Here is a 72089-nt window from a genome sequence, read left to right as displayed (position 1 = left end):
TTACCTTTTTTATATTTTTTGAAATAGTACAGTGGTGGTAAGGGGGAGGTAGCGAGAGACTTGCAAAAAAAACCCAGATCCGCCCTGAGTTAACCACAGCCACACTCAGGCTCTTGTCCACCACATATCTGTTGGAAGCATGCTGTGTATGATTATGATCATCAAATTTAAACTCTGTTTACTATTTTACATCCAAAACAGATCATTTCTACTTAACTTATGTAGTAGAGAACATTAGTAATAACTAGTCGGTGTGACAGACAGAGCTTAGGAGAGGGATGACAGCTGCTGAAAGACCCTGGTGTAGCCCAAGTTATCAGTGTAACTGATCATACTAAGGCTCCCACTTTTTCATAATTCCCAGTACCCACACTCTTTGTACTCACCCGCACAGACTCTGGCCTTGGTCATAGGACTGACTTTGATCAGTGAACACTAGCGAGTTGATAAAAACAAAGGCTTGAAAAAGTACATTTCCAGGGCGCCTGGGTGGCTCAGTCAGTTGGGCATCTGCCTTCGGCTCAGGTCATGATCCCAGCGTCCTGGGATCAAGCCCCGCATCGGGCTCCCTGCTCGGCAGGAAGCCTGCTTCTCCCTCTCCCCCCTGCTCATGTTCTCTCTCTCTCAAATAACTAAATAAAATCTTTTTTAAAAAATACATTTCCATTGTCTCACGAACCTCCTGACCTCCCATCACCATGAAAGTATGTCCAGGCCACCCCACTGAAAGAATAGGAGAGGCATTTGGAAGAGAGCTAAGGCACTAAACTGAGGCCATCCCAGACCAGCCAGCTGCTAGCCAAGTCACCAGCTCACTGTAAATGCTTGAGCAAGGCTAGTTGGTATCACCCAAGCCCAGCCAGAGAGCAGATCTGCTAAGTCAACCCATAGACTCAAGAAATAACAAGCAGTTGCTGTTTTAAGCCACTATGTTTTGGAGTGGCTTGTATTACAGTAATAACTATCAGAATTTGCTCTGCTGTGTCTCATTTCCTCGGTCCATTGGAACAGATGAGACAGAATTTCAGTCCAGTTTTGAAATTCTATACTAATTCTTCATATTAATTTTACATGTCCAAAGAATTACAGAGTTTACATTTCCATATTATTATCATGAGTAGCAATGTATCATCATGACCCACAAGCATTTATTGAACATACACATGTTTGACTTTAAATGGGACTAAGTAAGATTCGTCAAAGTAAAGAAATTCCCCACCATCTAGAGCAGAAGTTGGCAAACTTTTCCTGTAAAAGGCCAGATAGCAAATAGTTTAGGTTTTGTGGGCCATCGGGTCTCAGTTACACCTACACAGCTCTGTCACTGTAGCACAAATGTGACCACAGACAATGTGTAAATAATTGGGCATGGCTGTGTTCCAATAAAAAATCATTTACAAAAATAGATGGCAGACTGAATTTGGCCCCTGGTAGTAGTTTGCCAATCACTTATCAAGAAACCACCGAAACCAGACAACTCTACTATTGTTATACATACAGAGCAGCAAATCAGCATAAGCATCTCATTTTTTTTTATTGTGGTAAAAAAACACACAACATGAGATACACCCTCTTAATAAATGTTTAAGTATATAGTATAGTATTATTAACATATGCACATTTTTCTACAGCAGATTTCTAGAACTTTTTCATCTTGCATGACTGAAACTCTATACTTATTGGACAGTAACTCCTCATTTCCCTCTTCCCCAGCCCCTGGAAACCACTGTTCTGCTTCCTGCTTCTAGGAGTTTCACTACTTTCGATACCTCTTATCGGTGGAATCATACAATATTTTTCCTTCTATGACTAGCTTCATTTAGCGTAATGTCCTTAAGGTTCATCCATGGGGTAGCCTGTGACAGAATTTTCTTCTTTTTAAAGGATGGATATTCTATTGTACGTATAAACAAAGTTTTCTTTATCCATTCATCTGTCAATGGACATTTAGGCTGCTTCTACCTCTTGCATATTGCACGTGAGACTGTAATGAACATAGAAGCTCAAGTATTTCTTTAAGAACCTGTTTTCAATTCCTTCGGATAAATACCCAGAAGTAGGATTGTTGCAGCATCATAAGGCAGTTCTTTTTTTTTTTTTTTTAGGGAATCTCCATACTGCTTTCCATTGTGGCTACACCATGTTACATTTGCATATATTTTTTTAAGATTTTATTTATATATTTGACAGAGAGAGACACAGTGAGAGAGGGAACACCAGCAGGGGGAGTGGAAGAGGGAGAAGCAGGCTTCCTGCAGAACAGGGAGCCTGATGCAGGGCTTGATCCCAGGACCCTGGGATCATGACCTGAGCCGAAGGCAGATGCTTAATGACTGAGCCACCCAGGCGCCCCTCACTCTCACTTTTGTTTTTTTGTTTTATAATGGCCATCCTAACAAGATGATATCTTCTTGTGGTTTTGATTTGCATTTCCCTGATGATTAGTGATGTCATCCATCTTCTCAAACTTCTGTTGGCCATTTGAATATCTTCTTCTTCTTCTTTTTTTTTTTTCTCAAAAACATGAAGCTCAAACTCACAACTGGGAGAGCAAGACCTGAGCTGAGATCAAGAGTCAGACACTTAACCCATTGAGCCACCCAGGTGCCCCCGGCCATTTGTATATCTTCTTTGGAAAAAAACGTCTACTTAAGTCTTAGCCCATTTTTTAAATTGAATTATTTATATTTTTGGTATTGAGTCATATGAGTTTCTTATATATTTTAGATATGAATCTCTAATCAGATAGATGGTTTGCAAATATTTTCTCCCGATTCACGGGTTGTATTTTCATTTTGTTGATTGTTTCCTTTACTGTGCAGAAGACTTTTAGTTTGATGTAATCTCACCTGTTTATTGTGCTTTTGTTGCCTGAGCTTCTGGTATCAGATCTAAAAAATTAATGCTGGGCTACCTGGGTGGCTCAGTTGGTTAAGCGTCTGCCTTCAGTTCAGGTCATGATCTTGGAGTCCTAGGATCAAGCCCCATGTTGGGCTCCCTGCTCAGTGGGGAGCCTGCTTCTCCCTCTGCCCCTCCCCCCCGCTTGTGCTCACTCTCCCCTTCTCTCTCTCTCAAATAAATAAATCCTTAAAATAAATAAATAAATAAATAAATAAATAAATAAATAAATAAATAATCAATGCAAAGCCAGGCCAATGTCAAGATTTTTCTTCTAGGCGTTTTATATTGTCGGTCCTACATTTAAATTTTTAATTCATTTTTGGTTGATTTTTGTGTATGGTATAAAGGTCCAATTTCATTCTTTTGCATGTGGATATCCAGTTTTCCCAACACCATTTATTCTTTCCCCATTGTATATTCTTGGCTCCTTTGTCATAAATTAATTGACCATATATGCGTTGGTTTATTTCTAGGCTTTCAATTGTGTTCTCTTGGTTTATGTGTATGTTTTTATACCAATACCATACTGTTTTGATTACTGTGGTTTTGTAATATAATTGAAATCAGGAAATGTGATTCTTCCATCTCTTTTCTTCTTTCTTAAGATTACTTTGGCTATTCAGGGTCTTTTGTGGTTCCATATGAATTTTAGGATTTTTTTTTTTCTATTTCTGTGAAAAATGTCATTGGAATTCAGATAGGGATTTAATTTAAAGTATATATCCTTGGTAACTCAACACCCCCAAAAAAACAAAAAAATCCAGTCAAGAAATGGATGGAAGACATGAACAGACATTTCTCTAAAGAAGACATACAAATGGCCAACAGACACATGAAAAGATACTCAACACTCATCATCAGCAAAATACAAATCAAAACCACAGTGAGATACCACATCACACCTGTCAGAATGGCTAAAATTAACAACACAGGAAACAACAGATGTTGGCGCAGATGAGGAGAAAGGGGAACCCTCTTGTACTGTTGTTGGGAATGCAGACTGCTGCAGCCACTCTGGAAAACAGTACAGAGGTTCCTCAAAAAGTTGAAAACAGAGCCACCCTATGAGCCAGCAATTGCACTATTAGGTATTTATCCAAAGGACACAAAAATGCTGATTTGCTGGGGCACATACTCCCCAATGTTTATAGGAGAAATATCCACAATATTCAAAGTATGTCTATCGACAGATGAATGGATAAAGAAGATGTGGGGGGTGTGTGTGTGTGTCATGGACTATTACCCAGCCATCAAAAAGAATGAAATCTTGCCATTTTCAATGACATGGATGGAACTAGAGGGTATTCAGCTAAGCTAAATAAGTCAGTCAGAGAAAGACAAATACCATATGATTTCATTTATATGGGGAATTTAAGAAGCAAAACAGATGAACATAGGGAAAGGGAAGGAAAAGTAAAATAAGATAACAACAGAGAGGGAGGTAAACCATAAGAGACTCTTAACTATAGGGAACAAACTGAGGTTGTTGGAGGGGAGGTAGGTGGGGGGATGGGGTAACTGGGTGATGGGCATTAAGGAGGGCACTTGATGTAAGGAGCACTGGGTGTTATATGCAACTGATAAATCACTAAATTCTACCCTGAAACTAATAATACACTATATGTTAACTAAATTGAATTTAAATTAAAAAAAAAAAAAACCTGAAAAGAAAAGAAAAAAGAAAAAAAAAAGTATATATCCCTGGGGTGCCTGGGTGGCTCAGTTGGTTAATCGCCTGACTCTCGATTTCAGCTCAGGTCATGATCTCCCAGTTGTGAGTATCATGAGATTAAACCCTGCGTCCAGCTCCACATTGGCTATAGAGCCTGCTTAAGATCTCTCACTCCTCTCCCTTACCCCTCCCATCCCTCCCTTGCTAAAAAAAAAAAAAAAAAAAGTAATAAAAAAAAATAAAGTATATATCCCTTTGGGAAGTTTGAACAATATTAATTCTTCTAGCCCATGAACTCAGAATATCTTTCTATTTATTTGTACACTCTCAATTTCCTTCATCAATATTTTATAGTTTTCAGTGTACAGATCTGTTCATGGGATTGATATTCTTACGTTGAACTATCCTTGCATCTTAGTGATAAATCCCCTTGGTGATGATTTCTGATCCTTTTCATGTGCTATTGGATTCTGTTTGTTGGTATTTTCTTGAAGATTTTTGCATCTGTGTTTATCAGAGAAATGACCTGAAGTTGGGGGTTTTTCTCGCACTTTTTCCATGCTGACCCAGGAGGAACCATGCTGAGTATAATACAACCAGCACAAATCTTTGCCTTTAGTCTCAGCAGCCTCCTACCTGGGGTCCTTTCCTGTCAGTGCTTAGATTTAGGCAAGACAGAAATTGGTTCCTTGGGCAGCCCCCCAGAAAAGTCTTCATGTTATATTTAGGTTTTAGTTTTCTCCTTCCTTCCCTATGGAGAAGTCAGGAACTGGGAGTTTTGTCACAATTGTGTCACTCTGAGCTAAGGGAGGGATGGTGGTGAGTGGGGGACACAAACTGTCCTGTTAGCTTCACCCTGGATGCATGCTCATGTGGGGTGCAGGAACCTCTTGTTTCCTGGATTTCTCATGAAGGGAGTTGATCGATGTATTGTTAAATGGGTGTTTTCATGTGAGGATGGAGAGTCCAAGGCTTCCTGTTCTATTATTTCAATATCACCACTCTGTTTTATGTGTTTTTAATGGAAGTCACATTGCTTGTTTGAGGTTTTCACTGAGCAGAAGTGTGTTGTAAGTAAAATGAAAGAGTAGGAACAGGGATAGTCATAGGGATAAGAAAAAGAGAATAATAGATACAGATAGGACAGTAAAAATCATGGATGATCCTTCCCCACGTGATGTCATGCAGTTCCAAACCATCTAATTTTATTCATAATAATGTTTTAAAAAGCTTTAATTTAAATACAGGATCAACAAATATTCATGTAAATAGCATAATGATTTTCAATACTGACTTTTAAAAAACTCTCATTAGTGACAAACTATCAATTTGCAATCATATTTCACATTCATCTTGTCCATATGCTACAATGAGCATAGCTTCCATTTGTGTTCAATAAAGGTTTGATAAATGAGAGAAGAATTCCATTAATTTTTGGTAGCCATAATAAGAAAGAAGACTCTTTCTGCTCTCATTTTTTTGATGAACTCCAAAAGAGACCAGTCATTCCACTGGCAAGTTGGAAGTAAAACTAAGTATCCACTGAGTGAGACTTTGCTTAATTTTGGATGAAAAGCAGCACCATATTTGATATTTAAAACTGTCTCTAATAGATATGTTTATAACACAAGACCTCACCAAAAAAAAGCTTTTCTATATATGTTATCAATAAGCAATTAGAAATTTTAATAGGAAAAAAAATCACAGTCTCAGTTGCCACACAAAGTATCATGATACAAGAGATATAATCATAAAATATCTGAACAGTCCTTAAGGACAAAGATGCTGGAGCCAGCATGCCTGGGGGTGAATCCACTGCTTACTAGCTGTGTGACCCTCCACAACTTTTTAAATGCTTCTCCCTTTCCTCATGTGTTAGAAGTGCACACGATAATACTAACTACTGTAGAGCTGCTGAATGCACTAAATGAACAAATATGTGTAAAGCTGGTGGAAAAGTACCTGGCAAAAAGTAAGTGCTATCTTTGGGTTAGTTTATCATTTATTATTGCTATTATTTCATAAAGAATTACAAAATGGTAATGAGGGACATACTATACAATAGATGGAAATAGAAATAAATACCATGTTCCAGGACAGGTAAAGTTAAATTCAAATTAGTTTGGATAATAAGTTAGAAATAGAATAAGGCATCTGGGCAGCTCAGTCAGTTAAGCCTCCGACTCTTGATTTCAGCTCAGGTCCTGATCTCAGGGTTGTGAGATCGAGCCCTGTCGGGCTCCACACTCAGTGTGGAGCCTGCTTGGGATTCTCTTTCTCTCTGTTGCCCCTTCCCCCCACTTGCACTCTCTCTCAGAAAGAAAGAAAGAAAGAAAGAAAGAAAGAAAGAAAGAAAGAAAGAAAGAAAGAGAATAGAAAGAAGAACAACAGAAGAAAATGAATAATGTGTACCTGAATGAAATAATTCAAATGAATCTAAGATTTAAAAAATTAAACTAATCTATAAATTTAATGCAGTTCCAATCAAAATTCCAATTTGGTTTTACAGAACTTGATAAGTTGATTAGTAAGTTAACTTGGAAGAGAATTTTGGAAAAACTTTTGGAAAAATCCCCAGGTATAATGATAATGCCCTGACAGGTATTAAAATATACTATAAAACTATTTCAATTTAAAACGTGGTATTGGTACAAGACTAGATAAGCATTAATAGAACAGAATAGAGAGCAAAGAATTACACTCATCATATATGGGAGTTTAGCATGTGATATGATGGCATTTTAAATAATTAAGGAAAAGATAGACTACTTAATAACTGGTATTAGACATGGCTCTTTACATGGGGGAAGTAAGACAGATTGCTCTCTCACACCAAAAAACCTCATACTTTATCTTACAGAAACATAATTTTCAGATGGATTCAAGAGTTACACATTTAAAATTTACCAAAAATAGAAAAGTATTAATATATATTATTCAACATAAAGGAAAAACCCAGTTCTTCCCACTGTTTCTCTCCTCTGTGTCTCCTTTACTACTCTCAGAGGACACTTCATCTCTGACACTGACGGTCACCAAATGTGTTGGGGTTTTTCCCCACATCAAGCAATTCTGTACACCATCAGCTTGGTGTCCTATAATTTAACTCCATTCTGACACTACCTGAAGACAGTGTCAGATTTCCCAGGTAAGGCCTTGGTCCCACAAGACTGACTCCTCCCGCTCCCAGTCCCTACTACAGAGCCCCATGTTTCTGACCAATCGGCTATAGATTGGAGGCTCCAATGCCCCCCCCACCCCTGCTCCTTGTATTCAATTAATTTGCTAGAATGGCTCACAGAACTCAGGGAAACACATTTAGCAGTTTACTAAAGAATTTGATCAAGAATACAGATGAACAGACATACGAAGAGATACATAGAGAAGGTCTGGGAGGGTCCCCAATACAGGAGCTTCTGTCTCCGTGGAGTTGGGGTCCATCATCCTTCCAGTGTGGATTAGCCAACTTAGCAGCTCTCTGAACCGCATCTTATTGGGATTTTATGGAGGCTTCCCCACTGCATTATCAATTATTAACTCAATTACCAGTCCCTCCTGCTATCTGGAGGATGGGAGGGTGAGGCTGAAAATCTCTAGCTTCTAAACATGACTTGGTCTTTCTGGTGACCAGCCCCCATCCAGGAACCCACCCCCACTGTCACCTCATTAGAACAAAAGATGCTCCTAGAATTCTTATCACTTAGGAATTCACAGAGTTTTAGGAGCCCTGTGTCAGGGATGGGGTCAAAGTAAATATTAGAACAATAGATGCTCCTAGTTCTCTTATCACTTAGGAATTTACAAGGGTTTTAAGAGCTCTGTGCCAGGAACCAGAGGCAGAGGCCAATATTTGTATTTTCTGTTATCTCACAACAGAACACAAAATGCAGAAACCATTAAAAATAATATTATCTTTTTAAAAACATTAAAATGTAAAGCTTTTATAATAAAAAACACATTAAATTAAAAAACAGGTAAAAGAATAGGATAAATTGTTTCACATATGATTCAAATGATTAATATCTATAATATTAAATCATAAAAATCAATTTAAAGAAAAAAAACAAATATAAACATGATCCATGAAAAGATGCCCAACCTCACTATTAATCAGAGAAATGCAAAACTGAAAAAAAGTGATTATATTTTTGCCTATCAGATTACATGAAATTCAAAAGTTGTAACATTCTACTTAGCTGGTAATGCCCAATTGCACCCCTGAGAGAAATGCAATTTTAAACAAAATTGTAACTTTTAAGACGTTGTAAGAAATGGTTTGGTTACAGTGCAGGATATAGGGGAGGTTGTGAAGACACTTGTTGTACTCATTTTTGGTGCAAATGCAAATTTCTAAAGCATTTTGGAGAGCATTTCAGGGGTTTCTAAAAAATAATATTGATACCATTTGATCTAGCAATTCCATTTCTAAGAATCTATGTTATAGGCACATAAATGCAGACAGACACACACACACACACACACACACACAGATGCTCATTACATTATGCTCATTGCAAAAAAAGAAAGAAAAAAAAAAGGAAAGGAAAAGAGCTAAAGTTCCATCTATAAGAAAAGAGGCAAATAAATTACTTCCAGGGTCTAGAATACTATGCAGCATTTGAAATGAATATGATAGATCTTTATGGAGTGATCTAGGAAGATATAAGATATATTATTACATGAAAAGAGGACATTGGAGTAAAAAATAATAATAACACTAATGCAATATTTATGATATGCTGGGAATAATGCAAAGTACTTCCTCTATACAATTAGTATGAGAAATAGTCAGAACTGTGGAACACACACAAACATTTCTCACAAAAATTCTTTGAGGTAAGTGCTGTTATTTACATACTGGACATGTGAGGAAGCTGAGGCACAGCTGGTCAAGTGACTTGTGGAAGGTTAAAGATTTTGAATTCAGGCCGTCTTACTCCTGAGTCTTAGGTATACATGAGATGATGCCTCCCTAAAAACGAAATAAAGGAAGTAAAACTGCACAATGTTTCCAACTCCACAGGGATAGGTGGGCAGGTATAGGTAGACAGATAGACAGATACACTGTGAGCACACGGTAGAAGACCTTGAAGGATACATATTAAATTATTGACTGAATTTGGTTTTTGAGTAAATGTGGAGAGGGAGAGAATATCTTTTTACTGAATATATTTCTGTATTGTTTGAAGTTTTAGAACAAGCATGCATTCATTGAATACTTGTGTAATTTAAAATATTATTTAATTTAAAAATAATCATCTAACCACTATACACACCCACGTATTCTGTTTACTTTCTATGAGATGGTGGTGGTTATTTGTGAAAAATGATATATTGATGACAACAATGGCTAGATTTTAAGAACTGTTGAGATCATATGCTTCAAATTATTTACTGATCAGTAAATTAAACCGTATGCAAATTTCAATCCGTCAAGGCACTGCTGGATAACTATACAATACAAAATATATTGGAGCATAATCACATATGCATCTTGATCCATTGTCATGTTCACTGCTCTGATATCTTTGTTATTAAATAGTTCATCTTCCTTTCCAGCATTTGTGGTTTCCTTTTCCTTTTCTGTAAATCGTGACTTTTTTTCTGTAAATGGGTGATCTTTAAATGGGCAACTAGCTTCTGTGACACAAAAGCAGTTTATAACAGTGACAAATCTTGGCAGGCCAAGCTCCCTGGTTTTTAAATAATTCTTTTATTCAAATGGACTTCTAATCCAAGCCTCCAAGAGCAATCTCAGGAGTCTTGAGGCCTGGGACCTGGAGCAGACCCACTTCTAACTAGAGTGCCACCTTATTATGCCCAAAGCAATTCAGAAAAGCAACCTGAGAAAACAGTTGTTTACCAAGCACATGTTTGCTGTTTCGGAGACCCTTTGAAAAGCATCTCATGGCAAAGGGGGGCCCCTGCTGGAATAGAAGGGGATGTTCTGATCTGAGTTTTCCTGGATAATTACAATGGTCTGATTTAATGCAGGAAAGATTTTTCCATACAAACATTAGACTACAACCAAGATTCTTTATGATACAACGTGATATGAAATGATTTTATGCAGACAAAAATTTAAGGCTAGCAAAATTCTAAAGCTTGATTGCTCTTGGGATAATATTTCAAGCCTCCAATCATTCCATTTTAAAATACCTCAAGTTTACAATGATGAATCTAAAAAGCACTAACAAACCCTACTCATTCAACTCTAGTTCTTGAAATGGCATCTGCCTTTGAGCTATAAAAATAACAGATGATTTTTTGATAGCTTATCAGTTAACAGACTGCTTAGTTAGGGTAGCACATTTTTATGCTAATGTCAGCAGAGAGGGAGAGGGAAAGAGGAAAGTAAAATACAGAGCACTAGGGTGGGGTAGAGAGAGATTTAAGGACACATTTTGACCAAAAAATTAGAGATTTTCTTTTCCAGGATTCTTCCTCCATAAGGTAAGGCAAGAACACTGACTTAGAATTGTTCAAACCTAAAATAGACCCTAGGGCTAGGTGAGGGAAGTAATAAAATGTCATTTAATGTTTAAATGCTATAAAATATGCTTATACTGGGCACAAAATAAATAAGGAACCTTCATGGATAAAGAATTCCATTGAAGTGCCAGTGAGCTAAAAGATGTATTTTTTGAAATGTCAATATGACATTATAGTCTTAGAGTTAGGATTGCAATATTAATTCCAGGAATTCAAGCCTAGTCAATTGAGAAATATTGTTGAGGTCTTAATGTGTTTTTCTCATATTAACTGAAGGAAAATAGGAATGGAATTAATATTAGATTTTTCTAAACAGTTTAAAATAAATCATAGAACTGTAGAATCTTAGAAGACACCTAGAATTATGTTGCTACAACTTGATATCAAGAGCCTGCATCCCATCTTCAATAGCATAATCATAATGTAACATGTATTACCAATAAAATATTTAACTAGGCTTATTGTGGTGATCACTTCACAATGCAGATGACCCTTGAACAACACGGATTCGAACTGGGCATGTTCACTTACACAAAGATTTTTTTCGGTAAGTACAGTACGCTGCTATCAATGTATTTTCTCTTCCTTATGTTTGCTTTAATTTTAAAGTAATTTTTCTTTATTGTAAGAATACAGTATAAAATACCTATAACATACAAAATATATATTAATTGACCGTTTAAGTTATTGGTAAGGCTTCTGGTCAATAGTAGGCTACTAGTATTTCAGTTTATGAGTAGTCAAAATTTATACACAGATTTTTATCAGCACCCCTAACCCCTGCACTGTTCAAGCTTCAACTGTGTATTTGCTGTATACCTGAAACTAATACGTTATAGTCCAATTATACCCCAATTTAAAAATAATATATTTCAAATTTTTTTTAAAGATTTTTTTTTTTATTTGAGAGAGAGAGTGAGAGAGAGAGAGAGCACAAGGGGGGGAGCGGGAGAGGGAGAAGCAGACTCCCCGCCGAGCAGGGAGCCCGATGCGGAACTCGATCCCGGGACTCCAGGATCATGGCCTGAGCCGAAGGCAGTCGCTTAACCAACTGAGCCACCCAGGCGCCCAATATGTTTCAAATTTAAAACTTATTAAGAATTTTTTATGTTCCAGACACTCTACTCAATACTAATCAACTGGGGGATCAAAGTATTTTAATGAGAATGGTGAATTTAAATTAAATATTGAAGGAAGGGTAAAGTTCACCAGATAAAGAGGTGAATGGCATTTAGGAAAGGTAATAGCAAACATAAAAGCTTAGGAAAAAAAATGTTGTGCATTCAAAGGACTTCAAGTAGTCTAGCAGGAGAAGACAGACTGTCCCAGGGGGCTGGGAAAGTTAACCTGGGCTGGCCGACAGAAAACTTTGTGTGCCATGCCAATGGACGAGGCAAGACTGAACCAAATGAACATAGATTTTATTTATGTTCAGAAGAGATCATGTTGACAGTTTTGAAGGATAGGTTAAAAATGATGGTGATGTTTAGGTGATATTTCACACAGCAAGAAATGTAGGTATAGGGCTACTTCCCTCTGATAATAGTCCAAATAAAATGTAATAAAGAGCTAAACATAGCCAGCAGACAGAACAGAAGGCAACTAATCTGAGACATATTTAGTAGCTAATCTCTTCAAGTTTTAGGGAGAAAAGAGTCCAGGATTCCTCCTGAACTTTCTGGAGCAAGTGATCGGACAGTTGTATATTCTTAGGCATGAGGATGAAAAGAGAGTTTTCAGGAGAAAATGCCAGGTTTGAAGGGCTCCATTTTGTCCAGGTAATGGCTAGTAAGATGTTGGAAATGTGTCTTCAGTGGTCTGGGCCAGAGAGATTTTGGAGAGTTACCTTTTTCAGTCAGAAGTCCATGCAGGAATTAAATCTTAAAGAAAATGATTTGAGTGACCACTTTCTCAATTCTCCCAAGGATGGTACATAGCTAGCACTATTCCAAATGCATAGGAGAAAACTTAAGTTATGACACAGAATTGACAACTAGGACATTAAAGTTTCCTTCTCACTATGCACCCTGTTGAGATGGGATGAGTTTACCCAGGGAAAAGAGAAAAGAGTCAAGAGCTGTGCCCACCTATATTTCAGGGTCAAGGAAAGAAAACCCCCCCCAAAAGAACCTAAGAACAGCCAAAGAAAGAATGACTGGATGAGATATTTAAAATGTTGATTTCACAAATGAATTTGTAGAAACCAGAGAAAGTTTCAAGAAAAATCAAGGTCAATTATGCCAAAAATCTCAGATTTAGAGAATAAGATAGGGTTATAACAATAACATTTATTGAGTATGCACTGAAAACCAGATGTAACATATTTAAGAACTGAAAGTTTGCTTATTAGATTCAGAAAGTAGAAAGTCATTAATGGCATCACAAAGAATAGTCCATCGATTGAATCATTAATTTAAAACATAGATGTGAAAAATTTGAAATGAAAAAGAAAATATAGAAAGACAGATTTTGGTTCAACTATAGGAAAAAATTTTTATTCAACAGCAAATTTTTTTGGTGAGTCATATCAATTCTGAGATCTCTCACCACTGAACAACAGTGCACCCCTAGGTAATCTGATGTTTTCATTTTTGGGTGAGTTCTTACATTAAAAGTGATGTTACTTACAGAGAGACAAATTCTGTTTTCATGTAACCTCCACTCACCTTGTCACACACCTACCCCTGAGCATCATGGGAATATGTGCTGAGACTTCATAAAGCCTTCTTTTAAATAATCTATGACCACCTCGTGTTTGCTTTGAGCCACTGCCTCATCAAGTTGAACATCCCCAGACCCATTGACCAGTCATTTGGCCTGTAACATGGTCCCCCTCACTCATTGCTCCCCTTACACATCCATGCCCCTGCTCCATCTTCATTTAACAAGTGTCCTTTTGGGGTTTGCACATGGTAGAAGCAAAATCAAGGTGTAGAAGAAAAGGACATAATATCACGTACCACAAGTGAGCGATATTCTTTACTTCTTTACTTTTTTTCAGCTTATGAGAAAAAGAAAATGATGGGATAACTATAAGTCAGGAAAACAAAACCTTAATTCTTAAGAACTATCACTAAATCAGCCTTTCTGGATAACAACTGCAATGCTTATCACATGTCAGGTCTTATGCTAACCCCTTATCTGTATTACCTCATCTAATTATTGAAATAATTCCACGATGTGCATATTTTCCAACAAGTGGGGAGACTGAGGGAGCAAGAAAATAAATACCTTGCCCCAGTCTACACAACAGTAAGTGATAGGCCAGGAATTTGAATCCGGGTCCATCTGACTCCATCCAATGTCTCCCGCCTAATACATATGAGGAAAATGAGGTCCTGAAGGTGACTTGTTCAGAGTCACCAGCTACTAGCAGGAGAATCCTGCTGGCATCCAGGGTCTCTGGCTAATGGTCCAGTACTCTGTTATACCTACTGAGAGGGGTTCCCGTGAGGACACAAGGCAACTATGAAATAAGAGATCACGGTTCTTTGAGTTTGCTCAACTCGTATTTAGGAGTGGATAAGTTTAACAGTATTTATGAGAACAAGAAAAAATTAAAATACACCTGAATATCTGATGGAGTATTTGCAGATCTCCGAGGCAGATACCCCTCTGAACAAAAGGCTCTGCTGAGGACTGGAGGTCCTACGTCATGCTGGGCTCATCTTCCCTGTAAGGGAACTGTTTGCACGTACAAAGTTGGATGAAAATGGAAACTGTGTCCCCATCCTCACATAATCTGTTGGTTTTCATTTCTCTGGACACCTTCTACCACGGTCTGAATTATGTAAGTGTATGGGTTAGTACAGTAGATTGTCACAGATTCCTGTGTAAATGGATGGAAGTTATGGGCTCTCTCCCCAAAAAGCACATTCAGAACCCACCTTGAAGAGGGCCCCTGTACCCCAGGCGATGCTCAACAGGCAGAGAAAATGGGAAAGGAGCCGAATCTAAGCTAAAAGTGGAGAAGGAAAAAGATCCTAAGAACTAACGGTTTTAAATCTGACAGGAATACTAATTGATTTTAATACAGATTTTTAAACAGATACCAAAAGCATTAATGTCAAGGATGTTTACTGTCCCTACCTCATTGGAAAAATAAAAGCTATGTTTTTACCTCAATAGTTTGCTTTTCATTAAACATGTGATAAATAACCAATGAGATGACAATAGAAATACAACTTTGCTTCATGACTTGGACTAAATCAAACCTCCTCCATGAAATTACAAAATTTAAATTTTGCCTAACTGCAGGAGTTAATCAGAAACATAATAAAATAAAATTAAAAAAAAAAGAAACTCCTCTAATGCATAAGGTTTTAAAGATGGGCCATTTGTACTTATGCATCAATTTTTTAAAAATTTTATAACAAGATTTGTGGCTCTCTTGTAAACCAGTTGAGGAATTCAAGTACACCGAGCCTCATGCATTTTCTAGTCAGAGCACGTCACATGCAATCACATACATTCAACATATTCCAGAATGACTCTAAATGTGCTTGCTTCCTGTGAAAACACATATATTTTAAATGGATTATTTTACTGACACAGTAGGAATAACCGAGTCATCATATCTAGCATTATGTCCAGCCAGATTTCTGAATTTCATTTTGAAATATGTCTATGCATTGGAGGTAAATAAACATAAAGAAAATAATTCAGCATGAAAAGGTAGATGAATATTATGCCCACACACCTAAAGCTTTTGAAAATAATCATACCACTTACATATTGATAACTGTAAGATAATACATTTTTACTTTGTATGGATGTATAGTTTAAGCTCTGTATTTGCAAATCAGGGGACAAAAAGAGGACTTTAGCATAATATTATCTACCATAATAAATCTGTGACTCCTTTCGTTTGAAGAGGTCATCAAGCATACACAAATTTTTGGATGTGTGGTAAACAAATATTTCCTGCATAGCTGTTAGGTACCTTTAAATGTTGGGGGCTTTCTTCCATGATCTTATCAGTAGCAGCCACTGTATGAAAAAAAGTAACCAGATATACAGTGAAGTGAATGTGGTTCTTAAGTGGAGTGTGTTACTCCTTCCCACTCTACTGAATGAACTGTTAAAAGACCAAGAAGGCTGTCATAGAGATATCACAGGAAATAAAGAACTCCAAGCCAAGGGTGTGTCCAATGGGGTTGGCATGGAATGACAGACCGCCCTCCCCACATGGAAAATCTCGTCACCCATCTGAGATATCACATAACGGTGGCAGCGCTCCAGAGACAGAATGAGCTCCACCTGTTTGCAATGTGTTTAGCTATTAATATTTATGTAGTAATTCAAGGGAGTAAAAAATGACAAAATGAACCAAGTTGTATCACTGTTGGTGCTTTCAACCAAGATTGCTTAAAAAAAAAAGTAACAGCATGAATCTGTCCTTCGCTGTGGGAAGAAATCGTGTGACATCCTTAGAATGCCAAGGATTGTTGAAGAGAAGGCAGTAACCATGTCCTTGGCATGTCCAGAACATTTACTCACCATTGACTTAATAGACAATTTTACTATTTGTAGTTGTGCTTCTGACTCATGTAAAAGCCATATAAATCAGAAAAATATGTTTTCAGAGCTCTGCTAATATTAGTGAGCCTTATCATTAAACTTAGAGAAGGCAAGAATGGCACACATTTCTCATGGCTCATCTGAAACAAAAGAAATTGGGAAGATGGTCGTCCTTATCAATGTCCTTAAGGATATTTGTCGAAGGTCATGGCCATTCTCCACAACAGCGGCCTCAAAAGGTGAGCAATATTCCATGAAGATATTTTTTTGATGTTTATAGCCCTGTGATCTACTGGTTTAGCTAAACTTATTTGCTGTTTTGGACTCTATTGCATCTTAAGGAAATGAACTTCTTAAATGTAGTGGTAAAATGATGCATTCTCCTATTTATCCTGAAATGGCCTCTTTCAGGAATTGATCTTGTGGTGCGTGGCATAACGGCAAACCCGAAATTGAATCTAAGGACATCTAACCTCCAATTCTGGTTCTGGGCAATAAGGTTGTTATGAGGAAATAATAACGAGCATTGGGGTCAGACTAATTTGAATTCTAATCACAGATCCACTCCAAATTAGCTATATGACTTCATAAATTTATTGAACTTTCAAGCCATGATTTATTATTTGTTAAAAGGTGATGATAATATTATCTCACAGAGTCAAGTGCCCACAACACTTCTGAGTTTCCCTGCCACCATGTTCTGGGCTAGGACTGATATGTTGCAGGACCAGAGAACACCTAGAACTCATTTATTCCTATTGTAGAACTTCCTCCATGAGATCTAGTAATTTTGAGCTAGAACCTAGGACAGTGCCTGGCATACAGAACATATTTATCTTGGTTGGTTTTTGTTTGTTCTGAGTAAAATAAACATTCCCAGCATTGAGAGTGTGGTTCAAAGACCCTACTTGGGAAGTTTTAACCCGTCCTCGTCAAACTGTGAGGAGATGCTTTAAGACAGGGCCCTCCAGAGACCACAGAGAAAACTCCTCTGGATTTAATCTCCGTGGGAGGCACAAAATGGCATTGGCTCTGCTCTCACATTTCTTACACCCACTTTACTACAAGTAAGCACTAAATTACTCCAAGCATCTTCGTGATAACTTATTCCCAAGGACCCTTCTGACCCCTACATGGTGTGTTACAGCACAGAACCCAGGGTGCTAGAGTCATATTTAGAGGAAGTTTGAATGGTTGCTTCCACATTAGGGTTTAAGACTTAAATCTTAGAATAGTCCCATGGAAGGCTATTTTACCCTTTCCTTCGACAGTGAAGATGTTAAGGACTGTAAGTACTGTAGTAGGCTGCAAACTGACCCTCCAAAGATACCAGATCCTAATCCCTGGAACGTTTAAACGTTAACGTTATATGGCAAAGTCTTTGCTGGTGTGATTAAATTAAGAGTCCTGAGATGGGAAGGTTATCCTGGATAATGAGGGCAGGCCCTAAAGGCTCTTATGAGTGTCCATATAAGAGAAAGACAGACACACAGGGGAGATGGCAAAGTGAAGACAGAGATGGAGAGTGGAGTGATGCAGTCGCAAACCAAGGAATGCCAGCAGACTCCAGAAGCTCAAAGAAGCCAGGAGTAAATTCTCGACGAGAGCCTCAGGAGGGAGGCCAGCCCTGCCAACACCCTCATTTCAGGCCAATCTTGGAGGTCTGGCCTCCAGAACTGTGACAGAATAAATTTCTGTTGTTTTAAGCCTACCAAGTCTGTGGTCATTTGGTAGAGCAGTCACAAGTACTAATACATCCTCTGGATTCTGTTTCCTAACATTTTATTGAGCAGCTACTATCTGCCAGTCTCTGTGCTGGAACAGAGAAAGTGTTAATGGGTATGCGAAGGTGAACATGGCTTTAACCAGTTCTGCAGGAATGTGTGAGGCTCGTGAACACTCTTTAGCTACTGAAAGTAAAGATTTACCATCTAAGTTTCTGCTGCCAACATGCCAAGCATTACATGGTCTTTCCTGATCCTTTCAGCCAATCCTGGTGATCAGTTCTCCATTCTTTCTTCTCTGATTGTCATGTTATAGAACCCTTCAGTGGCCTCTCTTCTCAAGACCCACTACTGCTTGGACCCTACTTTTCTCTCCATCTTCACTGCTTATCATTCTCTCTCTTCCATTATACCCATTTGAGCCTTCCAGAACTTTCGTTTCCTCCAATCTATCTATCTCATCACTGAGCCTGCACACTTATCAGTCCCTCTTCTAGGAACAATCTTTTCTTTTCTCTCATTCCTGACTTCTAGGCTAGATTAGATCTCCATCCTCTGTGCTCCCATAAACACCCTATGTATCCTCTATGATTATCTTTGTTATTATTTATTATGATTGCTGGTCTAATATATTTTCCCCGGTGGACTACAGGCTCTGTGAAGACAGAGAGTGTGCCCATCTTATTACTGGACCCTTAACACCCTGTTATTATGTGTCCCTGGCTTTGCAAAACAAGAGTTCAATAAATAATTGTTGCTCAATGGATTATCGAACGAGTGACTAGATGAGCAAACTTCCTCAGAGATTGAAGCCCCAGCCTGCATGTTTATTTTCTTTTCAAAATATGGTTCAATTATTTCAAGTCAATATGATTTTATTTTCACCCTGGGCCCATAGGCCTGAGCCTAAAAAATATTTAATTGCTGCAATAAAGGCCCTGTTACCCAGATTTAAATTCCCTCACTCCATCCGCTCTATTTATTAAACTGAGTGTGAGATCTATGGCAAGTATCTAGATAACCTTTGCGGATATGGCCCCGCCTACCAGCAAAGGGAGTCACTTGTGGTTCCACATGAAATGAGATCTGTAAAAAGATCTGTAAAAAACACCTAAGACGTATCTCCACTTCTTTCAGAGAACATTCCTGAGGTGGTGTTGCCATCGTTCTATCTCCACAGGCTCTTTGGGGAGCTACACAGAGCCTCTGAGGTTACTTACATGACACTCTTGTGCCCTGCATCGCATACGTCAGCCCATTATGGAGTTGATGCCAATCTGATAGTGATCAAAATTTGCTCTCATCAAATGCCAACTCTTTGGACCTTCTGGAATTAGTTAGTGACCATAGCTCATTTCTAGTGGAAAAAGCTGTATGCAACAGCCAGCTGTCTTATCAGGAAGGGAAATGATTTGCTTTTTCAAATTGGCTTTAAAAAGTGTATATGTTGCCAGACGGCCTCTGGGCATGTGTATGAAACATCGAAAACAGACACAATACACACGAAAAAGAAATGAATTCCCAAAGCGGGCTCCCTATGAAGTAGCCAAGTAGGCTCTATTGATGGAACGAAATAAGCCTTAGAAACATCACTCTTTTCTTCTATAAATGACTTTTCTCTGTGAAAGTGGAAATATATGGGGGTGGGTGGGTACACACTGGAATCATTCTGTGAATTAAGTTTAAAAAAAATCAGTGCCACACCTAAACTTCTTTACTATTACTATCTAAACTGCTGTACTATTTTTAGGCCTGTTTTCTGTTTCAGAAAAATATCATACCTCAGAAATACTATCATTTTTTTTAAGGATCCACAAAGATCCTGCAAGCTCTCTTAAAATTTAGAGATGCTTATTAACTTAACATTTAATTGTGGTAACTCTTTTTTAAAAAGTCTTTAACTTGCTGGTTTCTTTATACAAATAGGTGCTTATTTACCTTCTTACTCATAGGGGAATCTAGAACTCATACCTAATGTTCTGATTAATGATCATAAACAATGTTTTTAAGATTTCTTTTTTTTTTTACCTGTGTATAATCAAGCCATCTAGTTACCAGTAACTGCAAATGTCACAGATTTCAATGGTCTCTTTGGGACTTTTAATCTGTTTGCTTTTATAAAGAAGGTGATTTTATTTTTACATTAAGGAAGCATTAACATCATTAAATGGGCTCCCACTTTATGATAACTGCAAATGTCACATTGATCCAGAAAGATAAGAAAATGTGCTCATCTTTGGAACAAATATCCAAGGCATGAGCAGGCAACCCACACTATTTGCATTAAAAAACAAATTGTATAAATGCAGAAGATTGATGTACCATCTGTTCATGTCCTTCACTTTTCTGGCTCTTCTGTGTTGAGATATTTTTATGGAATAGTTACGTTTATTATTTTGAAAATGAGCCACAGGTTAAAGAAGTTTATGATGGGTAATATAACTCAAAGCTACTGGTTTACTGTATTCCAGGTATTAAAGCTTGCTTTATGTTACATTCCATGCTATTAAATGGATCACTCTATTGCTTATGTAGTCTGATGTTCAGACCAAGATAAAATGTATACAAAATTATAAAGGATATTTAGGACGAAATCCAAAATATCTCACTAAGATGCCTCTTGGCAAGGAGAAGAAAAAAAAAAAAACCTTTAAAAATTAATGACTTCTAAAACCACTGGCAATAGGCATCAACTTATTCTGTCACTCCTAAGGAAAACAAAGGAGTAAAACAGAGTGAATAAATATCTCTTTAGAGGAAGTACATTGGAGTTCCAATCTTCCACTCAGGCACTATTTTCTTCTTTCAACTTGTCATCTAAAAATCTCCTAGCAAATCTAACAAGAAATTTCATTTCCCTTTGCCCTTCCCTACTTACTAACACCAACAATATTTACTTCTTTTCTGAAGTTGAAAATGAACTTGCAGAGTTATCCTGTATAAACTTTAAAGTTCCATTGTGAGAATGTTACATTTTTTGTTAACTGGACAACCAGCACCAAAAAAAAAAAAAAAAAAAAGCAATTGTGTAGAATGAAGTTTGCTATAGTAATCGCCCTCTGGTGGCAACTGCCTTAGACACGGGAGGCCAAATTTTTTCTACAGTAGCTTTCCAAATCACACAAGCCTCCTTTTTTGCTGTGAAAATTCTATATTCTGTGATGTACATGGTTCAGTAGCCATTTTATTATGCACAAACATCATATTTGTGCGTATGAATATGAAGGATTTATTAAGGTCGATGCCCCCTCAGAATCTAACTTTATGCTTTTGTCATCCTTGGTTTCTGATTAGAAAAAGAATGAAAAAAAAAAGATTTCCTTATTTCTGGCCAATTTTGAAGCAATAAAATAGAAAACCTCAAAGAATTTTGCAACCTGTACTTTCCTCTGGTATTCCAAAGGATACTACCTGATTTCCTATAACCCCCAACCAAAAGGAGGTTGCTAGAGTTGAAAAAAGATATATGATGGAAGTCATATAGGTTCCTAGTTTATTCTTGTCTCAATGAACCTGTGAAAGATCCAAATTGCAATAACTTAACACACCATCAATAATAAACCTTGCTTATGAAATTTAATTTTTAGCAGGTGTCATTTTATTACCCTTTTCAAAAAAAATCACTTTTGTGGGGTTTTTTTGTTTGTTTGTTTGTTTGTAAATGAAACAATGGACTATGGGGAAAAAAAAAAAAAACCCAGAATATTATCTGCTGAGAAACTAGTCATATCACTTAGCATGGCTGGACTTGGGAGGACCATGTATCCTATGGAGGTCCTCTTTGATTCATCCAGAGTCTAAAGAATCAAAGAAAGCTCCTAAGTGAGGGAAGAGGGATCAAAGGCAACAACTAAAAAGAGTCAAGAAAATCCACAGAATGGAAGAAGAGAAAAGAGCATGAACATAGAAAAAGGCACGGCAGAAGACTTTAAAATACCTAAAACAGCAAAAGCATAAGCTTTCTTGATAATTAACTTGGAAAATAATTATGAGAGGTTCACAGAGTCAAATATACATTAAAGAAGAAAGAAACAACACACCTGATTTCTTTAAATGTTAAAATTAAATCATTCTCTTAATTTTCATTTTCTTCAACTGCAGCTTTTTCTTAGAATTGTTCTCATTTACCCTAGACAATAAATTGGTCCGCCCAATGACTTCCAGACTACAAGGATAAAGCTGGAGATCAGGTTGGAAACGTGATATGGAAAACATTAGTAAAATAGAGTCTTCGCTCATTACAGAACATAAGTGACCTTCATATTGTATACGGAAGAATAAAATGCTGTAATATAATCTGCCATAGCATTTTATAAACATCTGAGAAAATTCCTATAAGTCCATATTTATTCATGAAAAAAAGAGAATCCATTCTTAGAAGAAGCAATGTTTAAAACAATTTTGTAATTGCTAATATTGGAAACATGCAGAAAATATATAGACTCATATATACATATTTTTCTCATTTTGAAAATCTAAAAGAATATTTTTATTTGAAACCATAAATTGATCAATGAAAAAGGCTGGAACTGACTATTTTGACTCAGTCTCTCATTTCTATTTGCAAAATTCCAAAACCAAAATTCACATTTCTTTTTCTGACTTAAATTTTGTTTATAAAATAATTCCAAATGCATTCTATCTGGGTGCATCCCCAGTGTCTAGTCCAGAATTCTTCATATTCACATGAGAAGACACACACAGGACTTCAGGGACCCATAACATAAAACGAATCTGGACACAGTTTCCTGAGTATACAGGAGCACACAATAATCTTTTGTCTAACCATTCTCCAAATCACAGTTGTGCATTTTTATTTTATGTCAAACACACTAAAATCTCAGCTTATTGAACTTGCATTCTGTTCCTCTTTTTCTTTCAGAAAGGAGTATTTGGCTCTTTTCTCTCATGTTTTATTTAAAAATAATAGTATACAGCTGCAAAATATAGCTAGTATCCAGCATACAATTGAATGTTTTATCTTCCTTAGTTCACTGCTCTGTTCTTGATATTTAGTCTCTTAAATCATGTACATCTCTTTAAAGGCAAGATTAGAGATCTACCTACATGTTTTAAAAGACATAAAAGAAGACTCCTTTGGTTACTGCCATTTCTTAATAGTACCTTTGACTGTATATTATTCTTTTCCACACTATTTTCAAAGAGTGAGTTACTGGGGATTTTTACAAACTATGATTTTCCCCGGTTGGAAGGAACTAATCAGAGTGTAGTCCGAGTTTGCATTGTGAATCCTAAGGTTACTTTGACCCACATGACTACTGAAAGTTAAAATAAAATGCAGTTAAACTCTGGTGGAACTGTTGTCTTGAGTCTCTTCCCAAAGCAAGGGAGAATGCCCTGGAGTCCATTAGAAAACTCTTCTGTTAAGACAATGTTGTACATCTTCTTTTTCAGACAACTGTCCAATTAAGTAGCTAGATTTTATCAGCATAAAGTTCCAAAGAGGATGCTACACTGTGTCTTCCAAAAAAAAAAAAAAAAAAATAGAGTCATCAACTCTTGCTGTTTTCTGTATTCTTTCCTCAATGTTAACTTAAGCTTTGCTGAGATAATGCCAGGATCTGGTTTTCATTCTTTCTTTCTTTCTTTTTTTTTTTTAAGAGAAATTATTTTAATCAAGATATAGATCATGATAACTACTTTAAATATTAAAATCAGAAAAAGTTTTTTTCTGAGTGTAAATCTTACATATTAAAGGTATTTTTAAGTTTTTTCTTTGTTGTTTATGCTGTGGAGAATGTTCACGTATTTGATTTTTCAAAACAAGGAGGTGTGGGGAAGAAAATCAATCAATATAACTGTAAGAATATATATTATATTCTTATATATATTATATATATTCTTATATATATAATATATATATTATATTACTAAAAATAAGTAATAATAAGATTGGCAAATCTTTTTGAATATATGTGCCAGATTGTGACAGGTTTGGCATTTTTCTTCCCAGGAAGTTTTAATACATGGGAGCTCCGGGCAGTATGGTAAGTGACAAACAGCAGGCTAGGTCTTTCCACACTCCATCTTGGGGATACTCACCATCAAAGACAGAGCATTCTGATGTGAAATGCCTTAAAAAAAAAAAAAAAAGTAGAGCCGTGCACTCTCCAAGATAGAGCACTGTGGCTTGGGGCAAGAATGATACCACATCACTAAATGCTAAGCAATCGGCTTCTCAGTAACAGCATAAACCCCTCCTACAACAAGGGACTGTGTATCAGGTCCTCTCCGCACTGGTCAAATAATCTTCTCCAACAACTAAGTGAAATAAGTCATTTTAACTGGTAACTGAAACAGAGACTTTAAGAAGAAATCCACACGCTGGCCACAAAATTAAGAGAGTGTAGAGATGGTAGGGCACAAGTCAGCCTGCCTGCTTCAGTTACAGGGCTAGAAGTAACGCCGTGGGATACACATTTTTTTTTTAGCTGAATTGACTGATTGGTGTAGTAGAATCATGTACAATGGAGCAACTAACAATAGGGCTCAAGCATATATTTTCCTTCGCCCAGGGCAATAAGCTATGATGCAAAAATATTTTAAAGTATTGTTTCCCTTTCAGTCTTCCCACATTTTAACTATAAACAAATTTACACAAAATTAAGCAAAATTAAGCCTTAAGACGTGTGTTTTTCCGTACAGTGTGGTAGAGGAAAGAAAACAGATAGGTGGAGAGAAAAACATGGGTAGTAAAATAAGAAATTTTCAAGTACACATACAGATCCCATTTATATAATTAAAAAGGCATAATTTTTCTTTCACATGCATATGATAAATGGGGCCATATTACTGTAAATAGTAGCACTATAAAAGCTAATACTTTACAACATCTATGGTTAATTGTATTTACAGCATTCATGAAGTAAAATAAATTCTTTGAAAGAACAAGATGAATTCTTTGGGGGGAAATAATGCTCAAGCTGGCATGAAATTGTTTCCTAAATGCTTTCCAATGAGATCTAGTTAAAATTTGTTTTCAATTTCTTACTGAACTTTTGTACCTTTGGACTAACACCTTGCAATAACTTTCCTTGAGTTAGAGACAAAATAGAAATTGTGACTTTCAATCATCAAAAGAACTTTCAGAATGCAATCTTGTCATGTTGCTCGTAAGACACGATTTTGTACGTGGCTTTGCTCTCCTTGCACTGTTTCCCCTCGCAGCCCCTGCATACAACCCCAGGTTGTACTCCTTTTCGTGCGTTCCTCCTTTTCTAAGCACGGGGGTACCTCCTCCTCCTAGTGATTAAGCACCAAAGTTATGCTCAGAATTATATAGAATATAAAATTAGATATTGTCCCTTCCCAGTGGGCTCACAGTATCTCCAAATTTGCTGTAAAATATGTCTACATATTGTATAACAGATGCACTTCAAGTGCTAAATGTCTGGAGATAAATCTATTATTGACTTCATCCTCTCAACCTTTCCAATTTCCTTTATCATTTGTCAGCTCTCTTTATGTACATGCCCAGGCAGATTGGTAATTGCAGACCATGTCCTTTACTTTGTGAGGAGTGCCACGGTTCGAATGCACCATGACAGATTTGGGTCCTATGCACAGGGGCACTAATAACATTCTTGACCCCAGTCCATGGGCATGTGCCTCCCTACACTCACAGCAATAGTAAATACTCAAGTACATTCTAAAATACCCTTTACATACTATCAGCATTTCTTCTACCTTGCTGAAAACTCAGGATTCTGTCCATTTTTAAGTATTCTATAACCTGTCTTGAAAAATATTCCCTTTTCTTCTGGACTGGAGGGACAGCTATGGAATTGACAGTAAAAATCCTGGAAAAGGCACAAGTGACTTTTTAACTATGTGTTTTAGCACATACCTAGAGTGGTCTACGTGTGTGTGTGTGTGTGTGTGTGTGTACGAATGCATCTTTACACTGGCCTGTTTATATTCTGTATTCCAATAAAGATGCCTATTGGATGCATACAACTTATACATTTAAACATATAAAAGCATTGTTTTCTTGATACTTCAGTGCTATCACACTTTACTTGCACACTTTAATTACACAACTATTGCTTTCGCAGACATATAGGTAGAAATCTTAATCTGTAAGAAAGCAGTTTTAGAATACTAGAAATGTTAAAATCATATCATTCATTCTCCTGACTTAAAATCTGTGGATGAATAATTACAGTTTAGTTACAGTTACAGATTCCCAAGACTTTAGGAATGCCTGGGTGGCTCAGTCGGTAAACATCTGCCTTTGGCTCAGGTCGTGATCCTGAGGTCCTGGGGTCAAGTCCCGCATCAGTCTCCTCATTCAGCGGGGAGCCTGCTTCTCCCTCTGCCTGACGCTCCCCCGGCCTGTACTCTTTCTCTCACTGACAAATAAATAAAATCTTTTAAAAAAAAGATTCCTTCAGACTTTAGAGTTGAAATGTGAGTTTTCAGCCTACCTCAATACAACTTTTGCCATTTTTATTAAAAGAACATTTTTACTTCTCATCTTAAAAATAAAGCAAGAAAAAATGTGAAATTAAAATATCCTCTTTCCCCCTCCCCTTTTTGTTTATTTCTGAGTCTTTTCTTCATTTCAAATGAGTTTTTAAACACATTTGGCAGTCAGTACCCCTAATCATTCAAAGAGTTGTGTGACAAGGGGGAGCTGGCCAGATACCATCAGTTCTTTTAAAATGTATTAGTCTTTAACCACCTGTCTTCTCCCTTAAAATTTAAATAGAAAAAAGTATATATTTTGATGGAGGAAATCAGCTTAATGATTCTATAATGGCGCTTTGGGATACATACTTTAGCATATCTCATGACTTAAGACTTGTCAACCTGATGGAAATGAGCTCATTTGTTCAAAGTGTGACTTTTGGTAAAAATCATCCCTTTTACCACAATGGGCCTACATGGGGTAAATGAAATTGATCATCAAGAATGAATGTTTTTAATAACGCAATATATGTTAAGAAAAAAAAAAAAAAAGAAGAAGAAGAAGGTAGCGGGAGGGGAAGAATGAAGCGGGGGAAATCGGAGGGGTAGACGAACCATGAGAGACGATGGACTCTGAAAAACAAACTGAGGGTTCTAGAGGGGAGGGGGGTGGGAGGATGGGTTAGCCTGGTGGTGGGTATTGAGGAGGACACATTCTGCATGGAGCACTGGGTGTTATGCACAAACAATGAATCATGAAACACTACATCAAAAACTAATGATGTAATGTATGGGGATTAACATAAGAATAAAAAAAAAATTAAAAAAATAAATAAATAAATAAATAAATACTGAAAAAAAAAAAAAAAAATAAAAAAAAAAATGAATGTTTTTTATTGCTGGTTTGGTCTTTATGGCCCAATGTAAAGGTATATTTTGGTTTCCACATTACTAGTCTGCTTCCGTCCCCAGGGTAAGGAGAGTACAATCTCATTGTTGTCACACTGTTGCCAATAATCTCTTCTGTGTTCATTGACTTTCCACCTCATAACATACGGTTTGATCATTAAGACACTAGTACCTGGTGATCTATTCTATATATCCTCAGTCTGGCTACATTCTGTCATGTAAATACATGCTGCATCCTTTGACCTAATAGATTTTTTTTTTTAAGATTTTATTTATTTATTTTTGTTAGAGGGAGAGAGAGAGAGGGCGCATGCAAGCATGAGCGGGGTTGGGGGTGGGGGAGGCAGAGGGAGAAGCAGGCTCCCCGCCGAGCAGGGAGCCCGATGCGGGACTCCATCCCAGGACCCTGGGATCATGACCTGAGCCAAAGGCAGATGCTCAACCGACTGAGCCACCCAGGCTCCCATGACCTAATAGTTTCAACTGAAAGGAGGTCAGGAGAGTTCTGAGACCAGTTCTTTAAAGTCCAGAGACCATCATATCCTGAAAGTAATGTGTAGCTTGCATGGACATAGTAAATCTTGCCCAGAGTGATCTGAAGCGATTTCATTTTAAAAGTACAGAGTTTCTCAAGAAACAAAAACATTTTTATATAATGTTTTCTCAGCATTTCATTAGGATTCCAAAATCTCAAAATTGTTCTGGAGAAGAAAAGCTGTGTTTCCTCCCCCAGAGATTTTGACACTTTCACTAGAGGTAGGAGAGAGGGTTCAGATCATGGAGTCGGGGTGGAAATAGTGTCGTGCTATGTGACAGGGGAGGAAGAGCCAATACTCTCAGGCTGTCCTTGCCCAGGCTAGCATTCGCAGGGAGGGGCAAGAGGATGGAAATCAGAGAAGGGAGAAACATCACCACCAGCCTGAGACACAAGGTGCAATTTCTGGTTTGAGACACTGAAGGCGGATAAAAGTTGGAAAATACAGAAAAGAAAATCTCATGTTGATATTCCTTAATAAATTAACAGCTATATTTTGAAAAATCATAGCAATTACCCTGTGGCAGTCACATTTCATTCATTAAATAAAAGTGTAAGCGTCAACAAGGTATTGGGTATTAGTGGGGAACTGGGTATTACATCCTAGGGATGAAATGGTGAATGAAAGCTGCACGTGATCTCTTATGCAGCTTACAGACTTGTGAATAAGACAGGTATGAATCAAATACAGATAGAACCGCAGGTTAAAATTCAGCTACTATAAAACAGAGATATATGGTGCTGTGAGGGCAGATTATAAACACCTGGCCTTGAATTGAGACTCCAAGTATAGGTAGAAGTTACATTATTATTCTATCAACGTTAAAAGGGTTGAAATAAAATAATAAAGTGGACACATTAATAACCAAGCTAGCATTAGGTGTTGCATATCTGAGATAACTGTTAATTCATAACCTCATATGCTATTTGGATCTTACAATGTAAGGCTCATAGGCAGTAGTTTTACTATATATCTATAAACTTCAGTTTTCAGTTGAAAATCTCAGATGTTTCCATTTGCATTTAGCTAAAAATTGGCAAGAAGATTATCATCTCTGATCCAATTTTTTTAATGGAAAACTAATTTTGATTTATGGAGTGGCAAAAATATAAACATTTTAGATAAATCTTTTGCCAATTTCTAGATAAAAAATGGTTTTAACTGTTAACTTTGGCCTTTTGAAGGATTATTTTTAACTGAATATGTCAATGTTTTTACCCTATAATGTTTTTCTATAAAAATCACACAGTATTACCTTGTTCTGTTTCACAGTACATAACCCTTTTATGAGACCTTGGCACTTGTCTCCTCCTTAGTAAGAGTCACTGTCTAATGAAGCCAGAGTCTTCATATCATTACCATCTTTTCAGGCAAGAGTGTGAGAGTTATTAGCACATTATGTTAAATATGGAAGCTCTTTTAAAATAAATTTAATATCTTCTGTGATTGCTTTTATAAAAAGAGAGACACCAGTAAAAACCACTCATGATGATCAGTATTAGCATTAGTGACCCATTTGTTGATGGTCTGGAGATACGCAGTTAAAAAAGATGAAGTTAAAAGGAAGCTTATCAAGAAAAAAAAAAAATCTGAGCAGTGTCTTTATGGGAAATTAATTATAAGCAACTTAAGAACATCCAAGCCTTCTGAAGTTTCCACAGGAGAACTAATCTGATTATTTCTAAATCCTTGCTTTTTAACTTTGGGGTTTTTTTTTTCCTTTTCAGAACTTACTTTTACTAAATAAATAGACATTAATACTGAAAATATTTCTCTATTTTTTAAAAAATAAATTATCCAATACCTTCACCTGACTCTTTCATAGCACTCTGGCCTTTCCTTTTCAAGGCATTTATCACAATTTGTAATTATGGCCTTATTTCTTTATGTGCTTTTTTTTTTAACTATGTGGAAATATTTTAATAAGTGATATGCTATGACAGCTGACCCTCGTCAGTTTTAGAAGTCAACCTAGTAAGTCTGTTTTAAATGATTTTAGTACTCTGCGCAGAAAAGTGTTAGTAACTTTTGATTATTCTCAAGAATAATCCATTTCAGATTTATTGCTCACATTAAATATGAAGGAGGATTTTTTAAGACCTCCGAAATTCTAGTTTTACATTTCACTTTTTCAAAATGTGATATACATATGTACACATACATACATATATACATACAATTATATATAATTTAAGAAATTAGAAATGTCTTAAAATATGTACATGCATTATATGTACATACACATATTTTCATCTGTTATATATAGTTGTTTAAGATTATATATATGTATGTCTGTATGTATATATAGCCATACATGTATATATAAATTTTAACAAATTAAAAATCTTAAATATTTTTTTATTTAAAATAGTCTTGAAGTCACAAAGTTTGTGACAACTTTTTACAGCTTCATTACAATATAATTTATGTACAATAAAATTCAACAATTTTAATTGTACATTTGTATTTATTTTTTAAGAAATACTTTATTATTGAAGAATGGTGGCCATACAAAGTTATATTAGTTTCAGATACACAACACAGTGATTTGACAAATTAAGTGTACCTTTTTACACCTTTTGACAAATAATGTATTTGGTTTCTCATGACCACCATGAAAATCAGGATATAGAATATTTCCATCACCCCTGTTTTTTTGTTGTTGTTTTTTTGGTTGTGTGTGTGTGTGTGTGTGTGTGTGTGTGTGTGTGTGTGTGGCCCATTTGCAGTCAACCCCCTCCCTCTGCTTTTCATCATTGTAGTTTTACCTTATATCTAGGATTTTAATTTTGTTTTCTTTTTTCTAGCCATCTATCTCCCCCCAAAGGCTGTAAACTCTCTGAGATCAGGGACTAGGTTAGTTCAACAGGAGACTAGATTTGAGAATTGAGAAGAAAGTATATACAGACATGTAGATTTCATGTAGATTACCCTTCACTGCAGCAAGCTTAAAAGGAACAAGGACAGGAGATAACATCAAGTTGGATGAGCGTGATCCTCAGCTCTCTCTCTTAGTTCCATCATGAGACACATCCTGGTGGTTGTGATCACTAGGCTAAATGAGATGAAGGTGCTGCCCCATTATACAAAGAAACTCCTCAGCCCTCCTGTATTCCCTGCCACATCACCCTGAAATCACCCCGTATGTTTGCATCTAGCTCTCATATTTCTGGTATAACTTCCTTCTATGTTACATTATTCACAAGTCCGTGAGCATCCACTAGCCTTCATGCATGCAGAGGTGCACTAGAAATGACCCAAGACTGACTGGCTGCCAGTGCACCAGTTATCTGCCTCATGACTTGGCCCAGGAGGGACTGAGCAGGGCAGGGCTAAGACCTATCTCAGCCTCTTTGATTCATCGCCATGAGTTCAGTGCCCCAGCACAGGTCCTATGACAGAATAGTTATTCAAACAGACCTGTTGAATGAATAAATGTGAAGCCTCTGTTCACTCATCTATAAAATAGACCTAAACACAGAGTCTACTTCTCAGGTAAAAATATCTGTAGAACACTTACCTGGCATCTATTGGATAAACACAGATAAAATGTTTATTGTTATGATTACTAGAATAGTTCTACAAATTAAAAGTCTAGATTAATTATCCAGAGGCTCCAAGAAGGATTTCTGTAACTTGTCTTATTCTAAATTTTTCTTGCACTCAGAGAACTCAGCTAACTGAACAGCCGCAAACATAACGCCCCACAGAGCACAGTGTCAGGTACTGTGTCATGAAAGCCAAAGAGCCCCTAGCTGACTTTCTTATGGACTTGACAATGAGAAAGAACATTGAAATTATCTAGTCCAACCCCTTAATCTTTCAGAGGAGAGATTAGTAGATTGACCCAGGGAAGTTAATGGTAGGGCTGGAGCCTCCAGGTTCATTCCATTTCTGTCCCCACTCTGCCTCTGTTTCACTTTCTCCTGTCAAATGGAGAGGCATAAAAGTTCCCTAAAATTGCAGTATGATTTGTCATCTATTTTTTTAACTAGGGGATTTATTTTAATAAGTTCCATTAAAAATAGTCAATGTGGAGTACATAATTTATATAACTTCTGCAATGTATCAGCATGCTGCTCTTATTAGTTGGATCTACACCGTTATCATGTTAAGGTCATCTGCTTCAGGAGAAAGGAGAAACTAAATTTTTATGCACAATTCCCTCACAGTATGAGATATTGAACTTCCTCAGTGTCTATTCCCTGGTTTCTTTTGGACAATTTTTATATGTGATGATTACAAATATTATAAACAAATAGAATAAAAGCACCAAACTTGCTATAAATCAGTTGAGGTTCATGCTCCTATTTCATCTTCAACTAATTTTTATTTTAGTTTATTTTAGTGACTTTATTACTTTATTTTAGTGACGTGGTTGCAATGGATAGAGAAGTTGTAGAGAAGTTGTAGAGAAGAAACCTAACAAGAATTGGTTCCTGGGGAGAAATAACCAACCGAACCAAGCTTCTGTCCAGTAAGTTCTGTAAAGCATTCAGGTGGGACTGTCTCCTGGAATATTATCCTGGGCAATTCAAATGACCCACAATTGCATGAATAATACACAGATAGCAAACTTTTACATCAAAAAGAAACAGTCCTGTAGTTGAAGGAGGCCATGGGCATGGAAGATGGGGATTTAAAAACATAATATCCATGTGAAAACAGCAAAAAGGTTTAGAAACAAAATTGTCAAGTGAAAGCTCAGAAGGAGACACAGTGTGATACACTGAAAGTCAAGTTTATAGAACTGAACAGTGCTATGAAAATGTGAGTCCAGACAGAAGGTAATTTTAACAGTGACAATAGCATTGGAAATATTTTCCCTTAAGTAAACTTTTTCATTGTAAAAATGAGACCTGTGCCAGGTTAAAAAAAAAAAAAATGCCAACGGATGAACTGCATAATGAAGAGTGTTTATCCACCACAATCCTTAATTCCACTTCCCAGAAACAGCCACTAAGTGTTTTCTCAATCCTCTTTTATCTGCCTTCTGAATGTTCTCCAATGCCCACTGAGGGCATGTCACAGATGCTTGAGAAAATATTATAGTTGCAAAATGATGCCTACGGAAGCAGCCTGATTCCTGCAAGCCCTTTAAGGAAACCTATACATTTTTCACATTTCTAGGGCATCATTTCATAAACCTACACTAAAAATCATCCAAAATTGAACATATTGGAGGCAATCAGCCAAAAATCAAGACTACACCATGTTAAGCATCAAGAGCCAAGAAGAGTGACTGGATGTCATGTGCAGAGCTGTGAAAACCCAGCCCATCTTGACAAAAAATAGATTTACTGTATCCCGTGTACTGTAAATGGCAGCATGTGGAGCGAGCAATCACATAAGCTAAAAGAAACTCTGTGACAAGCCACATCGCAAGCTCTGCAGGGCTGAGAGGCAGATGAACTTTTTGGTTACCTCATCTCACAAACCGTCTTTTGAGTATACTACGCTGGAGCAACTAATGAAGGGCTACAGTTTTCGACTCCTGTCAGCTGCTATGACTCAGGACAAACAGGTCTGGATGAAGCGAAGCTGTTTAGCTAATTCATTTCGGGTTTCCTCTGAGCAGGTGGTGTGGCACATCCTGGGATGGGTCAGACGCAAAAGTACTTCGCGATCCCAAGAAATAGCAGCATCAAAATAGAGTAAAAACGCTTTAACACCAGATGGTGGAGACTTCGAATACCAAAACTTGTGGCACTTTCACTCTCTTTCACTTCTGAAAGTGAAGAGAGTTATTAATAGAGAGAAAACCTGGCTTTAGATCTCATACATTCCTAGCCCATAGCAAAAGGTAGCTGAGAAAGGATCCTGAGAGGTTTAATGATTTTAGGCCATTTATTCTTTGCATAAAGCACAAAAGAGTAACTATTAACTTAGTTATTTGCCTTTTGGCCTCATTGATGTTTAGCACAAAGCCAAGAGCTCCTGACCCTCCAAAATGTTAAGGGCTGCTAAAATCAGTTGGTGTATATTTCTTTCTCGCTTAATGAAAGATGCCCTTTTAAATTGTATTTTCCACTTGAGAATTAAACAACACATGGTAACTTTACATATAATTACTACTATGGTGTGCTGTTGCCATGGGTTAGTGTTATCAATACACTTTGTAAATATTCCAAGTGTATCATATAATATTAATTAGATAGTAACTTATAATTAATCATACGAACTACCAAATATTTTGAATTACATTCTGTTATATGTTTTATTCTATATTATATATCATGCCATATGCATTAAACATGCTATATTTTATGTTATGCCATATATACATATATTTTATAATATTGTTATAACTGTTGATAATGAATCTATATAATTATAAAATAAAAACACTACATCTCCTTCTTAAACCTATGGATTTCATGTTCATGGATTCTTCCTGAAAATCAAGGGCACTTAAGCACTGTCAGAGAACTTGATAAGTTAATAACAGTGACATTCCAATTTAAATATTTAACTTGAAAGCCTCAAAGTGTATGCTTCTCCTATGCAGGGGGCTGTTTTCATCAGTTACTGAATAGCCTGTGCAGAATTACACTTTGTATTTTATTTATTTATTTAATTTTTTTAAAAAGATTCTATTTATTTATTTGACAGAGAGAGACACAGCGAGAGAGGGAACACAAGCAGGGGGAGTGGGAGAGGGAGAAGCAGGCTCCCCGTGGAGCAGGGAGCCCGATGCTGGGCTCGATCCCAGGACTCTGGGATCATGACCTGAGCCGAAGGCAGACGGGCTTAACGACTGGGCCACCCAGGTGCCCCTACACTTTTTATTTTACTATGAACCAAGGTGATATTTTCAAGAAACTGTAAGATTGCTTTCTGGTATATTTGTGTAATTACAAACAGAAAGTCTTTAGGCACTGTTATAACTTTATTGTATTGCAGCCATCAAGAAAAACAGTATTGTGAAAGACAATTGCAGTTTCAATATCTGTTTCCACTTACTATTAAAAAAAAACCCATATATTTAGCCAGATACCATATACACTAACTTCAGTTCACTTGGAAATGCTCTAACTTTTTCTTTATGATCTTTGTATCTAAAATAAATCCCAAACAGCTCTAATTCAGTGGACACGCCGAGCAATAATTATACATATCCTCTCTTAACAGAAAAGTATACAATTACAAGGATATGATCAATTGTTTCAAAAAAATATGTAGTGTACTGAAATTGTATAGGAAAAAAACCACATTGGTCTTCATTTTATCTGAGAACAAAAAGTGTTGGGAACCAGGGGTAGTTGGGGAGAAGAAACCTAACAAGAATTGGTTCCTGGGGAGAAATAGCTTCCCTAGTAGCTATATAATAAAATGAAAAGAAAGTAACTAACACAGCATTTCTTAGTAACAAGGAACGACATGTGAGGTCATTCCATATTTAAAACCACAAATGTAGAATGGATGTATTTTATTTCATCAAGAGGTTAAAATTTGGAGGATGTATCATCCAGCATGATGACTATACTTAATAATACTATATTGCATATTTGAAAGGTCCTAAGAGAGTAGATCTTAAAAGTCCTCATTACAAGAAAAGGGAATTTTTGTAACTATGTAAGGTGACAGATGTTAACCACACTTATGTGGCGATCATTTCATAATATATTCAAATAGCAAATTATGTTGCACACCTGAAACTAATATAGTGTTATATGTTAATTATACATCAGTTTAAAGAAAAAGATTGAAATTTAAGCCTTCCTTTCTTAGCTCCTCCAACAGAGGCACTTAGAGGTAAGAAGCAGAGGGCTACTTCTCCATCTCCTACTACACGAGAGTATTTTCAGAGTTCACCAGAACTGTATCTTGAAGGACCATGAATATGGCATGTGCTTTGCAGAACACAGACAACTTATCACCATCTCTTTCCTATTTCAATCCATTTGGACGGGAACAAGAAATCTTTCTGTCCCACTGCCTCAAATGCCTTCAAAACAATTTGTTTTTTCTGCTACCACTTTCTTTATAATTATGCTATGTAATGTGTATTGGACCAAATTAGCTATTTAGAGTTCAAATCTGTTACTATGCTAACACATTCTTTCATCCATTTCTTTCTTTCTTGAGTCAGGATTCAGAGCAGTTTCTTTGGGGCAAAAGAATGTATCCTTCTATTTCTGTTTTTGTTTATAAAGACAGCCCTCTTTGTAAGAACTGCATCTGTCTCCCAAACTGTCATTCAGAAAACAAAGAAGCAAGAGTCTAAGCTGAGTCCAATGCAGTTTGCAGTTTTAACACCTTCCTTGGAAGAAGTCGGATAGTAGATAAGCTACCATTTCATGATTGTTCCTGGTGTGATCCTGGAGAGGGGGCAGGGGGCCGCTTTGAGAGGTCAAATCTTTCCAGCTTCTTCAGGCAAGAGAAACTCCCGATCAGGTGGAGGGCCTTTGCCTCCCACTCTTTCTCTCTTCTCGGGGTTTCTAGCATCCATGCTAACAAGCATTTCCCAAAGCTGGTTTGGGCTCAGTCCACATTCCATCAATTTTTGTTTGTTTGTTTTGAATATGCCACCTAAGCACAAACAAAATTGCAAAATTGTTTGCTTGAAAACTGGCAAATGATACAAGGGCATGATTTTTAATAGGCCCACGTCCCTCTGTGGTTCTTGAAAGCTTGGGACTATTACAGTCTTCTTGAAGTTTCTTATTAGAGATTATCTTGTTTCTTTACAAGTGTGGTTCGGCAATTCCTTTGCAGGTCCCTTCTAGTCCATGTTTTCTGGGCATCGTTCTCCAAATGGGATTCTTGAGTTAGCATGATGTGGTAAATCCAAACTTGGCCATTGCCACAGTCTGAACAGAGGTTTTATCTGGTGGAGGAAAAACTGCTTCCCAAGGAAGAGGCAAACAGGACAGTTGGTTGTGTTCTCCCTCTGTGCTAAGCACTGAGCAGGTGACTAACAGATAACCGTATCTTTTAATGCACTCCACCCTGTGAGCCATGTTCTCTGTGTCATAAAGGTAGAGGCTGAGGTGCAGAGAGGTTAAGTGATTTGTCCAAGGCTAGAGCTGTGTGTGAAATCAAAGGTGTCCTCTACCATGTTAGCTTCCTGGTTTTTAATAAATGTTCTGTTCTTTTGGTTCGACCATCTTGGTGAGAAAACTCTGTTGTTAACTGAAAGAAAAGCAGTTGGTATTTATTTTGTATCACCGTGATATTGTGACTTATAAGAAGAAATATATATTTGGTATTTGTCCCCCTATGTATCAGGCATAGAGTCCCCAAACCTTTGGAATTTCCTCAGTGAGGTGAGCAAGAAATGTGCCTTTTGTTATGTTAATGAGATGACTTTTTCAAGGTACCTAAGGATGGGGATAGGCATGTGATTAGATGATTGGCATTTTCAATCCCACACCCCTGACCTTCTGGGAGGGGAGAAGGAATGGAGGCTGAATCAATCACCAATGGCCAATTTAACCAATCATGCCTGTGTAATGATGTCTCCATAAAAACCCCCAAGGGATGAGATTGGGAGAGTTTTCCCTGTTGGTGAACATGTACAGAGTGGTGTATTCAGAACAGGGAAGCTCCTCACCCTTTCCCCATATCTTGCCCTAGGCGTCTCTTCCATCTGGCTGCTCCTGAGATATCTTTTCATAATAAACCAGGACTCTGTAAGCACCACGTTTCTCTAAGTCCTGTGAGCCACTCTAGCAAATTAATTGAACCCAAGAATGGGTGTCAAAACCTCCAATCTATGGCTGGTCCATCTGGTCAGAAGCACAGGTGGCAGCCTAGGCTTGATTGGCACCTGAAGTGGATGGCAGTCTTGTGGGACTGAGCCCCTAATCTCTGGGATCTGAGGCTATCTCCAGGTAGGTAACATCAGAATTGAGTTGACTGCAGGACACCCAGTTGATGTCACAGAACTGGTGGTGTGGGGGAAAAAAACCCACACCTTGGAAATGGGTACAGGAGCGTAGTCACTCTCCACCAAAGACTTTCAAGTTGTTTACTCTCCTAAATTTTGTTAAACAGCAGCTATCCACAAGTTCTTAAACATCATTCAATGCTAAATCATAGACGAAGCTACAAAGGAGCATAAATGGGAAGGAACTCATCTTGCAGTCAAGATGACGTACACGTTGTGAGGACGTCACATTCCTAGTCCTTCCCCAGCCATCTCTAGTGTGGGAGATTTTAAATGTACTTCTACTACATGCCATGTTTCGAATCTCTCTTTGTAGCCATTATTCCCTAGAGTTGAACCTCAATCCTTCCATAAGCATCCTGGCTAGTGTGGACTAATTAAATGTGTGAAAATTTCTTTACTCTGTTCTCAGGAGGATAATTTGCCCCTTAAAATAATTTTTGAGCATGTCCCTTAGGATCTAGGTGAAGTTTTCTAAAATACAGACAACTATGGAGTAATCGTAAAGATAGTGTTTTATTATTTAGTACAATTTTAAAAATATGTTAATATAATTGGAAGTTTTGCTCCCATGAATTGTGATGAGAGCACTTCATTAGGTTTTAAATTTTTTTTTTTTTGTGAGGAACTATGAGAATATAGGACAGAAACTTCCCAAGTTTAAGAAAAAGGGGTGAGGCAAGCAAAGTGTAGGAAATGGGTACCATAGTGCTTGGCACACCACAGATTTGTATAATATGTAATAAACGGTTTTTAAAAAACTCTCTAAGAAAAATTTTAACACTGACAATTTTCTTAAATGACTATGTGCCTGTATAGGATCTAGCATGGTTCTTGATCCACAGTAGACACTTGAATAAATGTTTATTGAATCAAAAAATGAAGCAAGAAAAAAAGGAAAGGAAGGAAGGAATTTAAAATTAAAAATTCGATGGCATCAATTACACTACACATTTTTAAATTAACAAATTAAAAAACCCACAATTTTTCCTACTTTTCTAAGCTAAATTCATTCTAAAGAAATTCTAGATAAGTTTTTGTTTCCCCTGAGAAATTTACAAAAGAGTAAATGCAGAAAATTTTTTTTTTTTTTTTTTTTTTTTTTTTTTTTTTAAAGATTTTATTTATTTATTTGAGAGAGAGAATGAGATAGAGAGAGCATGAGAGGGAGGAGGGGCAGAGGGAGAAGCAGACTCCCTGCTGAGCAGGGAGCCCGATGCGGGACTCGATCCCGGGACTCCAGGATCATGACCTGAGCCGAAGGCAGTCACTTAACCAACTGAGCCACCCAGGCGCCCCAGAAAATTTTTTTGACATTAAAAATCATCCCTCCACTTTTTGCAAAGCAGTTAAAGACCAGAGTTTAAGGAGAAAAGCAGTGAATTATTTCAATAAAATCCACAAATGTGTATGGAATGTCTAAAACCGGCACTCTGAAAGAGGCACAGATAAGGGGTCCATAGCAGCTATCCACAAGAAGGTTGAAACTTGGAAGCAGAATTTAGTCACAGACATAAAGGACAGTCACAAAAAAGATACGAATCTTTCCCAAAGAGAAGTGTAAATGTAGTGTGTAGGCTGATCTAGACAGAGAGTTCTGAGTGCAGAGCCAGGAGAAACCAGGAGGACGGGAAATTCACTGGATGACCTCAGACCTGCTGTTTCTCAGTCTCTGTTGTGACACTGGAATATTAATATGTACTATACACTAATTTTTGTGGGCACATAAAGATGAATAAATGTGCATCAAAGCAGTCTGATCTCTTACCATGTAAGCCATTACTCATCTAAAATATCAGCATAAATATGTAGCTCTTTTAAAGGCCTTCCAGGTGCTCACTGAATCTCAGTTCGTGTTAGAAAAGCTGTGTTTGTCAACAAATAACTGTAGGCAATGACATATAAAAGAAATCAAACTCTTTCAAAATGTATTCCAAATCATTCAAGTGATGTTTCTGATTATAAAATGACATTTCTGCTGATAGACATTTCCTACTGTGTTTGTCAAATGGTAGGTTCATGGCTTAGTCAGGGACAAAGTTATTAAGGACATAAAACGCCATCTGGATGGAGCTAATAAACATAAAACATAACCTTCAGATACACTGCTGCAGTGGCCAGACTGTGCCAGGCCAGATTACCCTTTGTTTGTGTTTAAATCTGAGCCATGTTCTAAGCCTTCGACTGTGGTATCTTTAGGTGTTTCCCCTTGACTCAAATGCGAAGATTGCACGAAGTGAGTAGATTCCCTTTGCGCACCACAGCACGTGGAGATTCAATGCCTCTCCGCCTCAGGGGTCATTTCAAAACTGTGCACCCATGTTTTCTTCAGAAATTTCCTAAAGCAGTAATTTTATTGATGTAGAAAGTTTGAACTCTAAAATTATAGGGTGAAATGGGTCGCACATTATACAAACTTCTTTTTTTTTTTTTTTAGGAAAAAAAGTTTTTTTTTTTTTTTTTTTAAGATTTTATTTATTTATTTGAGAGAGAGAGAATGACAGAGAACACATGAGAGGGGATAGGGTCAGAGGGCAAAGCAGACTCCCTGCCGAGCAGGGAGCCCGATGCGGGACTCGATCCAGGGACTCCAGGATCATGACCTGAGCCGAAGGCAGTCGCTTAACCAACTGAGCCACCCAGGCGCCCAGGACACAAAGTTTGCTTTAAATATTTTTGGGGGGGGAAAGGACACCACACTTCTACTCAATTGAGAGAAACATTTTTACAGTCTTGAGGTCTTTTATTTTCTTTACATTTATCATGCCATGAGTTCATAGGGACTGGGTTCCAGCAGTTCGGGCTCCTTTCCATTGGTTCTCACAAAGTGCGCTTCTCTGGGTGGGGCAGGCTGGCGCTTCAGTTGAACCCAAGTACCCTTCTCTTTGGCTTCCTTCTTTTTCTGATCATTTTCCTTCACACACTTCAGGAAGCTGTCTCGGCTTTTTGAGTGTTTAATATGCTCAATGCGTACATTAATTCTCTTGGCAAGAATCTTGCCCTTAACTTGTTTGTTTACAACAATACCAACAGCATGCTGAGTAACATTGTCGACTCTTCCAGTTTTGCCATGGTAACATTTGTGGGGCATTCCTTTTGGAACAGAGCCCATTCCCTTGATGTCCACAATATCACCTTTTTTATAGATTCGCATGTATGTGGCCAAAGGAACAACTCCATGTTTTCTAAAAGGCCTAGAGAACATATAGTGGGTACCTCTCCTCTTTCCCTTTGTGTTGGTCATTTTGGCGAATTACTGGAAGATGGCGGTTCCGGCCGAAAGGCTATACAAACTTGTTTTCAATGAAGTCCAAGGAAGTTAAAACATTATAACCAGGAAAATCTGACCATGATTGAGTAAGTCCCTTGAAAAACATCATCTCCAATCCAAAACACCATGGAAACGCTCAGCTTCAGTGCCTAAGTTTGGTTGAAACAGAAAAATTGATGTATTTCTACATAAACTTGCAGTAATATAAATCATCTGATCTCTCTCATGGGTAAGACAAATGACTAAAATTTCCAAAGACCTTTTATATTATTTAAGTTTATATATAAACAATTTGTTATATTACAATTCTATATATGGCTTATTTCAGTGATTCATGATATATTAAATTATTAGGCAATGGGGAACAGATTCTTGGATAATATTGAATAATATTCCACAGAAAGACTTCCTCACAAAAGTCAGCAGGAGATACCCTGGTGCTCAGGTGCTCAGTCCTATTGAGCCTTTGTTATTAGGAGAAATATGATGATTATGGCGAACACTGTGATGCAACACCCACGTCAGTTTCCCATCAGGAATGAAGGACGCATTTCCCCAGCTGCTGGAAGTGTCCTCAGGAGACAGTCCTCAGCTGTCGGCCATGCTCACAGATTGCCTCAGCTGACTGTGTCCCAGCCCCTTGTTGGAGCTTCCCACACTCAGTGACTGATCAGTTCGGGGGGTAGAAAAGCCCAGCCCTCTTGCCACCACTTGGGTCAACTCTGAGACACTGTGTCATCTTCAGGATGCTCCTGAGAGTCGGTCCAGGTTTCCATGAAGACCGCACTGCAGTCCAACTCCTCCCTCTGTCGAATCCCCTCCTTCCTCCTCTTCTACAGGTATTCATCCCCAGGAAGGCTCCCAAACACTCATCCCTGCCGCAGGGCCTACTTCCTCGGCAGACCTACCTAGAACAGCCATCTTCCCAGAGGCTGGAGAGACTGAACTGTGCCAGCTGGGATGCCCTTCTCCAATTCCCTTGGCGCTCGCCAAGGGCGAGATATGTTCTCTCACTCTGCAGATGTGCCTCAGACGCGAGGCAGCACCGGAGGAGTTAAGCAGATTTAGTGACTAACAAGTAGGATTATTTTTAAAAGAAAAATCATAAAACACTATGAGCCATGCTATGCAAATTACCCTGAAAGCAATGGCAGTAAAGGCTGACTACTCAGCAGCATCACTCCATACCCACAGGCCTCTGCAATTAGTCTAGCGTGGGGAAATTGCACTGACAGACACATGTTTCATTCTTCATTTCTGTGGAGCCTCAACATTTGAAAATCTCCTCTCTTCCTAACTAAGAGGCATTTCATTAGATCACAATGACAGCTATATAGTAAGAGTTTTAAAGCAAAAATGCAGATTACAAGTGGGAATGCTATGCAAAATGGTGATTAAATTAATTATGAGGTCTTTTTAAAATTTTCAAAGCCACATTATGTTAATATTCCCCAATAGATTAGGAATCTGAATGTTTTTCTTTCAAACACTAACGGCATTAGGTAGGATTATGGTGGTGTGTAATGCTATTTGGTTATTAATATTTTCCTTACACTCATTTATTTTAGTAATCCCATCTTTTGTTGATGGACTGAAGTTGATTTACTCATGAAGACATGCATTTATGCTAATGAAAAACAGAGGTCTTCAGACACATATTTTGCCAGCCTACTGGGACCTCACCCTCTTCTGAACGCAGTTTACCTTTTGACACCAATCATGTGGGACTAGATGCCATTGCATAGACTGTTGTCCTCTGCTGTGGATATTGGTTTTTCTCCTTGATTCCGCTTTGACTATCAGGATTCTCCCTTGAAAGACTGTTCTGAGCTGGAAGGTTTTTAAAGCTTTTTGGTAGGTCTTAAGGCACTTAGCAAAGTGGCTCCAATATGGGCAATGCTGGATATTATACCATTAATTTTTTTTTTCCTTTTTGATAAGAGACGATGTTATTTGTGGCTCAGAAATGAAGTAGTTGACTGCAAAATTTAATGACAGTATCTCTGTCTTCCTTTAACAATGAACAGCTCTGCTATTCCTGATGAACCTTCTCCCTCAGGCTTTGGAAATGCCGAGCTAGTCCAGCTCATGTCCGCCAAGTACCTCACATTTCCAGGTTCCTTTCCAGCTCTTCTCTTCCCTCTGTTCTCTCACTACACACCCCAGGCATTCTGCCAGATGCCGGGGATTCAAAGCTTAATAGCCTTTAATCCCTATGCTCAACAAGAGGAGGGTCTTATCCTACAGGAAAGACTCTTGCATTGCAAACCTCTTACCTTTACATCGTATTCATTTAACAAAATGGTTTATTGAGCACCTACAATGTGCCACACTTTATTCCAAGAGCAAGGGTAAAATGGGGATAATGCTAGTATTTCCTTCTTAGTGTTATTAGAGGATTAAACAAGTCAATACTTTAAAAGCGTCTACAAGAGTGACTGGCATGATGTCGTATTTATGAAATAAGGAAAAGACAGTAATAAGTGCTGTGAAGAAAACTAAAGCCAGGGTAGGACATAGAGAGGGCGAGTGGGGAGCAGCAACATCACACAGGTTCACCAGGGAAGACCTCGAAAGAAGCAGGGTGCAAGGCTTGCTGACACCTTTGGGAGGAGTGTTCCAGAACGAACAAGCGGGTGGTGCCAAGGCTTGTTAAACAGAAGCATGCTCGGTGTATTCAGCAACAAGCAAGAGCCTAGTGTGGTTTGCAAAAGTGAGAGGAGCACAGGGTGGTGGAAGGAGGATCACTACCCACCCCCCCACCCCGGCCCGTGCTTCTGTTGTTACCTGACTTAATTTTCAGAACACATTTGAGTCGTAATTATTTAATTTTTTTAGGGATTGCTATCAGGTATATTGTCTATATTTTCTAAAGATTTCCCATGGTTCTTTCTTTGAGCACAGCAACATTACTATCCATCTCCAACCTTTGGATTCTTCTCATTGCCTCAATTCCTCCAGGATTATCAGCGGTGCTCCTATGATGAACATTTCTAAGAATCTGGGGATGTAATTTGTCTTGACTTCATGGCTTGAACTTGTTCAAAGTGAAGCTTAAGTGGAGAAACATCCCCTCTAAGCAGATGCACATCTCTCTGGTGTCCTGTCTTTCTATCTTGTCTGTAGTGCTTTTTCCAGAGATTTCTCTCAGCGCTAACAACTCCCTCAGGCAGTTAAGATACCCTTTCTGTCTTCCTCTTGTTCTGAAAAAAATCTCAGTTGAGGGGGTCTGAGGATCCTACATGGCATCATTAGAACAGTTGCATTTAACTTTTCCATATTTCTTTCTGATTTTATGTTTTTCTTTTTATCCTTGTAAGAATTATTTAAATTTTGAAGTTATCAGAAAACTTCCTGGGTAGCCTTTTTTCCTTTCTTGTTTTTTTTTTTTTCTTTTCTTTTCTTTACACTCAGATACTTCCTACTTTGTTTGCTTTCAAAGATCACAAAACATCGTATTGTCACAACATGTCTATTTAGGTTCTTCCAAATGTCCTGACCCATTTTCCTTTGATGTGGTATCAGACATCAAGCAGGCAACTTAAATTATTAAAATGGACTGGCTGGGGCTTTGGTGAACTGCAGAACTTCTCATGGAAAGGGGATAGCCACTGCTCTGTTCTAGCTGATCAGCTGAGCATTGTCACACCTGGCCATTTTTCAGAGATGCTGAAAACGCAGAGTTTTTATATGCGACTTGCACTAGTTTCCTGGGGCTGCTGGCTAAGTGGCTAAGCGACTTAAACGAGAGCTATTTACTGTCTCACAGTTCTGGATGCTGCAAGTCTGAAATCAAGGTGTCATCAGTAATGGTTCCTTCTTAGGACCACGAGGAAGAATTTGTACTATGCCTCTCTCTTAGCTTCTGGTGGTTTCCTGGCAAACGTGGCATTCCTTGACTTGTAGAAAGTATCACCCCAATCTCTGCCTTCATCTTCACGTGGTATTCTCCCTGTCTGCATGTCTGTGTCCAAATTTCCCTATTTTAATGACTGGATTAGGGGTCCATTCTCTTCCAGTATGATGTCCCCTTAACTACTTGCATTTGCAACGACATTCTGCACCTATTTCCAAATAAGATCCCATTCTGAGGTACCAGAGGTTAGGCCTCAATCCCTGCATTTTTGGGAAACACAATTCAACTCATAACACAAGTAACTGATTTTAAAATATTAGCAATCATTTCTTTTTTTTTTGCAATTTTTGAAGATTATGGTTTTTTTTAGAGTTTTAGGTTCACTGCAAAATTAAGAGGAAAGTACAGAGATTTTCCATATACCTCCTGCCCCCACAGATGCACAACCTTTCCTCTTATCAATATCCCCACCAGAGTGATATGGTCGTTACATGTGATGAACCTACTTAATCATAACCACCCAAGCCTGTAGATTATGTTAGGATTCACTCTTGGTGTCATGCATTCTATGAGTTTGGACAAATGTATAATGACACATATCTATCATTATGGTATCATACATACAATACAGAGTCTTTTCATCATCTAACTTATTTTTAATCCTGAGGCAGTCCATGTAAAACATACCTACAAGCCAAACCCAGTCTGTGGGTCGCAAGTTTGTAAATTCTGCTTCAGTTTTTACCTCTGGGATCTCAGTTGCTTCTGTCTTAGGTGGTTTCTGAGGCTTAAGCTACTTATTTGACTAGATCTAAGGTTATTCACTTTTACAAATGATAGGTAACATGCTTATCTGCCACCAAGCTTCTATATCACCTGTTTCCCTAACCAGGCCTGTCCTGATACTTAATATATATTAATATTATGTACGGAGAAGCCCTCAAGGTTATTCACCACAGTGCAGGCTTTGGTGGGAGCCTCTGAGAACAGCAATCATTTAATTGTAATGAACAGTTTCTTTTGTGCTTAAATTTTTTGAAAAGCGTTAGCAAATGAACCCAGATATTCCCAAACTGTGAATATTTAGTCAAACTTCATTCATATACATCTTATTCTGCATATTGCATTATAAATAATTGAGATGAAGATAAAATTGTAAAATACTCAGGATGACTTTTTGTTTACAAAATATCAATTTTTAAACCTCCCTCTGAATATAAAAACATGACTAGATGGTGTGTGTTTGTAAAAAGTGGAACCAAATAAAATTTCACTAGAAATTAGGTAAAATGTTGAACCAAACACTCTAAGCCAAGAGATTTAAAAAATATTTAGATGCCATTTTGAAAATCTGTCCCTTTAATGAATTGGGAGATGAAAGAAAGTTTTCAAAGTGGCTAATTATAACTATTAAAATTGCATGAGGAGCTTTTTGTATTATCTATAAAAATTCAGCTTGTAGATTTTCACAAATTTTTATCTCTAGAGCAAATAAAACTATGAATAGGAAATTTCCCTCACTCTTCCTTTTTTTCAGAAGTTTGTTGCATACTTCCAGGACAGATTATACTTTGCTTTTGATGAAAATTCAAATTATCTCCACAACACTACATCCCTGCATTGTTTCAGGTCTTATATTTATGGAAGATGAATTGCTTGGTTGTGTAGAATTTTTTACCAGTTTTTGCTTTTACAGAATCAGTAAATCAAGCCTGCTCTTGTTGAAGTTCACGATTGTAACCAGCTCATAAGTTCTTTTATCAAAGTGGGTCTTCTCATGCAATTCAATTTATACGCACAACTTCTTCACAAAGGTAAAACTAGTGTTAATTTTCACAAAGAAGAGTTAAGGAAAGGGAAGTCTTTGGAAAGAGATCATGATGAGTGAACTTTTTTAATAACATATATGAATAGGGAGCTCCTGACGTAACGCACCTTCTTATCAGGTGTTCTGACTAAGATCACAGAGCTGATGTCCATAGTTGGCTCCTATCAGCTAGCCTGCTGGAACCTGAGCCTTTTCTATTCCTTTCTAGGCCCTGTGCTTTGTATTTGTGCTAATCTGGATGCTCATCTGCAAACAGTAGACATCAACTCTGACTTACTTATGAAGAAGAAAAAAATCACTAGAGGAAGTGTCAGGGAGCTTTCTGAATGAATAAGAGAGTTGGAGAACCAGACTAAGAAAACTAGAGACCCAAGGGAGACCGGGCAGCAAGAATTCACACCAGAGACCTTTCACAGTGCACCCCACAGGTGCTATTGTGTTCAGATGATGCAACAGAAGTGCAGCCACAGAACCACTCACTAGTCACGGACATTGGAAGTAGGCCCTTCTGTCACACCACAGGTCCCTCAACCTCCCTCCCACAATAGCTGGCGGATTAGACAAGTTTAGGTCAAATCCATGTCCTTGCTTGCAGAAAGCAAAAAAAAAAACAATTGCTTTACTTTGGTTTCCAAAATGGAATGCGGAGCTCTTCCTCCTACTGATTCTGGAATTTCCTCAAAAAGGAAATGTATTTAATTCTCGGGTTGCCAAAGTTGTTTAAATTCCACTAAGCTCCTCCCCTTTTGTTCTCCAGTATTTATATACACCCTTCTTAAAACCAGAGTTCCAAAAAATATCATGCAACTTACTCCTTCATACGATTGAAAAACACACATACCTCCTCTTTGAGGGAAGACAAACCAAAATTCCATCAGATGGTGCCTCAAGCTCAAGCACAAGACTTTGGAATGATGTCCATTCTTCCTCTACTTTGGTCACAATTCTGAGTGGATGTTCTGGTACCTGTAGGGTAAATTGTAGAGTTATCTATCACTAACACTCTTGAAACTCAATAGTGAGAGATGGGAAGAGGAACGAAAAGAAAAAATAATTAAAACATGCATATGACCCAGCAAGGATGGACAGGCAGGTAAAAATTATAATATTTATTTCAACAGTTTCTCATGGCAATATCTATAGTATTTATTACTTTCTTCCTGTATTAACCATTCCATATTCCTTTTACCGTCAACTGTACCTCAGCCAGTTGGTGTTCATTATTCAACGGCATAACCTAAACCTTTATTCTTGAGGAATCTGTATCTTGATGGTTTTATTCACAGAGTTCTATCAAATTTAACCACTGGATCTAGTTGTACAAAGAAGTATCTCATACAAGATTACCTATTTTGTCATTGTTGTTTGTTTGTTGTTAGCATCTTTCTCCTATTGTTCCTGACATGAGGATCCCAAAAAGGCTGAGTATCCACTTCTAATTAAAACAAACAAACAAACAAAAAAACTTAAATATCTCCTGATTGCAGCATTGCTCCCTTAGACAATAAAACCTCTAAAAAGCAGAGCCCAGAATTACAGAGTAGAGAAGGACATATTTTTTTAAAAATATTACTTATTAGAAAGAGAGAGGGAGAGAGCATGTGTGGGGGGAGGGGTAGAGGGTGAGGGAAAGAGAGAAAATCCCAAGCAGACTCCACACTGAGCATGGAGCAGGATATAAGGCTGGATCATGACCCTGAGATCATGACCTGAGCTGAAATCAAGAGTCGGATGTTTAACTGACTGAGCTACCCAGGTATCCCTAGAAGCAAATATTTTTACCAATCTGGAGTTTGTTATTATTATGAGAGGTGCTACCCCACTGCCATTCCTTTGGACTTTGGGAAGAAACAGCAACATATACTGGTTGAGATTATACATTAGCTCAGAAGATACACAGATCTTACAGGGCAGCATTCCAACTTGGCAGAGTGATTGTTCATCTGACATTTTCACACAGAGTCCTGAATGGCTATTTTACTGTCATATGAAGATAATTCTCTTGGAAGGGGGGGGTACATAAACGCAGTAAAATCTCATGGAAATTGATAAATTGCTTTACTTTTTTTTAATCCCAGAGGAATTTAAAGTAAAATATCTTAATAGTGTTTAAAACATTCAGTAAGTCCATGGATGGTGGGTTGAGACAAACATGGCAGGCAAGAAAAGCAAAACTGACTCCATTTAGTGTCTACTCCATAAGAAAATAATATCTCAGTTTTTCAGATAGCAGTCTCCTCCTTAGGAGATTGAGAGTTAATTACTATTTCTGCTGGTAAATTGGAAACTCAGCAAAACAGTAACGTTAGTGCGCTGCTGAGCACTACCTGTGTAAAGTAGCCCTGAGCACTTAGACAAGAAGCCCAGGAAAGATCAGATGTTGGAGGCTGGAGTATGAAAGTAGAGCAGGACTGTCAGGATAATTTACTGGACTTCCAGAGATGAGGCATAGCAAAATTAATCATGCTTCCTTTATTAGCAAATTCCGGGTATTAAATACATCTACTGCCTTCCAGTGTTCTAAGGAGATACACTGTTTTGACATTGCAGAGAAAAAAGGGTAGTCTTTTTAAAGAGTTTACTATTTGAAAGCCACCTACTTCAAAATTACATAATTAAGAAGGGAATGGAAAAAGGAATTCCCTTAATACCAACATTAAGATTGGTGGGCAACTGAGTGTCAGAATCCGTCACAGATTTCAACTAAATACGACATTAAAGCAGCTGGACTGAGGAGTAAAAATGATCCATATTTCGTTTTATAACATATCCAGCTTTGCTTCATTAACAGTTTACCTGGAAAAAGGGCAGGGAACTTCTCATCCCCAGCAAATACCATCAGCAGCATACTTTGATTCCTGATTCAGAGAACTATGCTCTAATTTTTTTTTTAATTCTATGGATGTTTTACTATCAAACATGTGAAAATTGAGGTATCAGTCCAATGTATCCTTCTCATAACTTTCCACTATTTTTTTCTACATTCTTCAAGAGACAAGAACTTCTAGGCCACAGTGCAATGGGAAGTAAGACTGGGACAGAATAGTGGCAGGCTGTCTGATGAGAGTCATAGTCACAGGGAAGGTTCTAGATATCAAGGGGAGGAGTCTTGGCTGTTACATTTTTGGAACTGTGATTTTTGATGTACTCTACTGGTTCAAGGACTCAAGAGAACCAGATTGGGAGAGTAGGAGAGGATCCCACCTCAGTTTTTCAGAATCATGAAAGAAATCCCAACAGAAACCTGAAGATACACTAGGGTCAATGTATAGCAGCAGCCTTCTCCCCAGATATAGAGCTGGTCATCTGAGTGGACAGTGACAAGCGCAAGGGACAGCTATGTATTCTGCATTAAGACACATCTGGCAGGGACACATCCTATTTGTAGATTCATAAAGAGAAAACAATGTGTTATATGAAGAAATACTGAGAATAGGACAAAGAATACATCATTTTAAAAACTAAGAGGATGAGTAGGTGTTTGAAAAATAGCTTATAGTGAGGTTCATTGATTCAACAAATATTTATTATGTGCCTAGTATATCCTGGCATTGGTGGTCTCTGGGAGATTCAGTAAAAAAAAAAAAAAAAAAAAAAGACATACATAATTCCTGCCTCCAAAAAGGTTCAGTCTAGGGAGAGATATGGCCCAATAAATACACTTGCTCAGAGATGAGGTCCTAGATAATGTGGCATGTAAAATGAAATCGAACATATTAGTAGGGGTTGATTTGGTAAATGGCAAAAGACAATAGATGTCCAAGAGGATAATGACTGGATAAAGGAAAGCAAGGAACTCCAATAGCTCAGTCTTCCTGGACCATAGGCTATGTGGAGTGTGAGCAGACAGGGACAGGAGCTGGTGGCAGTGACTGGGCATGGCAAGGGTGGATGGTAGAGGGAAACAGGGGCCAGAACATAAGCAGCCTCATGAGGCACATTAAGTAGTGAAGAGTTTACCTTGAGGTCCATATAAAGCCATTAATACTTGCGTAGGAGAGTGGCATGATCATTTTGTGGCTCTGAAACCATCTGCTGCCATATGGAGAACTATTTAGAAGCAGCTAAGATGGAAACAAAGAGACCAACTAAGAGAAAATTGTCATAATTAGGAAAAATAATGGCCTGAAATGGTGCTTAAGAAAATGCTAAAATGGAGAGAAGTGGATGGAAACTACTGACAATTAGGAGGTGTAAGCAAGATTATTTGGTGTTATTATATAACAAACATGATAAGGAAGATGGATGAGTCGTGGACAACCTGGGTTTTTTTTTGGCTTGGGTAACTTGACGGTGGTGATGCATCTAGTCTGAGAGGAAACCTACATAGATTGGATGAGTGGGGAGGGATGATGAGTTAAATTTATGGTGTTTTTAGAATTTGAATTTCCTGTGAAATATTTCAGTGAAAGTGTCCAACAGGTATTGGAGATAGGACGCTGAAGCTCTGGAAAGATACCTGGGCAGAAGCTCTAAATTCCATGATGGCCAACACACGGACAGTAAGTGAAGACACCGTGCTGTTGGACATGAGACTGAAAGTGTGTAGAGTGAGAACGGATGAAAGGAACAGCCCCACCTGGGAGGATGGAGATCTCCTTGTTTGCAAATGTGGGAAGAAGCAAAGATGGGGGAGCAGATGTAAGGCCGGTTGTCTTTCATAAGTCAGAAATTTGATAGGCTGGTTTGCATTGTCTGTGGGTTTTGGGAGGCCAAGTCATCAACGGGAATGCACATTGAGGGAAACGCAGGAGAGAAATGAGCAGAAAACAGAACTGCTAGGCGGTTGTGTTTGGAGCCCAGGAATTTATAACCATTCCAGACTATAGGGCAGAGGAAGACTTCCCTTTCTCTCCCAGCCAGAATTCTCAGCAGCCCTGGTGTAGACTCAGGGGAATATAAGGGCAAGGATTGAGTGATGAAATGGGATGAGAGAAATGATGATTGGTACAAGCCAGTTTACAGAGTAAAGAACAAATGGAAATAAGAATATATGTTTTAATTAATAAAAGGTGTCCTGTCCTCTCCATTCTTTTCAGAAGACTTCCTCACATGACAGATCACTTAGATTACAAGATAGATTGTGATGATGTGTTACTGTTATTGTCGTTGTTTTAAAAAACTGAATTTAAAAAGATAAAGGAAGAAAACAAAGCAAAACAAAGCAAAACAAAAAATGTTTATCTACAACACAAATAAAGTAAGGTTAATTTCAGACTCCTCTGTAACACTAAATGGAAGAAAACAGTTTTTTTGGGGGGGGGGAGTGGCGAAGGGAGTTATACTAAATATTTGTATTTATTTATTTTAAAAAACACAAACACTTAATTACTCACAATATCCAATTGAGGATATAAAAACCTTGAACAAACCATCCCCAAATAAAGCAACTTCCTGGACTCTCTCCATCTTGCAATTTGACAAGAATCATCCTACTTGTCTGCTCCTGTGCCCATGAATCTGGAGAGGTGACTAGATTTGACAGGTTGCTTGCGGGGGACACCATCTTTTCTTTATAAACATCTTTTATGTTCTGTAGGTTAGCAAAGGTCAGGAAGACTGCTCCAGTGTTATCTGACTGATGGAATAGTTTTCTAAATTGAATTGCTCTTTTGCTTCTTCTAAGTTACCAAGTACCTTCCGCCAGCTATCAGCCATGCTGAGAATGTAGTAGTGAAGGATCCTTTGATTCTCCTGCTTTAAAACACTCCTAGCAGTTCTTATGCAGAAGCTTCTCAAATCATTTCTTAGTAAATGTAAAATATTTCTGTCCATAGTCTTCAGGAAAAGCCACTGGGAACAACAGCCTCTGAATTCTTATGTGTTCATGACTCTGAATTTTATTGAAGGTGATTTGGGCTGTAAAAACTTGGGCTTACATTTTTTTTTTAAATATAAAATGTTTTGTCACAAAGTCTAAGGTCAATCTAACTTTCTTTCCCTTATAAATTTTTTTGTTTCCCTCGTCTTATTATCCAGATATCCAAAGCTGACACCCCACCCCTTTCTTATTAAGATACAACAGTTTGTTGGAATATTACTTGTTGTCGATGATACTGGGTCTAATTTTTCAGGTTGTCCTTCCATAAATAGGTTTGTTTTATCTCAAGAAAATTTCTTCATTGATAGTTTTTAGTATTTGTTCTATTCTATGGCTTTGCTTTTCTTCTTCATGGATTATTTTCATAGTTGTGTTGGATTGCCCTTACCTTGCCTCTCATTTTCTCCCTCAAATACTTGTCTCTATTTCTGTTGGCTTTCTGTTTCTGTCCTTTTCAATCTCAGTTTCTCTTGTACTTTCTATGTTGTTTATTTGTTCTTGATAGTTATTTCTGAAATATTTACTTAAAAAAATCATCTCCAATACTGTCTAAAGGCAAATGCTAAAAAATACATTCATAAAGAATGCTATGTAATATTTTTGAATAAAGTAGCAAATATATAAATTGTACACCTAGTACATTCACTTATCTGAGCACAAAGACAAAATATTGGTATGTCTAGTCATTAAAAAATGAGAGAAGGCACAATTACACAAAATTTGTCATAAGAGAGTTTACCACTGATATATATTTTTGGAAATGCAGTATAGATATATATCCATAAAACTTAAAATTTTAATAGAAATTTTCAAAACTGATTTAAAGAAAGCAGACATTTAAATAATTTAATAATTATAGAAATTTAGTTATCAAAAATTACCATTAAATACAATGTCACAATTCTAGGTATTTTTATAGGGTATTGATTCCAAATTTTTATACGAAGGATAATTTCTGTACTGTTTAAAAATTGCGAGAAGTTGCAAGTGGTCTCAATTGACAAAGCCAGTATGATCTTGATACTGAAACCAGACAAGGAAAGCATACACACAAAAACTACAGACCAATTTTATTTGTAAGTAAAGAAACAAATTATCCTATATATTCTATACTAGAATATATAACATATTATTCATAATAATACTATTCTGGTATATTCTATACTAATTATCCTATACTAGCCCATCTTTTAAAAATTTTGTCTTAATGTTTTTTTCAACTCTAAAAGTAATATGTAACAAATAATTAAAAAATGAAATTCTATACACTAGTATCCTAAAGACTGTCAAGAGAATAATATACCTAGAGCAAGTAAGGTTCATTCCAGTAATGTACAGATGCTTCAATATTAGAAAATTAATTAGTGTCCAGAAGTTCTTCATTATCCCAGGAAAATAGACACTGATCTTTAGAAGTCAATTCAGTTAAAACAGAAACCATACTTTTATACTCAGTTTTTAAAAATCAAAAGCTTATTGGGAATTTATCTAAAAACAGAAATTTGTAAAATGTCTTTACTTGTATCTAACAAAATATAGCTAATTGAAACTATGAGCTAATTTCTACAATAAAATAAAAAGGAATCAAAAACTAAGAATTTTTCTAGTATTTCTCCAATAAAATTATATGGTCACATTTTCATAATTATCATAGTAGGTAAAATTTTTGGAGGGCTCCATGCATTTTCCAAGGGCCTTTTGATCCACTAAGAGTCAAAGCATTCTCTCTTAAATACATTTAATGTCATCAACAGTTTTGATGTTTCCCTCTTCACACACTGTACTGGTTTAAATCTCTCAGAGATTTAATGGATTGTGTATAATTGTATCAATGCATTTGTGTATGATTCTAGGAATTGTTCAACATTTTTTTTCTTAATTTTATGAAATCATATATGTTACAACATTTGCTGTTTCACTTTACAATTGATTTGCATTGTCTGATGCTTACTGTCTGAAATCATTATAATATATAAAATCAATATTATAATGAGATATGCTCATGAGAAAGGGACTAAATTTGAAAGCGTTCACATTGTTAGTGAATATTTTTGGATTCTGATGACATTTACATCCTTAAGTAATCGTATGAGCTCTGGGGCCTTAAATAATAAATAGTCTATCAATGAGACCACCTATTTCCCCCCCAACACACACCATCATAAATCTTTATTTCACCATGTGAAAGGGGGGAAATGGAAACAAGCATCTCTAAAGTTACAGAAACAAGTATTTAGAAAACCAAACATACCTCATTAGAAAAAGAAAATCATGTAAACTAAAAACTGCTAGGTAATTCTTTAACGAGAGTTTTTAAGATCTCAAATTAACAATTTGTTGATGGGGAGTACTAGAGGCATTGTCATTAAAAAAAATCATTCTAAGACAAAGTTGAGTTTCAGCACCACTTTACTGAACCTCATTTTAGAATTTCTGATTAAATCACAAAAGACTAGAAAAGGGAGTGAGGCAAATTCCTTGAAAATAGATGAAATCATTGGTATTTAAAAATGATACAATTGTATAATTAGAACAGCTAAGAAAATAAACTAAAATACTATTGAGATAATAAAGGAAATTCCTCTCCTATACAGCAGCAAAAATCAGGTCCAAAAATATTGAGGAGTTACTCTATCTGGAACTAGCAGGAAAACATAAAATATTAGAATACTTAGCCAAATAATCAACAGATTTTTACATGAAGATAACTATATCATTTTACTGAAGGAAATAGACTTAAATAAGTACAGAAATAAAAATTTTACTGGAGAGAAAAATGAGATACTGTGAAGGTGTTACTTGCCCTCAAATTAATTTATATAAGTAATGCAATCAATCATAATCCCTTTATGGGAAACCTCACAAAATAATTCTAATTTTCACCTGGAAAAATACACGGACAAAATTAACAAAGAAGAAGAAATGAAAAAGACAAGTAATGAGGGGAACTTGAATTATCAGAATAAAAATATAACATCACCATAGTAAGAAACAATGAGGTATTTATTTGCTCAGAAAATTATGAATCATGGGAACAGAATGGAAATTCTAGAAATAAGATGTTTACACACATTCATAGTATCATGAGATACCATGTAAATGATAAATGTAACACACAAAATCACTGAGGAAGTACTGAATTAACAATAAATAATTCTGGGATGTTTTTGATTAGAAAACAATTTATTATTTTTGAATCAGAGCTACCCAACAAGTAAACAAAATTTGAATCTGATTCTGGACTTTGGAGAGAGAGAGAGAGAGACCTAGAAGGACAAGTTTGGGAGTCACTTATGGTTAAAATTGTAAGAAAGCAGGTATGAAATGGCAACAAAGATAAGGAAATGGACTGGATACACAAATTTGAGGATTGAATATATTCATGGGCAGAAAAGGAAAAAGAGTCTGTTGAAGAGACCCTGGCTCCTCAAAGTCTACAAAGCAAAAGGTGCCAAGAAGGGGAGGCACCATAAAAGCAGTTTCAAAAATATCAAAGAGATTGAAGAAAACACTGGATTTAAGAGTAGAGTGGTCATTGGTGTTTTGCAAAAGAGCAAACATCAGTTGACAAGAGGTAAAGGAGGAAATCAATAAAGAACAGCATTCAGAGGTAGACTATCTGTACAATACTTGGCTGGGAAACAAAGAGAAGTGACAAAAGTATGTTTATAGGCAATCATGCTAAGGCATCTCCAATTTCTTAACCTTCATTTTGTTTTTAACCTTTCTATTCATTACTTTCAGGGGGCGGTTAAGTTTATCGACGTACAATTTACCTAGTAAAATTTACCCACTTTAGTCCTACTGTTCTGAATTGGCAAACATATACGGCCACGTGACCACCACCCCATCAAGATTACAGGATATTTTCATCACTCTAAAAAGCTCTCTCCTTTCTTTCTGCAGGAAGTCTCCATCCCCACCCTGAAACTTCAGATCCACGATCTTTTTTCTGTCCCGACGGCTTTGCCTTTTCCAGAGTGCAGTACAAATGAAATCATATAGTATACAGCCCTTTGAGTCTGGCTTCTTTCACTTAGCATAATACTTTTAGGATTCATCCATGTTTTGTATGTATCTTTCTTATTGCTGAGTAGCATTCGATTATATGAGTATGATACAATTTCAATGCCATCAAAGCAATCCTCACAACTATTGAGGCAGATGTATCCCCATTTCACCGAAGAAAGAACTAAGGATCCAAGTGGTTAACTAGCTTCCTGAAATCTAGGTTTCATGGGAGCTGGATCTGGGATCCACACCCAGGCTGATCCACCTCCAAAGCACCAGGACACCCTACACCTTAGACAACGAAAAAGACAAAGGAGGAGGAGGGATGACTGCAGGGCTAGGAGATGGGGCAAATAATTTTTAGATTTCTATTAGCAATCTGTCTCATTGAAAATCAAGATAAAATGTTTGTTTTTGAGAAAACAAACTTGTGCTTTTTGAAGTTGCACATCTCCCCCACCCCCACCTTTTGTATATTTCAACGTTTTAAAAGATAATACAGGAATTTGAGGAACTCGGTCCACTTTGCACCCCTGGAACATTTTAAAGAGCTTGAAGCAAATTGAACTTCTGATTTGGATCTGTTCCTGGGGGACATTTGCCACAGCCACATGCTTCCATCAAATGTACAGTACATGATCAGAAGGATTCATACTATAGATAGAAAAAGGACAAACTGCATTTGAATCTGTTCATTTCTAAATTTAACAGTTCATCTTTGTGTTTATGTAGAGCAGCATCGAAGCTCTGCTTTGCCAATACTGTATTTTATTTAATTCTTAGATTTATACTAATTCATCCATTGCCTGACTTTCGAATATTTCATCTCCTTGCAGGAATGATTGTGTGTGTATTTAGAAAACAAGTTGATCAGAATTCCTGCTGCCTTTGGTCCCACAGCAAGTTCCCCTCCTTTTTTTTTTTTTTTTTGAAGATAATAAAGGCATCCTGCGAGGGCCACGGCTAGGGAATGTGTTTCACATCACAACACAGATGGCTTGTTTACACCATTTCCCCTTCTTGTAGAAATTTTTAGGGAGGAATTCAAATTTTACTTCTCATTGCATTATGTGTCTTATAACTCCATTCTAGTCAAAACCTGGTATTGCCCTTGAAGTACAGTAAGAAACCATTCCGTTTTTGCTCCGCTTACATATGAAGATGCACAGGAATCGGAGCAGTTCCCCACCCCCAGCACTTTGCCCAGCTGTTAAACGATTCTTCAAATACTGATCCTAAAACTCAGTGTTCACCTTGATGCTAACGAAATGACAGTTAGAACATCTCTCTTGAATTGGGAGCATGTAACTCATTAATTTGTAAAGATTTGGGGTCAGCCTTTTTTTTCTTTTTTCAAGCAAAACGTTACTGATCAAGGCTAGAACAATGGTTCTCAGCCTTTATTCTCACTTACAATTAGCTGGGAAGCTTTTTAAAAAGCTAGTCATGCCTGGGTCCCAGCATCACAATTTCTCACTTAGTTGTTTGGGGGTGGGAGGGCCTGAGCATCAGCATTTGTGAAGTTTCCTCAGGAGATCTTAATCAACAGCCTGGATTAAAAAAACACTGGTCTAGAATTTCTAATCAAACATTCAATAGAATGCCAATAGAAGACTTCATCTGCTTCTTTTCCTCACCATCCTTATAGAATACGTACTTGCCGTTTAAGGTTATAGGAGTGCACGGATGTGGGGAGGTTTCCATAGTGATGAATATTTATGGAGAGAGAGGCAGCTCTCCTATCGCACATCCAACAGGTTGGTGAGAGTGTTTCATAACCTTCTGTGGGAATACAATATATATCTAGCTCCTGGAGCAATTTTTATTCTGGTGTCTTATCCTGAAGGACATTCAGGAAGCTTTGTTCCCAAAATTAACGAGAGGCCCATTCTCTGATGCTGAAGAACCCACCAAGAAAATTATACTTCCACTAGAAACTCGAAGCCAGGATATCTCAGCCTCAGCATCCTATACACCTGGACAAGATGATTCCTTGTGGTCAGGTCCTATGCATGTACAATGTTCGCAGCATCCCTGGCCCCTACTCACTAGATGCTGGTAGCATCTTCCAGTTGTGAAGCCAAAAATGTCTCCAAACATTGCTAAATGCTCCTGTACGGTCAAAATTGTCCTAACTTGTGAAAAACTGTTCTAAGTATATAAATGCAATTTTAAATCAGGATGGAAATATTTTAACAGGATCATGATCACTGGAGCATTGTTGTGCACCCATGTTGTTGGTACACTCATTTTTCCACCAGATATACGTTCTTAAAACTGTGGCAAAATAGGGGTGCCTGGATGGCTCCAGCGGTTGAGTGTCTGACCCTTGGTTTTGGCTCAGGACCATGATCCTGGGGTCATGAGATCAAGCCCTGTGTTGGCCTCAGCGCTCAGTGGAGAATCTGCTTGAGATTCTCTCTGTCAGCCTCTCCCAACCCTGCTCTCTCTCTCTGTATAAATAACCAACCAACCAAACAAACAAATCTTTAAAAAAACTGGCAAAATATTCTTGTCAAATCAGGCCATATACTATGACATTGGTAGTATTATCAACTTTTTAAACATCTAACATGAAGGAGTCTCGGCTCTTATCATTGTGATGCATGAAGTAGTATCAAAGACAGGACATGTAAGAAGAAAAATAGAAACACTAGGTGGAATTGGCAGTGTTAGGACCCCCTTTTCAAACGCTCTAGCCCTGGAGTTATCTATACCTAGACAAAGACTAAGCTTGGCAGACTCACAGGAAACTCAATTGATTCTATTCACTTTCTTCTCTTTCACTTCACCTCAGACTTTTACAGTCCTGTCCTGTCATGAGGGTATGGATAACATTATAAAAAAAGTTCAAGAAATTACCCCGTTGCTATAATTTTATCTTTAACTTGGAGATCATCTCTCTTGTGAACTCTTGACATTTTGCATTATTCTACCAAAAAGTAGTTATGAATAATGGCCTCACTAGAAAATTGGCCCCTAGTGCCATTAGTTGGGTCTTCACTTCTTTTTGGAAGTACAAGTCAATCAATATGACAATTGTTGAAATTTTATTAATCTTCTATCAACTAGGAAAATGGCAAATCAAAATAATCTATAGAGCAAATGGATTTAATAAAGAAAGAAGTATTTCACAAATTTTAAGAACAATAGGAAACATATATGCATTTCCAGTTTCTAACTGGACTCCTCGAAGTTAGGTGAGGAGTCCCAAATACTTCCCAATTCTAAACGACGATCCCATTAACAAGTAAGTCTAATTGCTAAGTGAATGATATATCCAGTAGTTTATACTGGCATTCAGTGAAGGAGACTATCATCAAGGACCTGGGAAACTTCTCAGAAGATATGGGAATTCATTCTGGTTTTTGCAGAAAAATTAAATCTGATACAAGTATAGCGAGACGAAGAGGACATGCAAATGGCAGCAGCAGGGTGGATAATGTCAAAAGGCAGGGAGGGTGGGAGAGAGAGGACTTGGGCACATCAGTGTTTTAGAGTAATCTTTGAAAAGATTAAACATATATACATCATATTAAAATGGGATGGGAACGGTTATGTTAAGCCAAGTTTAAAACTGCAGACTGGAGCCAAATACAAAATAATGGAAGAAAAGTGATGCTGCAGGCACTGTAGGTACCCGAGTCCAAAATAGCAACCAGTGTTCATGCATCATGGGATGAGGCTAGGGTGTGTGTGTGTGTGTGTGTGTGTGTGTGTGTGTGTGTGTGCAAAGGGGGTGGTCACATAAGACTACTGTTTTTATCTGAATGAGGTAATTTCAGGATATGTTGTTATTCTCTTTCACATAGTTAGCAAGAACACTGCTTGGGTTTCAGGATCCTACCAACAACGCAACAGTGAGGAGCAACTCACACACACGCACTCACACATGCACACACACACACACACCTGAACTAGTCTCATTTTTCAAGTCTAAACTATAAGACATCTTTTATTGCCTAGTAGCACATAGAATTCTCTTCAAATCTTGGATCAAAACAAGATAATATAAAAAAATTATACATACAAGTTACATATACTATTCATTTCCAAATATACATGGAAATAAATGTGGAAATAAATGTACACACACATATATATTCTAGTTTAATATATATGTATACACACATTAAATATATTACAAAGGAAATGAAGCATTGTTACTTCAGAATATGTGAATTATGAGTGACGGTCAAATGGTTATTTTCATCTTGGTATATATCTGCATTTTCACCAACATTTATTATTTAATCAGAAAACATATAAAAAAAAGAAAACATATCAGTATTGACATTTATTAAACACTTTGTATGAGCCATGCACTATGCTAAGCACTTTACACAGCTTGTCTTACTAAATTCTTAAAACAGCCCTTTGTGGGAGATCTTACATTATCCTCATAGTCCAGACAAGGAAAATGGGATAAGAAAGGTTAAAAACATCCCGGTCCTGCTGTTTTTAAGTGGAAAAGCTAAGGCTGAACCTCCACCATTGTAACTCAAGAGCCTTCACTTTTAACCACAGTGGTTCATTGATTTCCTCAATAAAAATAAAAGGATGGAAATTTGAGAATATACAAAACCTCACAAGAATATATAAATTCCTCTAAAAATTCTAATGTTTTCCCCATTTCTCTATATTTATGCCTAATTTTATTTTCATTAAATCCAATGGGGATTTCATCTAGGGGTATGTGGTTTCACCTTTTTTGTAAGAGGCTCTCCCACCATTCTTGAGACAGCTACCCCCTTAGGCAGAGTTTATAAGATGCTGTCCCTTCCTAAAAGTCAAACCAATGTGTATTTTTAAAGAGTGGGTTTCTTTGATTCACAGCCTGCAAAGATAAGGTTAAGAAAGACCCTTCTATGTAGTGACTACATGCTCTTGAAGATATCAGTTATATATTAGTCTAAATCTCACTTTTCATGAATTTCAGGAATAGAATTTAGCATGTAACTAACTCAAAACTAATAAAGCTAAAGCTATATATTTACTTGCAGACATCATATTTTAAGCAAAAGTACACTATTTTTTATTTTATAAAAATAACCTGAATGTTTTCTATTTCATTTCCAGTGTTTTCCCAAAGTAAAATCTGACTCACATTTTACATGTAGTAAGATTTCTGGGCAGTCTTTATTTAAACAATTAAAACACTATGGTGCAAGAAAGACTGGGTTCAGGGTAGTAGATACCAAAGCAACACATTTATAATTCCTATTTGAGTTATTTATTACAAATCACAGGGTATGACAAAAATTTTGAGGATCACGTGACATCCACTAGACCATTTAATCAACCTCACTGAGGTTAAAATTAAATGCAATTTAAGATTATAGGACAGACTCTATATCTATAATCCTTAACCACAGAGTAAAGAAAAATTTTTGAATTTTTGTACACATGATATTGACTGAAAGATATAGTTTGACATCAAGCAGATCTAAAACCAATATATACATATGCACATATACATATGTATGTAAATTTTGAGAAATAAAAAACTAAAAACTAAAATTGTTTACAATTTTGATGTTTGTATTTACTTTGAAACAAAACATCTGATTGCTATGTTTTCTTATTCCTTTTTCTGACATGATATGCCTCTTGATAGATTACACAGAAACAAATAGAATTCAGAACATGCGAGAAGTGAAAGATTATGTAGGTTTTTAATATTCTCAGTATGATGAAAAGGTTAGCTCTGTTAATTTTCAAATGTAGAATATATTATCTACTATGGCTTGTTTGATTTTAGCTGAAAATAGAAAACAGATTCAACTCTTGGCTTAGAGTAGATTATATTAATGGACAAGAACGTCTGTTGTCATTTTCCATATTTAGATAAATGACATTCATTGTACCATTATGACTGAAGCATATTCTTCTTGATTGCTGTTTAGTTTCTCATAAAACTACTTGGAACAGTTTTGTCACTCAGTGAAAGTTTGTAACCCACAATCACTGTCTGAAGTCACTTCCAACACTTTTATAGCTTTCAACTTTGAGGGACAAAGGCAAGGCTCATTAACTGCTTAATGCAGTGGCATTTAAACATTTTCACTATAAATCACAATAAGATGTATATTTCACTTTGTGACTCAATATGAACCTATGTTTTGTGTGAGGATAACATATATCCTGAAACTAAAATTTCATAAAACACCAATTACCCTAACTGACTGCAATTCACTCTCATTATTTCATTTCTACACTGTTCTGTATTGTTGTGTTATGTTTCATTAAAAATAAAAGAGTTGGTTATGACCAGTTTAATTGACTTTGAGACCCATAATGGGTTGCCATCATAATATTTAAAATACCAAAATTATTTCTTTAAAATAACCAGTTTTACCAATCATCAGAGATAAGTTTTATTAACTATAAAACTGCTTGGAACATTTGAATCTATATTGATCAAACACACCTTCATGATTGACTCAAACTTTACTTGTCTTGTCACCACTGATTGAGTATTTTTTTTGCTACCTGTTAAGAAAAATATAATCTTATCAATGAAAATTTATAGATATATTAATTAGGATATAGATGTATTTTACATATTTATTCAGACAAAAAGAAAAAAATGGACTTTGAAAATTTAACATCGTTGTCTTCATTGTTAGTGACAAAATATCCATGTTTTAAATGTTTTACAAACTTTATTAAGAAGTTGTTCTAGATGTCAGATCCTGAGTTGGAGATCAGTAGCTTTAGATGACTCAGTTTTCCTATTCTCTTATCCCTTTATCTTTAATAGAGACCTCCCCTAATTTAATACAAACATCCATCAAGATGCTTTCATTGGCGATTTGTCTCTGTTGATGAAATTCACTTTATTCTCTCAATTGGAAGTTATTCATTCCTTACTTAGGACTGTAATGCTATTATCAATTGTAATGGCATACTAGATATTAACAGCAACATAACCCTAAATAAATTGTCATCTAGTAATCCCTAAACCCAAATTCTTAAAAATGCATACCTGGGAGAATAATATTATTTAGTGGAAATGGGAAGGTTTGACAAGGGGGAGGCATGAGGATGAAAAGAGAATAAGAAAAGAGTAGAATATTGCCAGTGGCTTGGATTTAATTTAAAATTGTACAAAATGGTTGGAGAGTTCGTTAAAGGAATTAATCACTGGCTGTTGATCATCAGGGTCCTGCTCGTACCAAGGAAATCCTTTATTAAATAAATGTAAGCCTCTCAAAATGAAATGGGTTCAAAGGTAGTTCTGCACTCATGATGCAAAGTCACACAGATGGGCAGCTGAGAAACAGCTTTTGTGGCTATAGACAACACCGCCTTAACCAGTAAACTTAAGGCAAAGATGGAATCAAATAGTCTCCCACCTGCCTCTGTGCTGATGTTTGCCCTATGTCAAGAGTTTCAAAATGTATGTGAGAACTCAAAAAATGATAAACCAAGGCCTTAAACAGACATTATACCTAGCAGGTATAATCTATTTAGACCTGATTTATAACTATTTTAACAAAATGTATTCTTAATCCACTTTAAATCCTCTCGATGATAAAATTTCAGATGATCCCTGACTAGTTATGAATGTCAAGAATTAAGTATCAATTTAATTTTATGCTTCTAGTTACCATAACTCACGTTCCCTACGTTAATTGTTAATTCTGTGTGGATCTAATTTCTTAAAAGAGTAGAGATAATAAGTCTTAAAATCGAGATAAAAATCTATTTCACTGATAGAATTTTGAAGTGAAACACATTCTCAAAGCCAAATATCGTATGCTCTAATTGTAAAATCAAAACCAAATGAACTGAACTTTACTCTCAGAACACATTCTTGGAGAACATTAGTTAGTGGTTGCTTTTATGCAATCAAACCTTAGCCCTTTGTCATTTGGCCATGAAGATCTAGCAACCATAAATCAAGAAATCCTTATGGTACAGGAACAAAGACAGTCCCAAAAGCACCATGAATATTATCAGCAAAGGGGGGAAACAAAGCCAGATCCAAAGCTACTGGTTTTCATTTAGAAGACAAGGCTATTCCATAGAACGTCATCTTCCCAGCAAAATCCCAGCCGGATACATCCATTTGTAGCTGTGACAATTAACAGTTTCTATTTCCCATTTGAAAGTTGTGAGGAAAATGTTTATGATTAGGATGATTATTTATTCAGGTTATTTCTGCCACGAGACTGCGCTTAGGTCTCTACATGGCCTCTATGGTATGCCATGTTCTTTGCAAAGAGAAAACCAAAATTACTTTATTACGTGACCCTTGAAAATTCCCCCAAATCCCCATTTGGTTTGGATTTCCCCTAATCTATTCTAGGATGATAATATAGCAGAAGAAAGCATATGGTCCTAATAGATATTCAGACCAGATGTTAGTTGTCTAATACATATCCTATTGCTGAATTGCTGAGCAGAGGAGTCTACAAGAGAAGATGGAGAAGTCGTTAAGTGGAGACTCTGTGCATTCCACTATTCTCACCAGTTTACAAAAGTTAAGAGTTCCAGATTGCAGTACCTCCGGTTCTGTCATTTTGAATTTCTGGTCAATGTCAACAGCATTAAACTTGTTGCATATACACACTGGGGGGTGGGGGCGGGAAGACACACCTGAGATCAGATCCCAGGCACACATTGAAAACAGGAGGTCTGAGGACTGGGCTTACAGTTGATCCACACCCCTGCTGTCTGCAGCAAGGACCGTAAGAAACCTCCTAAAGGAGTTAAGTCTTTCCCCCATTCTGTACCCTAAATTAGGGCACATCCCAGGGACTATTGGTCTTAACCACTGTCTCAGGAATTAATACAGAGCTTGGTATGCTCTAACCACTGTCTCAGGAATTAATACAGAGCTTGGTATGCATAAAGAGCACAATGTAGGGGCGCCTGGGTGGCTCAGTCGTTAAGCGTCTGCCTTCGGCTCAGGTCATGATCTCAGGGTCCTGGGATCGAGCCCCGCATCGGGCTCCCCGCTCGGCGGGAAGCCTACTTCTCCCTCTCCCGCTCCCCCTGCCTGTGTTCCCTCTCTCGCTGTGTCTCTCTCTGTCAAATAAATAAAATCTTAAAAAAAAAAAAAGAGCACAATGTATATTAACTGAATAAATTAATAGAGATAAATTCATGTTGGCATTTTTGGAGACTAGTTGTCTGAGTGAAATCGGACAGCTTAAGTTTGAGCAAAGTAAGCATAATTAAAATGTCCTATTATAGGTATTCATTTGAATAATTAAAATTGGTCATAAATTGTTACTAAAGTGATTATATCTTCTTTGTTTCTTCAAGTGGTCATGCATACTTTTACTGCAGAGAATATTGTTTAATTTAACACAAAGGATAACATTACAAGAGAAATATTTTTTCAGTGCCCATAGTAAAACGCCTTTTAAAAACAAGTCACGGGAAGATGATGTCTATACTGTACCTACCATGGATGTGAGACAGCAAGATTTGATAACCAAGTATTGGGTCTGTAGATTATGAGTGCAAATGATCTTTTCAGTTGTTGAGTACTACAAAAAAGCATGAGCATGAAATGAAACATTTTACACATGGGTAATTATGAAGAGAGACACAAATATGGTGCAAAATTGAAAGCCTTCTCTTTCCACATAGAGAAAAGACAACATTGCCCTTTATAGGCCAATTGGAAAGACTTTTTAATGAGAAGTATGGTTTGGAGGATAAATACTGTATGTTATTGTTTTAATCCTTAAAATCTGTTTTCACTAATTGATAATCGCTGGCAAGTAAGGGCTGTTAGTGATAAATATAGTTAACGATGCTTCCGTCTTCATTTGCAATGAAAATCTGCTTTAAAAAAACAATTTTTAATCAACATGAGCTAGAGAGAGAGAATCGAGGTCATGCACTGCCTACAAATTGTGTACACAATTCTAAACCTGAAAACACTGGCATTTTCACAAGGGCTCACATAAGCCCTTCTTAAATGATGGCCTTTCCTCTAATCGCAAAAGGATTTGGGCCTTGTGTTTCACGCCAATGTAAAATAAATAAATAAATAAATAAATAAAAAAGAATAAATCAAAGAAAAGTAGAACACACCAGTCCTCTGGGGTGTAATCAGCAGAAACTGACTGTGGTTTTATTGGAAGACTCTCCAGGGAGTCATAGCACTGATGGAAATGAGGAGGGCCCTGTTGGACAAGTCAGCAAGCAAGGATTCTGCACGTCCAAAAAGGGAAACTCCACCATTCAGGAGTTGGAAAGAGCTGGGATAAAGGACTGAGGGCTCCCCGTTGCCACATCTCTTGTCACATCTCGCCAGTAAGAGTTAAAGTCCTCACAGAGAACCTAGAGTGCCTGAGTTTAGGTTATCTGCTGGCTCTGATATTATTATTTTCTGCCTTGGGAAGAAAAAGGATCCGGCTCCCTTGGCAGGATGCCAGAATCTGGAATTACTCTCTCACCAAAACTACACGTACTGGGTGACAGATAATTTTCTGAGCAGCTAGAGTGCCATAAGGAAGGGGAATGGATGCTGTTAAGCAAATACGGAACAGAGTCCAATACCAAATAAAGTATTTGTAACCCAACATGGTGTACCCCAAGTATTAAAGAAACAGATATCCATGGCAGCGCTCACACAGCCTGTTCAGACCAAGAGAGCCTAGGATGATAAGGATGGGAGAGAAAAGAAGTGTCATGCACTGATCAATTGCTCTAGAGAACAGAGTATGATAGACGCAATACAGGTATTTACCCATTTAATGTTCATGGCTACCCAATTCCTTGGGTTCTATTAACGTGCTCATTTTAGAAACAAGGAAACGGAAGCACATGAAGATTAGATAATTTACCCAAGGGTCACAGAGATATTAAAAGGGAAAAGTGAGGGTGAATTTGGGTGTTCCCAACTTGACAGTCCACACGCCACACTAATACACCAAACTTATATCGCAGAGTCATGGCTCTGCCCTGCAGGAATTGCTACTTTATGCCAAGCCTAGGAGACACCAACTCTGTAAGGAGGGAAGTCTGGAGAGAAGAGTCAAGAGCTGAGAGGGAACTTGTCAGGAATGGAGGAAGGTGTCATTTTATTCCCCAGTTAGTCACGAAGGACTGCTTACTTTATGCTACGGAGTCTGGGCTCTGTCCAGGAAGAGTTTTTTACAAAGGAAATGCATGATTAGACTAAAAAATAAATCCCTTGAGTCATGGCCTCGTAAAGGAGGAGTTAGATGATACTAGAAAGGTATTGCAACAATCTGAGCGTTTATGGTGATGGTGAACATGGGAATGGAAAGTAGCTAAAATAAGAAATTTAAATTAGTTTGAGGAGACTTGATGACCAATGAATTTGGCTATATGTGGGAAAGAAAGATGATTTTCCAGAATTCTGGCTTAGGTGCTTGGATAAATGGTATGATAATTCCCTTGGACCAGTGGTTCTCATCCTCTAGCATGCATCAGGATCACCTGGATGTGGATGCTTGTCAAAAACAGATTACAAGGCCCTACCCCAGAGTTTGTGATACAGTAGGTCCATAATAGGGCCCTCCTGCATTTATAGCATGTTCTCTGGTGCTGCTGCTATATCATAAAATAAAATGTATGAAGCAGGATCTACTTTAAACTCCATGTATGGAAGAGAAAATAAGCATCTAAGAGATATTAAGTAATTTGCTTAACATCAAGCAACAGTTTCAATCCAATGCCTGTGGCATGTAAATACTATACACACTATCTCCCAATATAAGAGAGAGAAAAGATGCAAGAAAAATCAGGTGGATTTGGGTGGGTGGAAATAGGAAGATTGGAGGAAATAATAAATTTAATTTTCATTCTGTTTAATTTGAAATACTATGTGAAATCTGTAGGTGTTTGGATATATGGGCATTTACAAAGGGTGAGCTCAAAGGGAGAGATTTAAAGTTATTTTCACATAAATAGGAAAGAGGACTTGATAATAGTAGAGAAAATCACTTTGCAGTGACATTGTAAGGAATTGGAAATAAAGAAGACCTCATTTTTGAAGGCACAGTGAGACAGAGAAACTCACGAAGGACACAGAAACAGATGTGAAACCTGGAAAGTAGGATGTTCATAAATCTGAGGGTCTGAAGCATGAGAGAGTTCCAAAATGATGTGGTTAGGTCAACGGTGTCATATACGATGCCGAGGATTTATGCATAAGTGGACGACCCCAGCCCTACCAAGGTATTGTATTGCCCTCCCTCCTCCAAGGGCAAGGATTGCAGCCACACCTGAATGCATTAGAGAGTTTATCTCCTCTTTATTCTCTGGACTAATCATTGTTAAGACCTCTGACATTCTCATTTCCTGATCTAAGAAGAAAGACTCATGAAAGCATCTTCTTTTCGTATGAAAGATAATTAGAATTACTTACAGGATTAGAAAAAGGCATAGGGTTTTGTTGTTTTTTTTAAACCTTTCAGACTATTACGGAAAGTTTATGTAAGCACTAGAATATCTGGAACAGTGGATCTCAAGGAGTGGCAGTATCAGTATCACCCAGGAACTTGCTAGAAGGGAAAAATTCTCAATTTTCAATCTTATTGAATGGTGAACTCTTGAGGGTGGGCCCAGCAGTGTGTGTTAATTTAGCACATTTTCATTGAAAACCTACTAAGTGTCAAACACCAAGGAAACGGCTAAACAAGTGAGTCACTGTATCCACTCAAATACGTTATGATTGAGATAACACATCGTCTTCCCCGAGAACATCAGTGAACATCACACAATCATTCCACAGGAGAGAAGGGTCTAACTCTTTGCCATACGTCCTCCCTAGAAACCCAAGACATAGTGTTTGGTAACTGAAAAGCATTCTATTAAATTCAAAATTCTTTCCTGTTTATTTTCCCTCCAGATGTTACCAACGTCTTCCAAATTTACATTTTAGTCTCTCTGTATATATACACACACATACACACACAGTTGCCCAAATGTATTTGCAAATAGTTGTCTTTTGTAGCATAATCTTGCCCAGTTTGAAACTGTATTTATTCACTTATTAGAGGCCCAGGAACTTCAGGTGCAGCAAATATCTACATATCTACTAGCTGTCCAGCCGTATACATGAAACATTACCAGTACAGGTAAAGTCTTTATATACCATCTCAGATCTCAACTCCTGACACTTCTTGGATGTAACCATTATTTGTTGCTTATTAGTCCACAGATTTATTTATACATTTGCATGTATCCTTAAGCAATATACACTTTTGTTTGTATGCTTTTAAATCTAAATAGATGACATCATAATGTATTCTATAATTTGCTTTTTATTACTTCTTGATATTATTTGCTGAGATTGAGATTCATGATTTCTGAAACGCTTCCATGTTGGAAGAGAGAGGTTTAACTCCTTCATTTTTTACTGTTCTATAAGCCTCTGCGTGATACCAAAATTCACTTACCTATTCTTTTGTTAACTGGCATTTAGTTCCAACAATCTGCTATTAAAAGCCCTGAAGCTTTGTACATGATTGTGCATTTCTTCTTTTGCATGGGGAGAGTTTCTCTAGGTTATATGCTAAGAGTGGAGTTGCTTGGTTTAGGGTGTATTCATCTTTACAAGCTATTGCCGAATTTCTCTTCAAAGTGAAATTTTCAATTCCCACAAGCAGAATATAAGATTCTCTTGTTCCTCATCTTTACCCATATCTGGTATTGTCATGCATCTTAATATGGATGAATCTGGTAAATGGGAAAGAGTTTCTTACTGTGGGATTAATTATATTTCTTTAATTCTAATGAGAGCAAGAATATTTTCATATTTTTGTTGGTTATTGTTTCCTCTTGCACAAGTTTATATCTTGTGATAATTTTTTATTGGCTTTCCTTTCCTTTCCTTCCTTTTTTCTTTTTTTATTTCTAGGAGACCTTTATCTGTGATATGTATTGTGAAGTATCTTCCTTCAGTTTGTAGTTCAACTTTTTTATATTTTAATATTAAGTGTACAAAAATGTTTAAATATTAATGGATTCAAATTGATCAATCTGCTAATTTATGGTATGAGTTTTTTTGAGTTTAAGAAATAGTACCCTGTGGATACAAATATATTTTTTTCATAACTTAGTGTTTGCTTTTCACATTTAGGTCTTTAATCCAGCTGGAATTTATTTTTATATATGGTGTGAACAGGGAGCCAATTATTTTTTTCCTCACATATAACTAATTGTTCCAGAACCATTTAGCAAATAGTTCATATTTTCCCACTGATCTGCAATGCCATCTTTGCTTTACAGTGAGTTTCCGTGTGTGTGTGTGTTTCTGGATTCTCTATTCTATTTGTCAATCCTTGTGCAAATACCTTATTGTCTGAATTACTACAGCTTTATAATAAATCTTGATATCCAATAAGTTGTTACCTTCCTCTTCTTTCTAGTAATATTTTTTACAATTCTTTTTACATTTCTTGCTTACTTTTCCACATACAGTTTAGAATTACAACTTAAAACTGCATTGAGTTTGTAGATTAACTTGAGGGAGAATTAAATCCCCGATTATGGTATAGCTCTCAATTTTTTGCTTACTAAAGTCTTTTAATTAAATTTCCTCTGAAACAAATAATACGTTTTATGTTTAAAAAAAAAAAGATAGTAGGAAGGGAAAAATGAAGGGGAGCAAATCGGAGGGGGAGACAAACCATGAGAGACTATGGGCTCTGAGAAACAAACTGAGGGTTTTAGAGGGGGGGGGTGGGGGATGGGTTAGCCCGGTGATGGGCATTAAGGAGGTCATGTATTGAATGGAGCACTGGGTATTATATGCAAACAATGAATCATGGAACACTACACCAAAAACTAATGATGTAATGAATGGTGACTAACAGAACATAATAAAATAAAATTAAAAATAAATTTAAAAATTTATATTTTTTCCTAAAAAATTTCTAGATTTCTAGCATTTTATAGTTAAAAATTATATATATGTATATATATATATGTATTATATATATTATATATATACACACATATATATGTTTCAAATTTTTATTTAAATTCTAGTTAGTTAACATACAGTAATATTAGCTTCAGGAGCAGAATTTAGTGATTCATCACTTATATACAACACCCAGTGCTCATCACAAGTACCCTCCTTAATACCCATCATCCATTTAGCACCCCCCCCACCTCCCCTCCAATAACCTTCAGTTTATTCTCTATAGTTAAGAGTCTCTTTTATGGTTTGCCTCCTTCTTTTTTTTTTTTATTTCCCCTATGTTCATCTGTTTTTTCTTAAATT

General features: G+C 37.0%; 1 protein-coding gene across 1 annotated transcript; it reads right to left on the bottom strand.

Annotated features, from left to right (window-relative positions):
• Window positions 1-40837: 40837 nt before the first annotated feature.
• Window positions 40838-41323, bottom strand: LOC110592168 (60S ribosomal protein L21-like). The gene has a single exon (XM_021703115.2). The coding sequence runs from the start codon at window positions 41318-41320 to the stop codon at window positions 40838-40840; it is 483 nt and encodes a 160-aa protein (XP_021558790.1). The 5' UTR covers window positions 41321-41323.
• Window positions 41324-72089: the final 30766 nt, after the last annotated feature.

This window comes from Neomonachus schauinslandi, chromosome 3 (genome assembly GCF_002201575.2).
Source record: "Neomonachus schauinslandi chromosome 3, ASM220157v2, whole genome shotgun sequence".
In the NCBI taxonomy this organism is placed as follows: domain Eukaryota; kingdom Metazoa; phylum Chordata; class Mammalia; order Carnivora; family Phocidae; genus Neomonachus; species Neomonachus schauinslandi.
This window is presented reverse-complemented; position numbering and strand designations above follow the sequence as displayed.

Coding starts and splice junctions, on each gene's coding strand:
- LOC110592168 (XM_021703115.2), bottom strand. CDS start 41,320: ATGACCAACACAAAGGGAAAGAGGAGAGGTACCCACTATATGTTCTCT.